Below are 72,089 nucleotides of genomic sequence, written 5' to 3' on the forward strand. Positions count from 1 at the left end.
CGCTCCCTACACTTTGTACACGCGCAGCTCTGCTCTGCACACCTCCTACATGCACGGCTCCGCTCCGTACAGCTCATACACGCACGGCTCCGCTCCATACACTTTGTACATGCGCGGATCCGCTCCGCACACCTCGTATACGATTGGCTCTGCTCCGCACACTCGTACATGTGCGGCTCTGCTCCGCACACCTCGTACATGCGCGGCTCTGCTCCACACACCTCGTACACGTACGGCTCTGCTCCACACACCTCGTACACGCGCGGCTCCGCTCTGCACACCTCATACATGCTCGGCTCCGCACACTTGTACGCGCTCGGCTCCGCTCCGCACAACTCGTACACGCACAGTTCCGCTCTATACACCTCATACACGCTCGCCTCCGCTCTGCACACCTCGTACACACACAGCTCCGCTCCGTATACCTTGTACAAGCGCGGATCCGCTCCGCACACTCGTAAATGCGCAGCTCTGCTCCATACACCTCGTACATGCTCCGTTTCGCACACATCATACACGCTCAGCTCCGTTCCGTAAAACTCGTACACGCGCGTCTCCATTCCGTAAAACTCGTACACGCGCGGCTCCGTTTCGCACACATCATACACGCTCAGCTCCGTTCCATACACCTCGTACACGCGCGGCTCCACTCCGCACACCTCGTACACGCGCGGCTCTGCTCCGTACACGTCGTACTTGCGCAGTTTCGCTCCGTACACCTCGTACTTGCGCGGCCTCGCTCCGTACACATTGTACACGTGCGGCTCCACTCCGCTCCGCACACCTCGGACACGTGCGGCTCCGCTCCGTACACCTCGTACATTCGAGGCTCTGCTCCGCACACCTCGTACACCCGCGGCTCCGCTCCGCACACCTCGTACACCCGCGGCTCCGCTCCGCACACCTAGTACACGCGGGGCTCCGCCCCGCACACCTCGTACACGCGCGGCTCCGCTCCACACACCTCGTCCACGCGCGGCTCCGCTCCGCACACCTTGTCCACGCGCGGCTCCGCTCCGTACACCTCGTAAATGCTCGGCTCCGCTCCACACACCTCGTACACGCGCGGCTCCGCTCCACACACCTCATACACGCGCGGCTCCGCTCCGCACACCTAGCACACGCGCGGCTCCGCTCCGCACACCTTGTCCACGCGCGGCTCCGCTTCATACACCTCGTACATTGTTGAGTTGATCAAAAATGTTGTGACGTTTGGTGTTTTCACGTCAGTTTTGCCCAGCTTCACCAAAATGGGCAGAGTTGGGGCAGGATGGAAGTGTGGCACCACAGCTTGTCTAATTCATAGCGAACTGTGGCTTCCCTTACACCAGAAATCTTACTCCAGTCCGTGACTGGAGTAAGATTTGTGGCAAGGTGCACACACCACTTGTCAGAAGCGCATAATTCATGCGCCACTTAATGAATCTGGACCGTCTGTCTCCAGCACGCTCCCTCATCAAGAGCAGCTTGAATATGGCCAGTCTTAATGAATCCGCGTCCTAAGTGCTTTATTAGTTAAAGAATAACCGTTGTTTTAATTTTTGTTTTGTAAATTAATATTACACATGAAAATAAGTAATTTTATCATCTTATCAGAGAAGTCTCCTTTTTCCTGCTGGATTGATCTTTCAGTCTCAATTCGCGGAAACATCTGTAAAATCTGTATTCAGTGAAGACAAACTTTCCTATTAGTGAGATAGATGACAGTTAGTGCTATTAATACTCTTTACAGAAGGAAGGGGAGGAGCTAGCGGAAGGGGGAGGAGCTAGCGGAAGGCACAGACCTTCTGCTGCAAGTTCTCCTGAAACCACAGTTACTTCTCCATGGAAGATTGCAGCTGGTGTTTATACATAGAATCCTAGAACATTAGAATTGGAGGAACCTCCAGGGTCCTAGTGTCCAACCCCTGCTCAATGCAGGATTCACTAAACCACCTCAGACAAATGTCTGTCCAGCCTCTGTTTGAAGACTTCCATTGAAGGAGAATTCACCACCTCTCGTGGCAGCCTGTTCCATTGAAAAACGCACCAAATCTGCAGCGTGTGGACACAGCCTTGTTCTTTTGGTCACAGGCAGGTCTTTGCACAGTCCTGAATGATAAGTACAGCACATACACGCTAAGGCTATGTGCACACGTAGCAGATTTACATGCATTTTTTCTGCCAGAGAGAAGTGTTTTTTCAGCATTTTTTCAGCGTTTTTTCAAGCACTTTTCCAAGTGATTTTGAGCATCACTTGGAAAAGTGCTTGACAAGTTGGTTGCACAATATAAATCCATGCAACCGGTATGGATTTATATTGTGTGACCAACTTAGATGCTTTAAATGCTGCATCTATAGTAAAAAAAAACAGAATTAAAAAGTTAAAAATAAAATAAACCCTGTATACTCACCTCTCCAGTCTCCTCCCAGCAGCGTTCTCTCTCTTCAGCGTCCCGCGGTATACTGGCAGGACCTGTGGTGACGTCATCTAGTCAGCTGATGGTCACGCGACCATCACCTGACCTCTGAAGTCAGCGGTCGCGTGACCATCAGCTGACTAGATGACGTCACCGCAGGTCCTGCCAGTACACCGCTGGACGCCGAGGAGAGAGGACGCCGCCGGGAGCAGACCGGAGAGGGGAGTATACAGGGTTTTTATTTTTTACTTATTTATTTCTTTTTTTCACCGCTTGGTAGCCGGGATGAAGAGGAGTTGTAGTCTCTTCTTCATCCTAGGTACCACACGCACCCCGATTACGCTGCAAATTCTCGGCCATTGAATTTAATTGAAACGCAGTAAATCCACATATACCTGCGGGTTTTCTGCTTTTCAATGGCCGCGTAATCGCGGTAGAAATGGTCATGCTGCGTTTTGCAGCGCAATGTGAATTCGGCGCGCTAATTAGCGCATCATGTGCACAGCACATCCCAATTCACATTGCTTTGCATGGCAGACGGTTTTACATGGGCACATAGCCTAAGAGCGGGGAGCGGCTCTAGTGTCACCGGCTGGGATGGCACAATCACTGTCACCAGGATACAGGGGACATTATCAGAAAGGAGGAGATGACGTCTCTGCCCTCTCACCTATCAGAGAATAGATTACTGTATACGGGGGGCCTTATCCTCCTCTATTACACAGCACTCAGCTCCTAAAGGGAATGATTTGACCATAATACAATATATTTGAGTGGGGCCAGTGCTCCAGTTTTACCTTCATAATGTTGAATGGAGATTGATCAGTTCCGGTGTGTCTGAACAGGGTCCGAGCCCACATCTCCTGAGCTCAGGCTTTACACTGAGCATCACTGTCACGGAGGTCAGATTAGAAGGGCATGGAGCACGATGTGGATGGTTGCCTCCGTATCCGCCATTACCTGGACTGCTAGCTTTCCCTGGACACTCTGGATCAGCTCCTCCGTCTTGTCGAGACCTCTAAGGGCCTGTTCACACAAGCAGATAAAATATCATTCAGAGTTTCATCCAGAAAAGTGGGAGAATTCTTTTCTCACTTGTCGTCCATGTGCAGTCCAGATCTAATCTGGCTTTTTAACCATTTACAGTTTCCAGGGCTACAGGATTGCAATGTATCTGTAAAAAGCAGATTTTTTTCTGTACCCATAGACTTGAATGGGTGAATCTTGTCTGACGGATGAAACGAGGACATGCTGCCATTTTCTTTCTTTATTTTTTGCTCACACACAGATTCGATCAGTGACAAAAAGAAAAATGACTCCTCTGCACTTTCCCATTGAATCCCATTGGTCTGAGTGCCGTCCATTTGTTCCACAGACAACTTTCCTACTGAAAATACATTCGTGTGAACGAGTCCTAAGAAAGACCTTGTAATTGGTTATTAGATGTTGACTGAAGTTTGGCTCTGAAAATGCCGGGCTCTTAAAGACGTTCTCTAATGCTTTAATGCAGATGATTTATGCATAAAATAGGTGGTCTATATCAGATCGTTGTAGGTCCGACTCTTGGCTCCCCACCAATAAGCTGTTTATAGCTCTGGCAACGGCCGGATGTAACTTGTGAACAGAGCGCACCCCAGTGGCCACTGCCTGGTACTGCAGATCACCTCCGGTACTCCTCAATAGCTGGTCTGCACCCGGCAGCGGCCGCAGTGTACGGAGCGGTTTTGTTCCACTTTGAACATTGCCTGCATCTTGCCAGAGGTGATGACAGCTGATCATCGGGGGGCCGATGGTTGGACCCCCACCTATCTTATATTAATGACCTATCCAGTGGAGTATAAAAGTGTTTGATAACTCCTTTTAAAATCTTGTTTCCATCCCATTGTCTTATACAGCGTGTATCTGTGTTCTTTCTGTAACCAGATGGGCCTGACCTCTGATGGTTCTTCTAGGCTTCTATTACAGCTCTTACAGCCCCAGCATGCATCATTTGTGCTGGAGAGGAATATGAAGACGCAGGAGCAAATAGAAGAACAATTAGGAAAGCTTGGATTATTAGAAGAGCAAAAAATGCTCATAGTGGAGGTGAGACTATTATTATTTTTATTTTTTTTTTAACTTTCATTTTTATATTTTTTTATTTTTAGGACATTTGTTTCCTCTCTTCAGAAAATAACAGTAGATAAGATTGATTAAAGCTTCTGGAAAGGTGTTCAATAACGTCTGATCAGGTGGCTGGTTTGTAATGGTTGTCCCATCTTACCAATCCCTCTCTTCTACCATGAATGGGACATTGTGGGATGAATATATATATATATGTATATGTGTATGTGTGAAAAGTTGTTTGCCCCTTCCTGATTTCTCATTCTTTTGCATGTTTGTCATACTTAAATATTTCAGATCTCAAAACAAATTTTAATATTAGACAAAGATAACACAAGTAACCACAAAATGCAGTTTTCTCTGGATGTTGTTGTGGGGTCTTTTGTGACCTCTTGGATGAGTCGTTGCTGCGGTCTTGGGGTAATTTTGATCAGCCGGCCACGCCTAGGAAAGTTCACCATTCAAATTTTGTTTGAATGCAGATTGCACATTTTCTGTTAGTACAATAAACCTCATTTCAAGGCAGAAACATTACTGTGTCCAACAGTTATTACATAGATCAAACTGAAATAGTTGTTGCAAAAACACCAATTTTTATAAAACATTAAGCTTAAGATTAATAGGGGTGCCCAAACTTTTTCATATAACTGTATATGGAGGACTATTGGGAGTGCATTATACTATATGAAGGACTACGGGGAATATATTATACTATATGGAGGACTTTGGGGAGTGCATTATACTATTTAGAGGGCTATAGGGAGTCTAATATACTATATGGAGGACTATGAAGTGCATTATACTATATGGAGGGCTATGGGGAGTGTATTATACTATATGGTGGACTATGAGGTTCATTATACTATATGGAGGACTATGAGGTGCATAATACTATGTGTAGGGCTACAGGGAGTGTATTATACTATTTGGAGGAATATGGGCCACATTATACAATATGGAGCTCTGTGGGGCACATTATACAATATTGAAGACTTTGGGGAGTGCATTATACTATGGGGAGTGTATTATACTATATGGAGGGCTATGGAGCAGTACATTATACTATATAGAGGGCTATGGGGCAGTGTATTATACTATATGGAGGGCTATGGGGCAGTGTATTATACTATATCTATATGGAGGGCTATGGGGCAGTGTATTATACTATATGGAGGGCTATGGGGAGTGTACTATACTATATGGAGGACTATGAGGTGCATTATACTATATGGAGGGCTATGGGGAATGTATTTACTATATTGAGGAATATGGGCCACATTATACAATATGGAGGGCTGTGGGGCACATTATACAATATGAAAGACTATGGGGAGTGCATTATACTATATGAAGGACTATGAGGTGCATTATACTATATGGAGGACTATGAGGTGCATTATACTATATGGAGGACTATGAGGTGCATTATACTATATGGAGAACTATGAGGTGCATTATACTATATAGAGAGCTATGGGGAGTGTATTATACTATTTGGAGGAATATGGGCCACATTATACAATATGGAGGGCTGTGGGGTACATTATACAATACGGAGGACTATGAGGAGTATATTATACTATATAGAGGGTTATGGGGCAGTGTATTATACTATATGGAGGGCTACGGGGCAGTGTATTATACTATATGGAGGGCTATGGGGAGTGTACTATACTATATGGAGGACTATGAGGTGCATTATACTCTATGTAGGGCTATGGGGAATGTATTTACTATATTGAGGAATATGGGCCACATTATACAATATGGAGAGCTGTGGGGTACATTATACAATATGAAAGACTATGGGGAGTATATTATACTATATGGAGGGCTATGGGGTGCATTATACTATATGGAGGACTATGAGGAGCATTATACTATATGGAGGACTATGAGGTGCATTATACTATATGGAGGGCTATGGGGAATGTATTTACTATTGTAATGCACACGCCCGGGCTGAGCGGCGTGTGCGTGTGATTGTAGTGATTCCACTGGACCGTGCCGGAGAGTGAATGCCTGGAGGGGCGTAACTAGGTATTCACCCGATCCGACCAGGGTCGCACGACGGCATACGACGCCAGTGCACCAAGGAGGAACCGAGCAGAGAGACCAGGTGCTACTCCAGGACAGACCCCGGACACGGCTGTTGACCCACACAGGGGAATACAGGAACAGACTGGTAGGCTGGCACACAGACTGGTGGGTATAGGCAGGCTCAACTGGGATGCAGGCAGGCGGGTATGCAGGCAGGGGGGTACAGGCAAGCACAGCTAGAGTGCAGACAGGGAGGCACTAGCAGGTAGGAACACAGGCGGGATAGGACCCAGTACACACTGGGACTCAGGAACAATACAGGCAGAGGGGTACAGGCAAGCACAGCTAGAGTGCAGACAGGGAGGCACTAGCAGGTAGGGACACTGGCGGGATAGGACCCAGTACACACTGGGACTCAGGAACAGAACCACAGATATGGCGGACAAACACTGCAGAGTGAGGCCGCCCAGAGAGGTGAGCGAGAGCAGGGCAGGACGAGGCCGCCTGGAGCGGTGAGCAAGAGTAGAGCAGGACAAGGCCGCCAGGAGCGGTGAGCAAAGGGTCAGAGCTGAGCGAGACTGCTGGAGCAGTGAGCAAGAGTAAAGCAGGACGAGGCCGCCTGGAGCGGTGAGCAAGAGTGGAGCAAGACTGCCGGAGCAGTGAGCAAAAGGATAAGAGCGGAGCAAGGCTGCCGGAGCAGCGAGCAAAAGGATAAGAGCGGAGCAAGGCTGCCGGAGCAGCGAGCAAAAGGAGTCAGAGCAGGCTAGAACCGCCGGAGCGGTGAGCATAGGAGTCAGAGCAGGCTAGAACCGCCGGAGCGGTGAGCAAAGGAGTCAGAGCAGGCTAGAACCGCCGGAGCGGTGAGCAAAGGAGTCAGAGCAGGCTAGAACCACCGGAGCGGTGAGCAAAGGAGCCAGAGCAGGCTAGAACCGCCGGAGCGGTGAGCAAAGGAGTCGGAGCAGGGGGGACAGGGCTCTGTTCACACGGAACAGACAGGAAGAAAAAGGCAGAGCCAGATACCCACAGGGTACTTGCAGTGAAGTAGCGAGTGGACCACAAACTCGCAAATGGGAGTACAGAGACAACAAGCAGGAGTTAGGTACGAGTTCAGACTCTGCAGAAAAAGGAAGGGAACGGACATAGAGGCAAAACAGGTAAAGGATAGGAGAGAGTTCAGACTGGAACTGAGTGTACGGAGGAGACCGACACTGCAGCGGGATACAGGAGCGGGTCTGGGAATACTGCCCCCAGAGAGGCAGGACGAACAGGCAAGGAGCGTGTTCAGACAGGACAGACAAGATACAGGAGCGGGTCTAGGTAATCGGCCCCTAGAAGGCGGGAGGAACAGGCTAGGAGCGTGTTCAGACAGAACAGACAAGATACAGGAGCGGGTCTAGGTAATCAGCCCCTAGAAGGCGGGAGGAACAGGCTAGGAGCGTGTTCAGACAGGCCTGGAAATACAGCCTCCAGGATAGGCAGACAAGAGAACACAGAACAGGACCTGGCACCTTCAGAGTGCAAGCACACACTGAATGAAACACTATGCTCAGGCAGGGATTGATTGGAGCAGCTGAGCTATATACCAGGTGACAGACAGCAATAGGCTGAGGACGCACAAGGGGTGTGACCCACAGCAGGTACAAAAAGCAGGAAGTGATCGGGCGCCACCCTTAAGCAGCAGAAACAGACACAAACAGACAGCATGGAGGGAAGCCAGAGAGACATTCTGGACTGGAGATCAAGTGCGCGCTCTTGCACAGTGGGAGATGGACCACCATGCAAGGACGCCGCCAGGTATGTTACAACTATATTGAGGAATATGGGCCACATTATACAATATGGAGGGCTGTGGGGCACATTATACAATATGAAAGACTATGGGGAGTGCATTATACTATATGAAGGACTATGGGGAGTATATTATACTATATGGAGGGCTATGGGGTGCATTATACTATATGGAGGGCTATGAGGTGCATTATACTATATGGAGGGCTATGAGGTGCATTATACTATATGGAGAACTATGAGGTGCATTAAACTATATAGAGAGCTATGGGGAGTGTATTATACTATTTGGAGGAATATGGGCCACATTATACAATATGGAGGGCTGTGGGGCACATTATACAATATGGAGCACTATGGGGAGTATATTATACTATATAGAGTGCTATCGGGAGTGTATTATACTATATGGAGGACTATGGGCCTCATTATACAATATGGGGGGCTGTGGGGCACATTATAAAATATGGAGGACTATGGCATGTATTATACTAAACAAGCAAAATGCTGCCTATTCATCGAGTGATTGGATTGTTTATGCCAGAACAAAAATCCTTGTTCTCAGCAGCACATCGCCCGGTGTAACCTGCAGATGTGCTGCTGATAACATGATGCTGTATGGGGACAGATTGATCTATTAGTGATTGTTCTGTATCCATCATTCTTCCTCAGCTGGTGTAAAGAGGTCGGGAAACAAGCGTCGAACGGCTTCAGTATTGTGGATTGCGCTCGTTTAGCGGCCTGATCTCAGCGCATGTAAATACAAGCTAAATGTTTGTGTGGTGCTGTATGTCAGCATTTGGGACCCCACTTTAAACTTTTCCCCAGGGCCCCACTTTATCTAAAATCGGCCCTGCACCCATTTAAATGGTTCCCGTCCGCTGCACAGACTGGGAGAGAGAGGGGAGACTATTTGGGGCTTATGTAGTGGCGCTCAGTTTTGTGGACATCGGAGGGAAAGTTTTTTTTTAATTTATGAAATTCAATTCATGCGCTAAATGTAAAAAAATATTAGTAACAATTCAACTTTATTTTAATCCTTAGGTTATGGGTGAGGATCTTTTGGCAGAAAGAACAGAGGAAGGACAAATGGACACAAAAACCACTCAGACATTGGCCTCTTACATAATGGCGTCTGACGCCGAGTTCAGAGTCAAATGGTTTCAGAAAGCGACCACTTTCCTAATGAGCAGCGAGTAAAGATGATCAGCTCTCCGCCATCACTGACTGTCTGCAGACTGGAGCTTGTCCATCTCTAATCATTCCTGCTCAATGGGGCCACAATATTTTCACTTCACAGTAATCACTGACATCTTTTCGGAGTATATTGTACACATAGTGATCTTTATACGGCTGGAGCACTTACAGTAGCCAATCAGATGGCATGCAGGTAGCGTTGTGCGAGATCCAGTATGCCGTCCTGCTTCTATCATTAGAGGGTCCTGCTAGAGAACAGCGGCCACACTATTATACTGTGTCCAGAGTTACAGGAGTCGGTCAGATGTGGACTGCTACTTTCCAAAAAATGCTTAATAAGTTATTTTTTTTCAAACTGGATTGATATGCAAAATATTTTTAATAAAATCATTTTCTTATACTTGCAGGGTTTCTGTTTATTCAGTAATGTTGTAGCTGTTTTCTCTCACACTGTGGATGATTGTAAATGAATACAGTTTCCTACATAATCATTGCAGCGGATCAGTTAAAAACAGGTGCCGTATGTGTTGTACCCAGGGCCGGCATCACCACCCGGGCAAGTGCCTGGGCCCTGAGCGAGCAGGGGGCCCACTCACCCTCTGGGACACCAGCGCGCTATGGGGCCCATGAGTCAGCGGAGCCTGATGCCTGCGAATGGGCACTTGCACTGGGCTTTCCCCAGTGCTTTAAACTGTTTGCAATACTTACCTCTCCCTGTTCCTCTGCTGCTCCTCTGTCTTCTGCGTCTTCTTACTCTGTGACATCTCAGGGCAGAGGGCGCGATGACGTCACTACAGAGCGCCCTCTGCTGAGCAGTCCCAGTGCAGAGAGTCGGAAGACGCTGATGAGACAGGCCTGCTTCCAGCAAGGAGTGGTGAGTATTTGATTTTTTTTTTTATGTATGGAGTATTATATGGGGCTCATTATCTATTGAACAATATATGGGGCCCATTATGTATGGAGTATTATATAGGGCCCATTATCTATGGAGCATTATATGGGGCCTATTCTTTATGGAGCAATATATTGGGCCCACTATTTATGGAGCAATATATAGGGCCCATGCTGTATGGAGCAATATATGGGGCCCATACTGTATGGAGCAATATTTGGGCTCCATTATTCTGTATGGAGCATTATATCGTACCCATTATGTATGGAGCAATATATGGGGCTCATTTTACTTTATGGAGCAATATATGGGGTCCATTATACTGAATGGAGCAATATATGGGGATCATACTGTATGGAGCATTATATGCGGTCCATTATTCTGTATGGAGCAATATATGGTGCGCATAGTACTGGATGCAGGACCATGTGCTGCCCATAATACTGTATGGAGGACCATGTGGTGTCCATAATACTGTATGGAGGACCATGTGGTGTCCATAATACTGTATGGAGGACCATGTGGTGTCCATAATACTGTATGGAGGACCATGTGGTGTCCATAATACTGTATGGAGGACCATGTGGTGCCCATAATACTGTATAGAGGACCATGTGGTGCCCATAATACTGTATGGAGGACCATGTGGTGTCCATAATACTGTATGGAGGACCATGTGGTGTCCATAATACTGTATGGAGGACCATGTGGTGTCCATAATACTGTATAGAGGACCATGTGGTGTCCATAATACTGTATGGAGGACCATGTGGTGTCCATAATACTGTATGGAGGACCATGTGGTGCCCATAATACTGTATAGAGGACCATGTGGTGCCCATAATACTGTATGGAGGACCATGTGGTGCCCATAATACTGTGTGGAGGACCATGTGGTACCCATAATACTGTATATGGAGGACCATGTGGTGCCCATAATACTGTGTGGAGGACCATGTGGTGCCCATAATACTGTATATGGAGAACCATGTGGTGCCCATAATACTGTATGTGGAGGACCATGTGGTGCCCATAATACTGTATGTGGAGGGCCACGTGGTGCCCATAATACTGTATGGAGGACCACGTGGTGCCCATAATACTGTATATGGAGGACCACGTGGTGCCCATAATACTGTATATGGAGGACCACGTGGTGCCCATAATACTGTATGGAGGACCACGTGGTGCCCATAATATTGTATATGGAGGACCACGTGGGGCCCATAATACTGTATATGGAGGACTACGTGGGGCCCATAATACTGTATAGAGGACTATATTGTCTGGTCTGAACTGTGCGCTGGGAGGATTCGCCGGTTTCTGAGCTGTTGTAGACTTTACAATAGATATCACTCATGTAATGTGAGAAGTAAGTGAGATCTTTAGCATTGTACTATACCTATATTTCTGTGCATGATGAATCGTGGTAGGTGTGAATGGGGCCCACTGAGACTTTTGCCCGGGGCCCATGAAATCCTGGAGCCGGCCCTGGTTGTGGCATCTATTTCTTTTTGTACTGTGTGCATGAGTTTTAATGGCGAAATTCTTTAAAAAAACAGTGGGATAAACCGTCATCTGAACTTGTCCCTTAACTTACATTGGTCTGTGAGGTGATCTGAAAGCAGAAAATCCAATGCTGACTTCTAGAACATTTGGGGTAACTTTCCCGCATTGGTCTCTACGTAATCTGTGAATTCAGGGAACTGCTAGATCTGCAGCAGATAAAAGAGGGATTATATCAAAATGCCATCATGCAGACCAGCAAGTGACACATCGCTGGGATAAGGTCCTCTGCCCGACTTGTTGCTTTTAGATTACATAGCAAAAACCTGATGACAGTTTCCCTGTAATAAAATCCCAGAGCTTCTCCCATGGGAAATCCAGCGGGTGGCAGATACTGGCCTGGAATCCTGCAGATACACAGCACTGCCGTCACCTATACACTGCATTGTGAAAGGATTTGGCCCCCTTGAACTTTTCTACCTTTTGCCACATTTCTGGCTTCAAACATAAAGATATAAAATTCTATTTTTTGGGGGAAGAATCAACAACAAGTGGGACACAATCGTGACATGGAATGAAATTTATTTGCCATTTTAAACTTTTTTAACAAATTAAAAACTGAAAAGTGGGGCGTGCAATATTATTCGGCCCCCTTGAGTTAATACTTTGTAGCGCCACCTTTTGCTGCGATTACAGCTGCAAGTCGCTTGGGGTATGCCTCTATCAGTTTTGCACATCGAGAGGCTGAAATTCTTGCCCATACTTCCTTGCAAAACAGCTCGAGCTCATTGAGGTTGGATGGAGGGCGTTTGTGAACAGCAGTTTTCAGCTCTTTCCAAGATTCTCGTTTGGATTCAGGTCTGGACTTTGACTTGGCCATTCTAACACCTGGATATGTTTATTTTTGAACCACTCCATTGTAGATTTTGCTTTATGTTTGGGATCATTGTCTTGTTGGAAGATAAATCTCCGTCCCAGTCTCAGGTCTTTTGCAGACTCCAACAGGTTTTCTTCCAGAATGGTCCTGTATTTGGCTCCATCCATCTTCCCATCAATTTTAACCATCTTCTCTGTCCCTGCTGAAGAAAAGCAGGCCCAAACCATGGTGCTGCCACCACCATGTTCGACAGTGGGGATGGTGTTTTGATGGTGATGAGCTGTGTTGCTTTTACGCCAAACATATCGTTTTGCATTGTGGCCAAAAAGTTCGATTTTGGTTTCATCTGACCAGAGCACCTTATTCCACATGTTTGGTGTGTCTCCCAGATGGCTTGTGGCAAACTTCAAACGAGACTTTTTATGGATATCTTTGAGAAATGGCTTTCTTCTTGCCATTCTTCCATAAAGCCCAGATTTGTGCAGTGTACAACTGATTGTTGTCCTATGGACAGATTAACCCACCTCAGCTCTAGATCTCTGCAGTTCATCCAGAGTGATCATGGGCCTTTTGGCTGCATCTCTGATGAGTCTTCTCCTTGTTCGAGATGAAAGTTTAGAGCAGTGTTTCCCATACTCCAGTCCTCACAGGTCATGTTTTCAGGATTTACATAGTATTGCACAGGTGAGAGAATTCCTGATGCCTTGATGATACTTCCATCACCTATGCAATACTAAGGAAATCCTGAAAACACGACCTGTGGGGGTCCGTGAGGACTGGAGTTTGGGAAACACTGGTTTAGAGGGACGGCCGGGTCTTGGTAGATTTGCATTGGTCTGATACTCCTTCCATTTCAATATGATCGCTTGCACAGTGCTCCTTGAGATGTTTAAAACTTGGGAAATCTTTTAGTATCCAAATCCGGCTTTGAACTTCGCCACAACAGTATCTCGGACCTGCCTGGTGTGTTCCTTGGTCTTCATGATACTCTCTGCACTTGAAACAGAACCCTGAGACTATCACACAGCAGGTGCATTTATACAGAGACTTGATTACACACAGGTGGATTCTAGTTATCGTTACCAGTCATTTAGGACAACATTGGATCAGTGGATTCTATTTATCATTACCAGTCATTTAGGACAACATTGGATCATTCAGAGATCCTCACTGAACTTCTGGAGTGAGTTTGCTGCACTGAAAGTAAAGGGGCCGAATAATATTGCTCGTCCCACTTTTCATTTTTTTTTTAAAGTTTAAAATATCCAATAAATTTCATTCCCACTTGTTGATTTAATTTTATATCTTTATGTTTGAAGCCAGAAATGTGGCAAAAGGTAGAAAAGTTCAAGGGGGCCAAATCCTTTCACAATGCGCTGTATCTACCACTCGCCGACCTCCCTCTGTGAGAAGCTGATGGTTATTAATTCTGGAATACAATGTTTTATTATAGCGGTGAGTGCTGCATTCACTTCTTACACTCATTCATGGGGATTTGTCTGATTAGTGACCTGCACCAGCTTATATCAGGGGGCTGCTCAGAGTATAAAAATTTACCAAAAAGGTGTGGTCTGTTTATTTTCTTTTGATTTCCATTTTTTTTTACTTTTTTTTTTTTTTCTTTACGTGGATCTTTCTATAAAAAATAAAATATAGTCAACCTCTGGTATGCTCTACTACCATGAGATCCCCATAATAAAGGCAGAATTTAATAAAGGGTTACACATTTATCCAAGACATTGAAAGTTATGGTTAAAAAGGTAAAAAGACTTTTCTTTTTTTGCAGCAAAATTGGCTACAATTGCCCAGACAGGTTATATTTGCCCACAGCGTCGGACTGGGGAGACTGGGGCCCACCCTACAGCTTGATGCAGATACCTGATAGCCGTTATCCCCGTTATAGTGGGACCTCGACTGTAAAACACAGGCGGCTCCTGCACATCTACTGTGCGCACAGCACAACTGGGATGGACAATTACGGTAGTTTGCATTAAAGGGCTTCTTTGGTGAAAACAAGTTATCACCGATCCATGGGCTCCTTAGGATTGGTGATAACTTAATGATCGTTTGGGTCCGACCATTGGAAACCGCACTGATCAGAATTGGGAAGTTTTATCCCTGACAGGACACTTTTATCCCCATTTTAAAATGCAGCGGCAGGTGGGATGTCTGACCGCAGATCCATTCATTCTCTTTGGGGCTTCCAGAAAAAAACAAGAGCAGCGCTCGCAGCCATTGAGGGAATGAATGGATCAGTGGTGAAGTCGCACATGCTGCTCCAGTCTAGTGGGGATAAAAGCTCCACATTCTACCAATCGGTGCGGGTCCCAGCATTCAGACCCCCACCAATCAATACCTTATCACTTATCCTTTGGAAAGGTGATTACTTGTTTTCACAGTAGAATTCCTGTAAGTGCATCTTGTTCCAAGTATTTAATCACAAATCTAAATAAAGATTATTCTCCTAATTAATATCAGAGAGAACAATTGACTGCTATACACAACACACTCCACTTTTTCAAGACCAATAATACCACATTCAAGGGAGAACTAACGTGACACTGTTACCAGACCACTTATTACCTGCATAAAGCGACCGAATAATCCCATGTAGAAGGGAGAAATACAGCCACACCGTGACCAGACCACATATTACCACCACATAGTGACCCAATAATACCACATATTGTATAAGGGACAAATATCGCCACACCATGACCAGACCAGATTTTAGCAGCATATAGCGACCAAATTATTCCACATAGAAGGGAGAACTACCGTCACACCGTGAGCAGACCACATATGACCACCACATAGTGACCGAACAATACCTCATACTGTAAAAGGGAGAAATATCGCCACACCATGACCAAACCAGATATTACCAACATATAGCGACCAAATAATTCCACATACAAGGGAGAAATACCACCACACCATGTCCACACCACATAGTGACCAAATAATAACACATACAGGGATAAATACCACACCATGACCGGACCAGATATTACAACATAGTGACCGAATATTACAATACTGATCATTAATGAAATGTCCTCGGACGCACATTCAGTTGAAACCAGTGGGCGCCCTCTACGTCCTGCTCAGGGTCCTGCCAAGGACCCTGGCCCACCGGATAATCGTCCAGTGTCCCGGTGCTCCAGTCAGACCCTGTTTGCCCACCAAACTCATCCATTTAAATGTCTGATTTTAGAGTTTGCATTGTGTTTCTTTTCTTAGCTTATAAAAACATAATAATTATAGTCTATGGACCTTTTCTGATGCTGATGGTTCACAAAAGAAATTTGAGACATGTTTGATTGTAATCTGATTTGCAGATAAAGCTGGCCCATTCAAATGATTGGATTGCCAAAAAAAGATCCATTTGCATCCTTGTTCTGTATGTTTTTCACTGACTAATGTTAGAAGTTTGTAAATCTTCATCACTTTTATTCTCTCATCAATAGGTGGCAGAAAATGTCATTTTTCAACATGAGGAGAGAAAACTTCATTCCATCACTTTACCTGATGGGCCCATGCAGGTTCGGACTGGCCTGGTGTGATAGCGGGAAAAATTCCCGGGGGGCCCCGATGAGAGAGTGAGAGAATTGGTAGCGGGGGCTCTTAAAAAGTGCGGACCCTTTAAAAGCGCAGCCGAAGGAAATGTAGCGTCGCGTGCGGCGCTCATACTATTCAGTGGTGACAGCGGGTGACGCGCATAGTCACATGACAGGAGGACGTGTTCTTGGTGGGCGGTGACATGCACCGCGCTCTGCTTTCCCGCTGGTGGCTGGCAGTTGTGTGGCGTCAGGTGACACGCTGACGTCGCGCTCTCCTCTCCCTGCTCCCTGCCGGTTTTTGATACACCGACGCCGCGCTCTGCTCTCCAGTTCCGGCTCCTGCTCCCTTGGAATTGGCCTTGTAACACCGGCTCCCGTCCGGGTATGTAACACCGCACCAGCACCGCGCACCGCCCTCTTCTCTCCTGCTCTCTTGGCCTTTTAAGCCGGCTCCTGGGCTGAGTATGCGGTGACCTGCACTCTGCTCTCTCACCATCACCCTGGAAACAAGGCTGCAGGCCTGGCTACAGCTCTCCCTGCTTCAACTTCAAGTCAAGTGCAATAGCCACGTTTTTCTGGGTGAGTGTTCCCAGCATTGGTCATCATCCATATATGGAGGGGTCGCAGGCTGGTCACATGGGGACATAGATGAAGACATGGGGCTGAAGGGGGGGCTGGCTGGACCCATGGGGACATGGATGGAGACATGGGGCTGAAGGGGGGGCTGGCTGGACCCATGGGGAAATGGATGGGGACATGGGGCTGAAGGGGGGGTTGGCTAGACCCATGGGGACATGGATGGGGACATGAAGCTGAAGGGGGGGCTGGGTGGACCCATGGGGACATGGATGGAGACATGGGGCTGAAGGGGGGGCTGGCTGGACCCATGGGGACATGGATGGGGACATGGGGCTGAAGGGGGGGCTGGATGAACCCATGGGGACATGAAGCTGAAGGGGGGCTGGCTGGACCCATGGGGACATGGATGGGGACATGGGGCTGAAGGGGGGGCTGGCTGGGGACATGGAGGGGGATATGGGGCTGAAGGAGGGGCTGGCTGGACCAATGGGGACATGGATGGGGACATGGGGCTGGCTGGACCCATGGGGACATGGAGGGGGACATGGGGCTGAAGGGGGGACTGGCTGGACCCATGAGAACATGGAGGGGGACATGGGGCTGAAGGGGGGGCTGGCTGGGGACATGGAGGGGGACATGGGGCTGGAGAGGGGGCTGGCTGGACCCATAGGGACATGGGGCTGAAGGGGGGGCTGGATGGACCCATGGGGACATGGAGGGGGACATGGGGCTGAAGGGGGGGCTGGCTGGGGACATGGAGGGGGACATGGGGCTGGAGAGGGGGCTGGCTGGACCCATAGGGACATGGGGCTGAAGGGGGGGCTGGATGGACCCATGGGGACATGGAGGGGGACATGGGGCTGAAGGGGGGGCTGGCTGGGGACATGGAGGGGGACATGGGGCTGGAGAGGGGGCTGGCTGGACCCATAGGGACATGGGGCTGAAGGGGGGGCTGGATGGACCCATGGGGACATGGAGGGGGACATGGGGCTGAAGGGGGGGCTGGCTGGACCGAGGGGGACATGGAGGGGGACATGGGGCGGAAGGGGGGGCTGGCTGGACCCATGGGGACATGGAGGGGGACATGGGGTAGAAGAGGGGGCTGGCTGGGGACATGGAGGGGGACATGGGGCTGAAGGGGGGGCTGGCTGCGGACATGGAGGGGGACATGGGGCTGAAGGGGGGGCTGGCTGAGGACATGGAGGGGGACATGGGGCTGAAGGGGGGGCTGGCTGGGGACATGAAGGGGGACATGGAGCTGAAGGGGGGGCTGGCTGGACCCATGGGGACATGGAGGGGGACATGGGGCTAAAGCGGGGGCTGACTGGACCCATGGGGACAAGGAGGGGGACATGGGGCTGAAGGGGGGGACATGGAGGGGGACATGGGGCTGAAGGGGGGGCTGGCTGGACCCATGGGGACATGGAGGGGGACATGGGGCTGAAGGGGGGGCTGGCTGGACCCATGGGGACATGGAGGGGGACATGGGGCAGAAGGGGAGGCTGGCTGGACCCATGGGGACATGGAGGGGGACATGGGGCGGAAGGGGGGGCTGGATGGACCCATGGGGACATGGGGCTGAAGGGGGGGGCTGGATGGACCCATGGGGACATGGATGGGGACATGGGGCTGAAGGGGGGGCTGGATGGACAAATGGGGGGACATATGGATGGAGGCATGGGGCTGAAGGGGGGGCTGGGTGGACGCATGGGGGGACATATGGATGGAGGCAGGGGGCTGAAGGGGGGGCTGGCTGGATACATGGGGAGACATGGATTGAGGCATGGGGCTGAAGGGGGGGGCTGGATGGACGCATGATCGGACATATGGAGGTGAAGGTGGCCAAGTTGGAGACCTGGATGGACACATGGAGGTGAAGGGTGGCAAGCTGGACACATGGGGACCTGGATAGATATATGGGGTGGGGTGGGATGCATATATGAGGGGGGCGGGCTGGACACATGGAGGCCCAGATGGATATATGGGAGGGGCAGGCTGGACACATGGAGACCAGAATGGATATATGGGGGGGGGGTCAGGTTGGATAGATGGGTGGCCACGCTGGACAAGGGACTTTATTACTGTTTAGGGGCCAGATTGAGGAACTTTATTAGTTTATGATGGCGAGTGGGGAACATTATTACTTTAGAGTCCAATTAGGGACATTATTACTTCTGTAATATAATTTACTTTTTAGGAAACTGTTTTCCTTAAGAGGGGACAAAAGGGGGGTCCTGTTACTGTGCAGGGCGCCACTATGTCGCTTTATTTCTTCAACTGGTGTAGTGTAGAAGCCTGGGGAAAAGTGGGAATGTGCTCTAAAAGAGATCAGTTATTGATAACTGTGTGTTATTTTCTGCAGAGATGATTCCTGGCTGGAAGAAGTGATGGCGGACTGTGCCAGATGAAGAAAAGCGAAGATGAAGAACTTCACCTAGAGACATCACTGGTGAGTCAGTGTATTACTGTACACTTACACTATATAGTATATACAGAGCTCCTGTGTATGTCACTCGTGACCAGTGTATTACCTATACACTATATACAGAGCTCCTGTGTATAATGTCACTCGTGATAACTGTATTACCTGTACACTATATACAGAGCTCCTGTGTATAATGTAACCGGTGATCACTGTATTACCTGTACACTGACACTATATACAGAGATCCTGTTTATAATGTCACTGGGGATCACTGTATTGCATGTACACTGACACTATATACAGAGCTCATATGTATAGTGACAGTGTTGTTAGTATTGTGGTTTGTATTCCTGATCAGTATTGTATTATTTGGTCACTATGTGGTGGTAATATGTGGTCTGGTCATGGTGTGGCGATATTTCTCCCTTTTGTATGTGGTATTATTGGTGTTGTTATAGTGGATTATGTTGTGTATGGCGGTCATTTGTTCTCGCTGAGATTAACTAGGAAAAGATTTTTTTCCATGAGTCCACGGCTTCACTATCAGTATTTGGTCAGTATTTTTTCTCAGTAGTGAGAGGCAAAAGCAGGAGTGGGTGATAAATACAGAATTGGTGACTTGTTTCTATTCTACCTTTTCTCTGATTGTTCCTCACCTGGTTTTGGCTCCCACTCCTGAGAATAATCCTGACTGAATACTGATAGTAGGGCCGTGGCCTTAGAGATGAAATACTTGGAGCAGAGCGTCAGAGATGCACTTACAGGGGTTCTCCGGGGAAAACAAGTAATCACCTCTCCACAGGATCAGTGATAACTTATTGGTTGGCGGGGGTCTGACTACTGGGACCTGCACCGATCGGCAGAATGTGGAGCTTTTCTCCCCATTAGACTGGAGCTCATGTGCGACTCGACCACTGATCCATTCATTCCCTCAGAGGCTGCGAGCGCTGCTCTTTTTGGGAAGCCCCCAAGAGAACGAATGAGGCTGTGGTCAGACGTCCCACCTGTCGCTGCATTTTAAAATGGGGATAAGTGTCCTGTCAGGGATAAAACTTCCCCATTCTTCCAATCAATAAGTGATCACCTATCCTGTGTAGCCCATGAATCTGTGATCACTTGTTTTAACCAAAGAAGCTCTTTCATGTAAACTCCAGAAATTGTCCGTCCCTGTTCTAGTCTGTGCACAGTAGATGTGAGGAGCCGCCGGTCACTGCTCCACTATAACAGGGAGAGCAGAGAAAAGAGATCTGCATATTGCTGTAGGTGGCCCCTAGAGTCAATGTCCCCTGTGGCCCCAGACACCCCAGTCCGACCCTGCTGACATCTGATTAAGGCCTAAGGCCCCGTTCACATGTCAGGTTTTAATCAGTGTTTTTTTCTCATTTTCATCTGATTTTGGTCAGGGTGTCAGTTTTTCTCCTCAGTGGGGCATATTTTTTTATATGTAAAGTAAAAAGCTAAAGGTTTCCTCGCCTCGCTTGCCCGGCCTATAGACACTGGAGAACAAGCAGTACAGGCAACATGGTTGGTTCTGGCCATTTTTCTGACCGACTCATTGACTTCAATAGATGATCTTTATCTACAAATCGCATGAAAATCGGACCGGTCTCAGTTCTGATTTACAGATCAATCGTCCACAAAAAATAGAGCTGTAAACCTGTCCCCGGTCTATAACGGAGCATATTCTACCTGCTAGACAAATAACCAGACGTGAAAAGAGCCATGTGCTATTCTTACAGGGAAGGGGCCACCATTTTATGTTTTGTATTAATAATTATGTAATCAATTATTTTTAATACAAAATTAAATGTCCCACTTTATTAGTTTTTTATTTATTTATGTTGACATTGGCCACTAGGGGCTGCCATTTTTATTTGGGGGGGGGGGTGTAAGAATCGCTCTTACACACCTCATTTACGGCAGCCCTGGCCATAAGAGACAGTAGTCTGTCACCGACCCTATCTCTAACATTAGAGGCCGCTCCTCCTGCCTCTAGCTGTGACCTGGGCACGCCCCCTTGGCTGTTCAGGCCGCAGCCGTGGGAGGAGATTGCAGCCATCTTTGTGGAGCCTGCAGTGTAAGCTGCACATTCCCCCTGTCGTCGCACGCACTGCTCAGTCAGAGCGTGCCATGACAGGAGCTGCCGGGGAGGAAATGCCTAGGAGTGGACGTCCCGAGTGAGTATCTGCGGCGGCTCCGTGCGGTGATCTCAGCTTCTCTGCTGTTATCACTGCTGACATCTTCAGGCACCACAGACACAGCGCTGCGTGGGAACGTGGAAGGTGAGTAGAAGCGTTTATTGTTTTATTTGTTTTTTTTCCTTTGCATTGAATATATGGGGGCATATACACACAAGGGTGTAGTTGGAGGCATATACCCACCAGGGTGAAGGGGGGGGGCATATACCCACCAGGATGGATGGAAGGGGCATATACCCACCAGGATGTAGGGAGTGTGCATATACCCACCAATGAAGGGGGGCATTTACCCACCAGGATGGATGAAGGGGGCATATATCCACCAGGATGGATGGAGGGGGGGCATATATCCACAAGGATGAAGGTGGGGCTTATGCCGACAAGGATGGAGGGGGGCATATACCCATCAGGATGGATGGAGGGGGGCATATACCCATCAGGATGGAGGGGGGCATATACCCACCAGGATGGAGAGGTGGCATATACCCACCAGGATGGAGAGGTGGCATATACTCACCAGAATAGAGGGAGTAGAGGGAGGGGGCATATACACCTACCCAGGATGGATGGATGGAGGGGCATATACACCTACCCAGGATAGATGGATGGAGGGGCATATACACCTACCCAAGATGGATGGATGGAAGGGCATATACACCTTCCCAGGATGGATGGATGGAGGGGCATATACACCTACCCAGGATAGATGGATGGAGGGGCATATACACCTACCCAAGATGGATGGATGGAAGGGCATATACACCTACCCAGGATGGATGGATGGAGGGGCATATACACCTCCCCAGGATGGATGGATGGAGGGGCATATACACCTACCCAGGATGGATGGATGGAGGGGCATATTCTCCTACCAAGGATGGATGGAGGGGCATATTCTCCTACCAAGGATGGAACGAGGGGCATATACTCCTACCCAGGATGGCTGGATTGATAAAGGGGCATCTACACCTAACGAGGATGGATAGATGATGGAGCATATATACTTACCCAGGATGGAGGGAGGGGCATATACACCTACCCAGGATGGATGGAGGGGCATATACACCTACCCAGGATGGATGGAGGGGCATATATACCTACCCAGGATGGATGGAGGGGCATATACACCTACCCAGGATGGATGGAGGGGCATATACACCTACCTAGGATGGATGGAGGGGCATATACACCTACCCAGGATGGATGGAGGGGCATATACACCTACCCAGGAAAGATGGAGGGGCCGATACACCTACCCAGGATGGATTTATGGATGGAGGGGCATCTACACCTACCCAGGATGGATGGATGGAGGGGCATATACACCTACCCAGGATGGATGATTGGAGGGGAATATACACCTACGCAGGATGGATGGATGGAGGGGAATATACACAGACCCAGGATGGATGGATGGAGGGGCATCTACACCTACCCAGGGTGGATGGATGGATGGATGGAGGGGCATATACAGCTACCAGAATAGACTACCCAGGATGGATGGATGAAGGGGCATATACACCTACCCATGATGGATGGATAGATGGAGGGGCATATACAGCTACCCAGGATGGATGGATGAAGGGGCATATACAGCTACCCAGGATGGATGGATGAAGGGGCATATACACCTACCCAGGATGGATGGATGGAGGGGCATATACACCTACCCAGGATGGATGGATGGAGGGGCATATACACCTACCCAGGATGGATGGATGGAGGGGCATATACACCTACCCAGGATGGATGGATGGAGGGGGATATACACCTACACTGGATGGATGGATGGAGGGGGATATACACCTACCCAGGATGGATGGATGGAAGGGTATATATGTGACACCCCAGGGGTCTGGTTGCCACAGTGATAGAGATATTACGTCTGAGAGCAGGTGGGAGGTCCTTTGGTCAGGGATCCTGTGCATGCCACACCTCCTGCCCAGTCTTGGGAGGGGAAGAACTTCCCCTATATAAACCCGGGGCTGAAGCAGGGTTAGCAGTCAAGGAGAGTAGAGACAAGAAACAGTCACAGGAAGAAACAGCAGAAGCTCAGTGGGAGCAATACTACTACAAGTCAGGGGCTGGCAGCTGCAGAGCTCGCCCTGACTGAGAAGATTTCTTACCGGACCCGGAGTCCGAGGCTGTGGGGACTAACTCCTACCCAGCAGCAGAATCCGTCAGGCAGGGGATTTCAGGTCCTCTGGCCAAGAAGCCCGAAGGCACGGTCACACGCGTGGGACCAGCACCGCCATCGTGGAGCGGAAGCCATTAGAAGGCCCCGAGTCACCGGCCATACGGGTGAGCACCACACGGTACACTCAGGGACGTGGGCTACTTATACCCGCTTCTAGCAAGGTAGCCAGAAGAGTACAGTCAGTTTGGGAGGCCTACAACTCCACCTGGCCAGGGGAGATCCCATCTGCTCAAGGACTGACCAGGCCCCAATCGCTAGCCAGTACTCCGGGAGGGTCTATCATTGTCACCAGTAAAGACCCTGAACTACACAGTACCGTCTCCGAGTGGTTCCTGCTACCCCCATCATCCACATCTGCTGCCCTGAGGCCATACCCCTCCCGTTGGGGGTTATACCATCTACGCTGCACCATCCATCCACCGGCCTCCGCGGACTGTCCTGCAGCGGCAGCTCCATAGCTGCATTCAATGGGTGGCGTAGTCGTACAACATCTACCGCCGATACATCGCCGCTCAGTTTGACTCCCTGGGCACGGACCGGGTCGCCGCCACGAGACTACAACCCTCAAGAGATCCGGCTCCGGGTAAGCTCCCGCGTGCGCAACGCAGCGCGACACAGGCCCAGGGCACCTACCCAGGATGGATGGATGGAGGGGCATATACACCTGCCCATGATGGATGGATGGAGGGGGATATACACCTACCCAGAATGGATGGAAGGATGGATGGAGGGGTATCCACACCCACCATGGATGGATGGAGGGGCAACTACACCTACCAAGGATGGATTGATCGATGGAGGGACATCTACACCTACCCAGAATGGATGAATGGAGGGGTATCTACACCTACCCAGAATGGATGGATGGAGGGGCATATACACCTACCCAGGATGGATGGATGGAGGGGCATATACACCTACCCAGGATGGATGGATGGAGGGGCATATACACCTACCCAGGATGGATGGATGGAGGGGCATATACACCTACCCAGGATGGATGGATGGAGGGGCATATACACCTACCCAAGATGGATGGATGGAGGCGCATATACACCTACCCAGGATGGATGGATGGAGGGGCATATACACCTACCCAGGATGGATAGATGGAGGGGTATATACACCTACCCAGGATGGATGGATGGAGGGGCATATTCTCCTACCAAGGATGCATGGAGGGGCATATGCTCCTACCCAGCATGGATGGATGGAGGGTCATCTACACCTAACCAGGATGGATGGAGGGGCATAAACACATACTAGAATAGACTACCCAGGATGGATGGATGGAGGGTCATCTACGCCTACCCAGAATGGATGGATGGAAGGTCATCTACGCCTACCCAGAATGGATGGATGGAGGGGCATATACACCTACCCATGATGGATGGATGGGCCGATACACCTACCCAGGATGGATTGATGGATGGAGGGGCATCTACAACTACCCAGAATTGATGGATGGAGAGGCATATACACCTACCCAGGATGGATGGATGGAGAGGCATATACACCTACCCAGGATTGATGAATGGAGAGGCATATTCACCTACCCAGGATGGATGGATGGAGGGGCATATACACCTACCCAGGATGGATGGATGGAGGGGCATATACACCTACCCAGGATTGATGGATGGAGATGCATATTCACCTACCCAGGATGGATGGATGGATAGGCATATACACCTACCCAGGATTGATGGATGGAGAGGCATATTCACCTACCCAGGATGGATGGATGGAGGGGCATATACACCTACCCAGGATGGATGGAGGGGCATATACACCTATCCAGTATGGATGGGGGGGCGTATACACCTACCCAGGATGGATGGATGGAGGCGCATATACACCTACCCAGGATGGATGGATGGAGGGGCATATACACCTACCCAGGATGGATGGATGGAGGCGCATATACACCTACCCAGGATGGATGGATGGAGGGGCATATACACCTACCCAGGATGGATAGATGGAGGGGTATATACACCTACCCAGGATGGATGGATGGAGGGGCATATACACCTACCCAGAATGGATGGATATAGGGGCATATTCTCCTACCAAGGATGGATGGAGGGGCATATACTCCTACCCAGCATGGATGGAGGAAGGGACATATACTGCTACCCAGGATGGATGGAGGGGCATAAACACATACTAGAATAGACTACCCAGCATGGATGGATGGAGGGTCATCTACGCCTACCCAGAATGGATGGATGGAGGGCCATCTACGCCTACCCAGTATGGATGGATGGAGGGGCATAAACACATACTAGAATAGACTACCCAGGATGGATGGATGGAGGGTCATCTACGCCTACCCAGAATGGATGGATGGAGGGTCATCTACACCTACCCATGATGGATGGATGGGCCGAAACATCTACCCAGGATGGATTGATGGATGGAGGGGCATCTACAACTACCCAGAATTGATGGATGGAGAGGCATATACACCTACCCAGGATGGATGGATGGAGAGGCATATACACCTACCCAGGATGGATGGATGGAGAGGCATATACACCTACCCAGGTTGGATGGAGTGAGAAGCATATACACCTACCCAGGTTGGATGGATGGAGAGGCATATACACCTACCCAGGATGGATGGAGGGGCATATACACCTACCCAGGATGGATGGAGGAAGGGACATATACTGCTACCCAGGATGGATGGATGGAGAGGCATATACACCTACCCAGGATGGATGGACGGGCAAATACACCTACCCAGGATGGATGGAGGGGCCGAAACACCTACCCAGGATGGATTGATGGATGGAGGGGCATCTACAACTACCCAGAATTGATGGATGGAGAGGCATATACGCCTACCCAGGATTGATGGATGGAGAGGCATATTCACCTACCCAGGATGGATGGATGGAGGGGCATATACACCTACCCAGGATTGATGGATGGAGGGGCATATACACCTACCCAGGATTGATGGATGGAGAGGCATATTCACCTACCCAGGATGGATGGATGGAGAGGCATATTCACCTACCCAGGATGGATGGATGGAGGGGCATATACACCTACCCAGGATGGATGGATGGAGGGGCATATACACTTACTCAGGATGGATGGATGGAGGGGCATATACACCTACCCAGGATGGGGACCATATTCCATATACCAGGATGGGGCATATAGAAGGATGAGGGGCATATACTGTAGGGCGTATATGGTGTCATTACGCTTAGGCTCTTTTGATACCTGTGATACGTCTGACCTCATAGTATGTCCCCCCCTTTTTACTCTTTTGAAGGAGGCTGTTTTACACTTGAAGCATATATGTGTTACAATCCATAACTAAATCGTGTATATTTTTTTATTTTTCCTCTTTAGTGGTTAACTCTGGAATGAAGCACCGCTTTGTATTCATTTATATGAGATATTTTCATGTGCTGAGTGTCGGCTTATTTGTTACCCCCCCCTCTTTTTCTCAGATATGATTGTAATTTGATTTATCATGAGACGATGGATTTTCGTTTTTTATACAGTTCTTCCCATTTTTGTATTGTTTTAGATAAACCTTGATAAAGGCTGAGGCCGAAATGTTGGTCAAACATCTGTATCATGAACAATTTATTGTCTGAATAAATACCTTGATTTGCATCAATATCCATTGTGCCTAAAGGTTTATATATATATAAAATAAGTATTTTTGCATGTGAGTTTTCTTATAATGGTTTTAAATAGAAGACCGTACTGCGATATCATTGAGATACAAATGTTTCTGTTGCGATCCTCAGCTCTACCTGAGAACACAATCTGCGTGGGGGGCATCTGGCCAACATATAGCGGCGGGCACTCTGCAGCAACTCAGCACTGTTGACTTTGGAGGTCCTCTTCATTCCCTGGTGATCAGCGGCTGCATGCATCCCCTAGAACTGGATATGCTAAGACTGTTTGCTGTGGAGCCCTCTAGTTTCGATCAGATAAATCTGGAGGACAGCTCAACATATCTGTCATCATAGACAATCTGTGCCGAATCCGCACCCCTCACTGCTGAGCAGCTACCCTGTCTAGGTGGCAGCACACAGTGCTTTGTGTGTGTCCCATTGTGTTACTAGTGATATAGCAGTATACTAGGGATGCACCAACTCCACATTTTTATTAATATTACTCCAGATATGGACGAAACCCTCCAAGATGCAGGCTTTATTATACTACAGAATTTTGGTGCATCCATAATATATGCTCAAGCACTTTAATAGAAACCTGTTCCACCATGTCCATCCTTCACTGCGCTACTGGTATTTATTTGGAAACACAGGGATATTCCAGGAAAACGTGTTTTATGCTTAATAGAAATAAACTGATAACATTTTCAAAGAATTTCCATTGGTGTTTATCTCCTTTTTGTAATTTACCTGTCTGGTTAATTCACATTTTTCATGTTTTTTTGTACAACCAGTTAATGGGGTGGTCTCAGTTTCTTAAAGGGAGTCTGTCACCCCAATACTCAAATCATTTATGGATTTGTATAGGAATCTTGGCCCCTATAAAAAAAAATATACTTTAGGTACAGATGATATTTTTATGCAAAAACAGCATTTACACCCCACGCTTAATTACCATCCTCTGCCCCTTACGATGATTGACAGCACAACCTATATTGAATCCTCGTCCCTGCATACACTGACACTGCAGGAGCTGAAAACTCAGTGTCACGAGCTTGTGGGCATCCTCTGATCCCCTTGTCCAGTCTACAGTTGTCTTGTTCAGTGGGCAGAAAAAAGCTTTTACTTAAAAATTGTAAGTCTCGATTTGAGTTTGCCAAAAAACATGTGGGAGACTCCCAAAATATATGGAGGAATGTGCTGTGGTCAGATGAGACCAAAATTGAACTTTTTGGCCACCAAGGTAAACGCTATGTCTGGCACCAAACCAACAGCTCATCACTCCAAAAACACCATCCCCACAGTGAAACATGGTGGTTGCAGTATCATGCTGTGGGTATGTTTTTCTGCAGCAGCCACCTCCATTATCTGAATGCAAGGAAGATTGTGAACTTGTGCTACTTGTGCAGTAACACTTTGTAATTTCTGCTCCATTCTGTCTTCAAGCACAGGGTTAACAATGCTCTGACTTCAAATCCGGCTTCATGGCTTGATCATAGATGCTGGATCCTGATTCCCAAGAAAATCCCACCAACCCAAGATTGTGAAAGAAATGCACAAAACACTTTTAGTGAATGTTAAATAGACCACATTTTATTACAAATCATATTATTTCATTCAGTGTCTGAAATTTTGAATCAGCCAATTGCTATGAAAAAGACACTGAAAATGGCAAACCTCCGACTCACGAAGAATCATCCGTCAGCACTCAGGAGAGGAAAACCCCCTGTGGAGGAAACCTCTAGGGAACCATGGCTGGAGGACTTGCCCATCCCTCGGGCTTAGAAGGATAGTGCCAACAAGTAACAGCAAATTGTACTAGAATTTGTACATTGTATCATATTTACAGTGAGACATGATATACATCCACTATAGATATGATAGCAGTGACATCACATAGTCACACAAGTTACACATTACATCATCAGAAAACAGACAGTAATGGAGAAGGTCAAAGTAGGTGCCCTGTGCGAGCACCATATGGAGAAGTCTAATGCGACATCTCCAGGCCGTACACATAAAGGTGAAGGCAACTAGTACCGGACGTGAGGGAGATCTGGATGCAACATCTGTCACCCCATTGATCGCTAGGGTTAGTTTGATCTGGCTGGCTAGGCGATATGGCTGATCTGGCTGGCTAAGCGGTATGGCTGATCTGGCTGGCTAAGCGGTATGGCTGATCTGGCTGGCTAGGCGGTATGGCTGATCCGGCTGGCTAGGCCGTATCCCCTTCCTCCCTTACAGGTTGTAGCGCTGGCGTCCCTGCCCTCTGCTAGGCAGGGACGCTGCTCCCCTCACCGCTCTGCTGTCAGCGCGCGCTCCGTCCCGGCGTCCTCTCCCCGCTCTGCTGTCAGCGCGCGCTCCGTCCCGGCGTCCTCCTCCTGCTCTACTGTCAGCGCGCGCTCCGTCCCGGCGTCCTCCTCCTGCTCTGCTCTCAGCGCGCGCTCCTTCCCGGCCCCTGTGCTTAGGGCGCGCGCGCGCTTCCCTCCTCTTAAAGGGGCCGCGCGCGCCGCCCTAAAGAGTCCCCGGCCAATGGCCGGAGGACTTCATCATATATAAGGCACCTCCTCCAAAATGGAGGTGCCCGAGCAATGTTGTTTGCACCTGTGTCTCACCTGTGCTTCAGCCCTCAGGTCCCGTTGCCAGTTACCTGCCAGTTACCTGCCAGTTACCTGCCAGTTACCTGCCAGTTTCCTGCTAGTTACCTGCCTGATTCCTGCCTGAATACTTGTTACCTGCCTGCCTGCCTGAGGTCCGACGGTCTGCCTTACAACTCCGGTCAGTCTGTCTAAGGACCAACTTGTCCGCTCACCTGGGAGCGCACATCAGCTACCTGCCTGCTTGCCTGAGGTCCGACGGTCTGCCTTACAACTCCGGTCAGTCTGTCTATGGACCAGCTTGCCCGCTCACCTGGGAGCGCTTCTCCGCTACCTGCCTGCTTGCCAGCCCGGAGGCTCCGTTGTCACGTGCTGTGACCACCAGCTATCTCAGAGACTCTTGCCCGCTCACCTGGGAGCGCATCTCCGTTACCTGCCTGCTTGCCAGCCCGGAGGTCCCGTTGTCACGTGTGGTGACCACCAGCTATTCCAGAGACTCTTGCCCGCTCACCTGGGAGCGCTTCTCCGTTACCTACCTGCCTGCCAGCCCGGAGGTTCCGCCGTCACGTGCCGTGACCACCTGCTATTCCAGAGACTCTCGCTTGCTCACCTGGGAGCACACATCTACCATCTGCCTGCTAGCCTACCCGGAGGCTCTGCCATCACAGGTCGTACCTACCCCTTACCCAGAGACTGCCCTGATCACTTGCCGTAACTCCCTGTCCGTTCACCCAGAGACTGCCACCCGCTCCCTTACAAGGGCCGCCCCCTTGTATAGTAGCTCAGAGGTTCCGCCTCCCGGACCCGTTACAGTTTGCTCGGGCCATGGAACCCGGTGGCACCCAAGCTCCCTCGCTCTCGGATCTCTGTCTTGAACTGTCCCGTCAGAAGTCCCAACAGGAGGCCATCCTGGGTCATCTGCGGAATGTTAATACTCGCCTGAACACCCTGTCTGATCCTGCAACTACGGCCAGTACCATGGTATCCTTTTCCGGACCCCGGCTCTCTGCACCTCCTCGCTTCGGAGGCGACTCCGCCCTGGCTCGGGGCTTCATAAATCAGTGCACCCTGCATTTTGAACTATTGTCCCACCAGTTTAACTCCGACTGAGCCAAAATTGCATTCATCATGTCCCATCTCACCGGGGAGGCTCTGGCCTGGCTAAATCCTCTATGGGAGAGAGGAGACCCCCTGGTGTCCGACTTGCCTGCCTTTCTCACGGCTTTCCGGAAAGCCTTCGACGAACCCGGACGGAGGACCTCATCCGCATCATCTCTGCTACGCCTCCGTCAGGGAAGCCTCACCGTGGGTCAATATGCCATACGGTTCCGTACCCTTGCCTCGGAGCTGGCCTGGGATAACGAAGCTCTGGTATCCGTCTTCTGGGAGGGTCTGTCCGGCCGTATTAAAGATGAACTTGCTGGTCGGGACATTCCTACCAATCTCGATGACCTAATAACTCTTGCCACCCGGATTGACCTACGGTTCCAGGAACGTGCCAAAGAGGTCACCCGTGAAAAGGGGCTTCCACGTCTGGTTCCTACTTTTCTGAAACCCGTCACTCCTTCCGTTTCTCCCCAGGTACACTCTCCTGAGCCTATGCAGGTCGACCAGACCAAGATGGTCAAATCCCGTCAGGACTTTCGCCGTGCCGAGGGGAGCTGCTTCTACTGTGGCAGTAAGGAGCATCGGATCCGTGCCTGCCCGGAGAGGTCGGGAGAACGCCTGTGTCTAGGTTCGCTCAGAGGACTTGATCTAGACAAAAATAAATCCTCTCCATCCCTGCTGCTGTCTGTCTCAATCATCTGCGGGGAGAATCGTTATTCCGAACTAGCCCAACTTGACTCTGGAGCAGCCGGAAATCTTATTTCACTGTCCCTGGTGGAGAAATACCGCATCCCCACCAAACCTCTGGCTGTACCCTTGTCTGTTGTTGCCGTGGATGGGGGCCTCTTATCTCGCCCCATCCAATTCATCACCGAATCCATTACTCTGCAAGTGGGTATGCTGCATTCAGAGAGTATCTCCCTTCACGTTCTGCCTGGACTCTCTCAAGCGCTCTTGCTAGGTCTGCCTTGGCTCCAGAGACATGCACCCGTGCTTGACTGGCAAACCGGAGAAGTCCTTCGCTGGGGACAAGACTGTCATAAAACCTGTCTGGTTCCCGTCCATTCCGTCCGTCCCTCTCCTATCCCAGCTAATCTACCTGGACTTCCGATTCCTTATTGGTCTTGTGCTGATGTCTTTGATATGGAGGAGGCAGAGACATTACCACCTCATAGACCATGTGACTGCCCCATCGATCCCGCCAGAGTAATGCAGGTGGCCTCCGTGAGTCTAAATTGTCTCCCTCCTGGTAAGACGTTCGTATCGGTACCTGATCGGGAGAGGATCCTACACTGGGGTCATTCGTCTAAACTAGCTGGTCACGCCGGTCAGAAAAAGACCCTCCAGCTTATTACCCGGCACTACTGGTGGCCTAACCTGCACAAGGATGTTATGGACTTTGTTTCTGCCTGTGTGTCCTGCGCCCGCAACAAGGTTCCGAGACACCTGTCGGCCGGTCGCCTTCTTCCTCTGCCAGCACCTGCTGCCCCCTGGCAGCATATAGCGATGGACTTCGTAACTGATCTGCCCGTCTCTGCCGGTTGTACGGTCATCTGGGTGGTCGCTGACCGCTTTTCCAAGATGGCTCACTTCATTCCCCTGCCAGGTCTTCCGTCTGCACCCGAGCTGGCTAGAGTCTTTATCCGCCACATCTTCCGTCTTCATGGCCTGCCCCGTCACATCGTGTCGGATCGAGGAGTACAGTTCACTTCTCGTTTCTGGAGAGCCACTTGTAAATTGCTAGACGTCACTCTGGACTTCTCCTCCGCTTACCACCCACAGTCTAATGGTCAAGTGGAGCGGATCAATCAGAACCTGACCAGTTACCTCCGGCACTTCGTTAATGCTCACCATTCTGACTGGGTGGATCTCCTGCCATGGGCCGAATTCTCGTACAACAATCACAAGAGCGAGTCTTCCTCCATATGGGAGAGTACCCGGTCCGCACTCCTTCTGTCATCCGAGCGTATGAAAAGGCACGCTGACAAAGGACGTCTGGATCCTCCTCAATTCCGTCCTGGGGATAAAGTCTGGCTCTCGTCCAAATATGTCCGGCTCAAGATCCCTTCCTATAAGTTGGGGCCTCGGTTCATCGGCCCACTGGAGGTTATCAGTCAGATCAACCCGGTGGCCTATAAATTGAAACTCCCGGCCAACTTACGGATCCCTAACTCCTTCCATGTATCTCTCCTCAAACCTGTGGTACTTAACTCTTTTTCTAAGTCTACAGGTACGCCTCTTGCTCCGGTTTCTGCTGAGGACGAGTTTGAGGTAGAGAACATTCTTGCCACCAAAAGGGTAAGAGGAAAGACCTTTTTCTTGGTAGATTGGAGGGGGTTTGGTCCTGAGGAGAGAACGTGGGAGCCCCGGGAGAATATCCATGCCCCTCTCATCCTAGCTAAATTTCTGTCTGGCCTAAAAAAAGGGGGGGCCTAAAGGGGGGGGTACTGTAGCGCTGGCGTCCCTGCCCTCTGCTAGGCAGGGACGCTGCTCCCCTCACCGCTCTGCTGTCAGCGCGCGCTCCGTCCCGGCGTCCTCTCCCCGCTCTGCTGTCAGCGCGCGCTCCGTCCCGGCGTCCTCCTCCTGCTCTACTGTCAGCGCGCGCTCCGTCCCGGCGTCCTCCTCCTGCTCTGCTCTCAGCGCGCGCTCCTTCCCGGCTCCTGTGCTTAGGGTGCGCGCGCGCGCGTTTCCCTCCTCTTAAAGGGGCCGCGCGCGCCGCCCTAAAGAGTCCCCGGCCAATGGCCGGAGGACTTCATCATATATAAGGCACCTCCTCCAAAATGGAGGTGCCCGAGCAATGTTGTTTGCACCTGTGTCTCACCTGTGCTTCAGCCCTCAGGTCCCGTTGCCAGTTACCTGCCAGTTACCTGCCAGTTACCTGCCAGTTTCCTGCTAGTTACCTGCCTGATTCCTGCCTGAATACTTGTTACCTGCCTGCCTGCCTGAGGTCCGACGGTCTGCCTTACAACTCCGGTCAGTCTGTCTAAGGACCAACTTGTCCGCTCACCTGGGAGCGCACATCAGCTACCTGCCTGCTTGCCTGAGGTCTGACGGTCTGCCTTACAACTCCGGTCAGTCTGTCTATGGACCAGCTTGCCCGCTCACCTGGGAGCGCTTCTCCGCTACCTGCCTGCTTGCCAGCCCGGAGGCTCCGTTGTCACGTGCTGTGACCACCAGCTATCTCAGAGACTCTTGCCCGCTCACCTGGGAGCGCATCTCCGTTACCTGCCTGCTTGCCAGCCCGGAGGTCCCGTTGTCACGTGTGGTGACCACCAGCTATTCCAGAGACTCTTGCCCGCTCACCTGGGAGCGCTTCTCCGTTACCTACCTGCCTGCCAGCCCGGAGGTTCCGCCGTCACGTGCCGTGACCACCTGCTATTCCAGAGACTCTCGCTTGCTCACCTGGGAGCACACATCTACCATCTGCCTGCTAGCCTACCCGGAGGCTCTGCCATCACAGGTCGTACCTACCCCTTACCCAGAGACTGCCCTGATCACTTGCCGTAACTCCCTGTCCGTTCACCCAGAGACTGCCACCCGCTCCCTTACAAGGGCCGCCCCCTTGTATAGTAGCTCAGAGGTTCCGCCTCCCGGACCCGTTACACAGGTTGTGGAGTGATGAAGCTCCAGGTCTCCAGACACATCAAGTACGGCGCTTCATACGGCTGAATGACCTGTGGTTCTGGAATCATCTTTTATATCATAGATGTATGTGTTTATGACATCAGCACAGTTGCCGTAGTTACCACAGGTGTTTATTACTGGTGCTTCACTGGCTAGAAAGTCTCTCTCAGTGTTCCAAAGAATTAACCCTTGAATGACTGGCACTGTACATTTGTCCAGAATCCTGTAACATAATCTTGTCACTATGCAGGACCGTTATCAATATTATACTTTAAAATTGCCCTAAACAAAGTCTAATTAGTGAGCGCATCTACAGATTTGATGGATAACAAGCACAATAATCCCCTTAAGCCCTACTAAATGCATAAGTGTCCAATATGAGTACAGAGCAGTCCATACAGATTGGATGATACAGAGGTCAATACAGTTAGATAAAGAAGTAGAAAGCCAAACCAAGTAAATGTCTCCTGAGATCTCGGCTACTGAGGTCTCAATTGTGCATCTGCTGCCTCAGGCGGCCATTTGTGTAACACAAGCGATCGGAAGATCACAGCTTCTAGTCTGCTAAGGAGACTATTGAAGTATGTAAAAAGTAAAAAAAAAAATATTTAAAAGTTCAAATCACCCCCCTTTTACCCCATTCAAAATAAAACAATCAAAAATACACGTTTGTTATCGCCGCATTTAGAATCGCCCGATCTATCAATATATAAAAAGAATGACTTCGATCAGTAAACCGTATAATGAGAAAAAAAACAAAACTCCAAAATTAAGTTGTTTTGGTCGCTGCAACATTGCATTAAAATGTAATAACAGGCGATCATAACATCATATCTACACCAAAACGGTATCAATAAAAATGTCAGCTCAGTGCGCAAAAAATAACCCCTGACCCGGCTCTAGATCACGAAAAATGGAGACGCTACGGTCTCGGAAAAATGATTATTTTTTTTTTACAAGCTTTGAATTTTGATTTCACCACTTAAATAAAATAGAAGCTCCACATGTTTGGTAACTACGAACTCGTAATGACCTGGAGAATCATAATGGCCGGTCAGTGTTAGCATTTAGTGAACATGGTAAAAAAAACCTTTTGTGGAATTGCACTTTTTTTTGCCATTTCACTGCACTTGGATATTTTTCCCATTTTCCAGTACACAATATGGTAAAATCAATGGTGGTGTTCAAAAGAATAACTCATCCCACAATAAAACAAGCCCTCACATGGCCATATTGACGGAAAAATAAAGAAGTTATGGCTCTGGGAAGAAGGGAGCAAAAAATGAAAACGCAAAAACGGAAAAACCTGAGGTGATAAAGGGGTTAACTGGAATTTTCTGCCATGGACTCATTGGCAAATCTGAAATAGATATTTCTCGCTCCCTTATCAGTGTGGAAACATATATCTTTGGCCTCATTCAGACGTCTGTTTTTCATGTTTGTGTCCTCTCCATATTTGTTACGGATAGATCACATACACAATATAATCTGTGGAGTCGTCCACATGTCATTTTTTTTTGTTGAAAACCGCGTAGTGTCCATTTTTTATCCTAGTGGTTGATGAAAATTCTCCAGTCAGATCTATGGGTCCATGACATCGCTGACAGCTGGCATTGCCATCCATGTGCTGTCTGGGATAACACTGTTACCATAGTAACATAGTTACATAGTTAGTAAAGCCGAATAAAGACTTGCGTCCATCAAGTTCGACCTGTTAGTTCTGTAATTGCTAAAGTTGATCCAGAGGAGGCAAAAACCCCAAATGATTTGGCCAATCTTCACCTGAGGAAAAATTCCCTCCCGACTCTGAAACCAGCAGTCAGAATAAATCCCTGTATCAACCTACTATTTTATTTTATTTTTAAGTATATGCTGAAATCTGCCTGGTATCTAGAAATGCATCCAGTCCCCGCTTGAACTGGTTTAGTGAATCTGACATTACCGTCTCCTCACTCAGTGAATTCCATATTCTCACTGCTCTTACCGTAAAGAACCCCTTCCTATGCTGGTGCTGAAACCTTTTCTCTTCCAGTCTTAGTGAATGCCCTCTTGTTACCGTAATATTCCTCCTTTTGAACAAATCCCGGGCAAGATCTCTATACTGTCCCCTAACATATTTGTACACATTTATTATGTCCCCCCTCAACCTTCTCTTTTCCAGGCTGAATAGTCCTAGTTTTGCCAACCTCTCTGGGTATTGCAGTCCCTCCATTCCCTTTATTAATTTTGTTGCCCTCCTTTGTACCTTTTCAAGCTCATTTCTATCCTTTCTATATATTGGGGCCCATAACTGAGCACAGTATTCCAAGTGTGGTCTGACCAGTGCTTTGTACAGTGGAAGAACAATGTTCTCATCCTTTGCAGCTATACCTCTTCTGATACATCCCATTACCCTGTTTGCCCTTACAGCAGCCGCCTGACTTTGGGCACTCCAATTTAGTTTGCTATCAATCAAGATGCCCAAGTCCTTCTCCATCTCTGAATTCCCCAATGATTTCCCATTCAGTGAGTACTGGTGACTTCCATTTTTCCTTCCCATATGTATGACCTTACATTTCTCCTCGTTAAACCTCATTTGCCATTTAATGCTCCACCTACCCAGCTTATCCAAATCCCTCTGTAGGTCTGCACTGTCCTCTTTTGTATTAATTGTTTTACATAACTTTGTGTCATCTGCAAATATTGATATTTTACTATTTATCCCGTTGACTATGTCGTTAATAAAGATATTAAATAACATTGGGCCTAGTACAGACCCCTGTGGTACCCCACTAGTGACGCTTACCCAATCTGAGTATATTCCATTTATAACCACCCTCTGCCTTCTATCCTTTAGCCAGTTAGCTACCCACTTGCAGGCATTTTCCCCCAGCCCCATCATTCTCATTTTGTATACCAACCTATTATGTGGCACGCTATCGAACGCTTTTGAGAAGTCGAGATACACGACATCCACTGGTTCCCCCTGATCTACTCGAGAGATAACCTCCTCGTAGAAGTCAATCAGGTTTGTTTGGCAGGAGCGATTCCTCATGAATCCATGTTGGTTCGGGGTTAATAGATTATTAGCATCAAGATGCTCCGTAATTGCCTCTTTAATGAAGCTTTCAAAAATTTTGCCCACAACGGACGTCAGACTCACCGGCCGATAGTTTCCGGCGTCACTTTTCGCTCCCTTTTTGAATATTGGCACTACATTCGCCTGTCGCCAATCAAGTGGCACAGACCCAGTCTCAACAGAGTCCTTAAATATAAGATATAACGGTCTGTCTATCACATTACTTAGTTCCCTTAGTACCCGTGGGTGTATGCCATCAGGTCCTGGTGATTTGTTTATTTTAATGTTACTGAGGCGTTTCTGTATCCCAGCTTGGGTTAGATTTGTCATACTTAGTGGAGGATTCAGTTTGTCACTTCTCATTTCTCCTGTTAGTTCGATTTCCTTTGTGAAAGTTGTCGAAAAAAAATTATTTAATAGATTAGGTTTATCCTCATCTTTCTCTATGATTTTGCCTTCCTCACTTTTTATCGGTCCAATATTATCCGATTTAATCCTTTTACTATTTATATACGTAAAGAACAGTTTGGGATTTGATCTACTTTCCCTAGCAATACGTCTCTCTGTTTCCTCCTTCGCTATTTTTATTTGTTTTTTACAGGTTCTCGTTTTTTCCTTGTAACACATTAGTGCCTCCTTACTGTTTTCCTGTTTTAATCTCTTGAATGCCTCTTTTTTGCTATTTAACGCCCCTTTTACGTTCTTGTTCAACCATATTGGTTTCCTCTTATTTCTGGCCCTTTTATTCCCATACGGTATATACCTCTCGCACTGAGTATTCAGAATTCTTTTGAAGGTTTCCCATTTACTATTCGTATTCCTTTGATTAAGAACTTTGTCCCAGTCAATAAGTTGAAGGCTTTCTTTCAGCTGATCAAACTTCGCCCTCCTAAAGTTTAATGTTTTTGTTGTTCCCTTATTGATAACCCTACTGAAGGGCATTTTGAAGTCGATAATATTATGGTCGCTATTACCTAGGTGCCCCCCTATCTGTACCTCAGTTATTCTATCAGGCCTATTAGTCAATATTAAGTCCAACACGGCCTTCCCTCTCGTTGGTTCCTGCACTAGTTGGGAGAGATAATTATCCTTAATATTTGTCAAGAACCTTTTTCCTTTCTGAGATCTACAGGTTTCTGTTTCCCAGTCAATATCCGGGTAGTTGAATTCCCCCATTACAATCACTTCATTATGTTTTGCTACTTTGTCTATTTGTCCTAATAGCAGATTCTCATTTTCCTCTGTTATATTGGGTGGCTTATAGCAGACCCCCAGTAATATTTTATTATTATTTTTAGTTCCCTCTATCTCTACCCACATGGACTCGACCCCCTCTTCTCCCTCTCCTATATCTTCCCTTAGTCTGGGTTTTAGACATGACTTTACATATAAGCAGACTCCTCCGCCTTTCCCCTGTTTCCGGTCCCTTCTAAATAAACTATAAGCTAATAAATTTACCACCCAGTCGTAGCTATCGTCTAGCCAAGTCTCTGTTATACCTACGATGTCATACCTCTCCTCCGATATAAGCGCCTGCAGCTCATCCGCCTTATTGGTCAGGCTTCTTGCGTTGGTCAGCATGCAAGATAAAACTTTGGGGTTATTTAGCATCTTATTCTTCTCTAACGATCTAACTGTACTATCCCCACCCCCCTCTCCACCCTCATTATATTCACTTCTCCCCTTCCCCCTTGCTTGCCTCACATCCCACCTATTTCCTTGGTTTCCCCCCCCCCGTCTCTAGTTTAAAAACTCCTCCAACCTATTAGCCATCTTCTTCCCCAGCACCGCTGCACCCTCCCCATTGAGGTGCAGCCTGTCCCTACGGTAGAGCCTGTAGCCGACCGCGAAGTCGGCCCAGTTCTCCATGAACCCAAACCCTTCTGCCTTGCACCAACTCTTTAGCCACTTATTCACCTCCCTAACTTCCCGTTGGCGCTCCTGTGTGGCTCGCGGGATTGGTAGTATTTCTGAGAAAACTACCTTGGAGGTCCTTGCCCTAAGCTTCCTACCTAGGTCCCTGAAATCATTTTTAAGGACCCTCCATCTACCACTCACTTTGTCATTGGTGCCGATGTGGACCATGACCACCCAGTAACCTGTCAACCCGATCCGCGATGTGCCGGACTCGAGCGCCAGGGAGGCAGCACACCGTTCGGCGATCCCGGTCTTTGTGACAGATTGCCCTGTCTGTCCCCCTAATAATAGAGTCACCCACTACCAGAACCTGTCTTGCCTGCCCTACACTTCCCCCCTCCCCCTCATTACTGGAGCATACACTCCCCCGGCGGTCAGAGGATCTGTCGTGCTCCAATAATGCCGGTTCTGAACCAGCCTTCCTATACTTCTTCCCTCTATCCCTCCTAACTGTTATCCAGCTCCCTGCCTGTTCAGCCTGCACTTCCCCTCTATGCTCCACCCCCAGTATTGACCCATTGAGTGTCTGCTCGGTGAGCAGCAAACTCCGTTCCATGTTGTCGATGCTCCTCAGTACCGCTATCTGAGCACTTAGATCCAGAATTTGGGCTTCCAAGTGCACGATATGCTCACATCTCTCGCAGCAGTATGGATCCTCGAGCGGTTGCTCACGGAATGCATACATTGCGCAAGATGTACACTGCACGGCTCCGGCCAAAATGGACGTCATTCTAAATATGGGGATACAGTCAGTATATATATACAAGCACAAAACACAATTATTTATATATAGGTGTATAGATGGGGATCAATTAGGGATGTGCAAGTGTATCAATTAGATATCAGCGGGGGATCAGTTAAGTATGGACGGGGGATCAATTAAGTATCAAGTATGGACGGGGGAATCAGATAAGTAGGTCAGGTGGATTAATTAAGTAAAAAGTAAAGTAAAGAAAGAATGAAATACAGTCAGCAATTCAGTCCTAAGTCCTCCCTTCCAAACTCCCTGAATCCAAAGTCACTGAAAAACAAGTCACACACTTACTTTCGTTCGCACTTACGCTCCAGACACACGCAGCTCGTTCACACTCGCAAACTAAGAGATTTAAAGAGTTTTTTTTTTTTTTTTTTTTTCTTTTCCAGCAATGTACCCTTCACCTCAATGCACTTCCAAAGGGAAGGAGAAGCTTCTCAATTTATGGATTTATTTTGCATACAAGAAAAGCTGATGAAACGCTGAAGATAAAAACTGACCACTTTCAGACATTTTTTGCATATACGATAAGTCACTGACATCTGATTAAGGCCTAAGGCCCCGTTCACATGTCAGGTTTTAATCAGTGTTTTTTTCTAATTTTCATCTGATTTTGGTCAGTGTGGCAGTTTTTCTCCTCAGTGGGGCATATTTTTTTATATGTAAAGTAAAAAGCTAAAGGTTTCCTCGCCTCGCTTGCCCGGCCTATAGACACTGGAAAACAGGCAGTACAGGCAACATGGATGGTTCTGGCCATTTTTTCTGACAGACTCATTGACTTCAATAGATGATCTTTATCTACAAATCGGATGAAAATCGGACCGGTCTCAGTTCTGATTTACAGATCAATCGTCCACAAAAAATAGAGCTGTAAACCTGTCCCCGGTCTATAACGGAGCATATTCTACCTGTTAGAGAAATAACCAGATGTGAAAAGAGCCATGTGCTATTCTTACAGGGAAGGGGCCACCATTTTATGTTTTGTATTAATAATTATGTAATCAATTATTTTTAATACAAAATTAAGTGTCCCACTTTATTAGTTTTTTATGTATTTATTTTTACATTGGCCACTAGGGGCTGCCATTTTTATTTGGGGGGTGTGTAAGAAGCGCTCTTACACACCTCATTTACGGCAGCCCTGGCCATAAGAGACAGTAGTCTGTCACCAACCCTATCTCTAACATTAGAGGCCACTCCTCCTGCCTCTAGCTGTGACCTGGGCACGCCCCCTTGGCTGTCCAGGTCGCAGCCGTGGGAGGAGATTGCAGCCATCTTTGTGGAGCCTGCAGTGTAAGCTGTACATTCCCCCTGTTGTCGCACGCACTGCTCAGTCAGAGCGTGCCATGACAGGAACTGCCGGGGAGGAAATGCCTAGGAGTGGAGGCCCCGAGTGAGTATCTGCGGCTGCGCCGTGCGGTGATCTCAGCTTCTCTGCTGTTATCACCGCCGACATCTTCAGGCAACACAGACACAGCGCTGCGTGGGAACGTGGAAGGTGAGTAGAAGCGTTTATTGTTTTTGTTTTTTTTCCTTTGCATTGAATATATGGGGGCATAAACCCACCAGGATGGAGGAGGAGGCATAAACCCACCAGGATAGAGGAGGAGGCATAAACCCACCAGGATGGAGGAGAAGGCATAAACCCACCAGGATGGAGGAGGAGGCATAAACCCACCAGGATGGAGGAGGAGGCATATACCCACCAGGATGGAGGGGGCATATACCCACCAGGAAGGAGGGGGGACATATACCCACCAGAATGGATGGAGGGGGGTCATATACCCACCATGATGGATGTAGGGGGGGCACATACCCACCAGGATGGATGGAGGAGGGCATATACCCACCAGGATGGAGGGGGGATATACCCACCAGGATGGATGGATGGAGGGGGGCATGTACTGACTGGGATGGATGGAGAGGCATATACACCTAACCAGGATGGATGGAGGTACATATACACTTACCCAGTATGGATGGATGGAGGGGCATATACACCTACCCAGAAAGGATGGATGGAGAGGCATATACATCTAACCAGGATGGATTGAGGGGCATATACACATAGCCAGGATGGATGGATGGAGGGGCATATACACCTACTCAGGATGGATGGATGGATGGAGGGGCATTTACACCTACCCAGGATGGATGGAGAGGCATTTATACCTACCCAGGATGGATGGATGGGCATTTACACCTACCCAGGATGGATGGATGGATGGAGGGGCATATACACCTACCCAGGAAAGATGGAGGGGCAGATACTCCTACCCAGGATGGATGGAGGGGCATATACACCTACCCAGGATGGATGGAGGGGCATATACACCTACTCAGAATGGATGGATGGAGAGGCATATACACCTACCCAGAATGGATGGATGGATGGAGGGGCATGTACACCTACCCAGGACGGATGGAGGGGCATATACACCTACCCAGGATGGATGGATGGAGGGGCATTTACACCTACCCAGGATGGATGGATGGAGGGGCATTTACACCTACCCAGGATGGATGGATGGAGGGGCATTTACACCTACCCAGGATTGATGGATGGATGGAGGGGCATTTACACCTACCATGGATGGATGATGCATGGAGGGGCATGTACTCCTACCCAGGATAGATGGATGGATGGAAGGGCATGTACACCTACCCAGGATGGATGGATGGATGGAGGGGCATTTACACCTACCCAGGATGGATGGATGGATTGGCATTTACACCTGCCCAGGATGGATGGAGGAGCATGTACACCTACCCAGGATAGATGGATGGATGGAGGGGCATGTACACCTACCCAGGAGGGATGGATGGATGGAGGGGCATTCACACCTACCCAGGATGGATGGATGGAGGGGCATTTACACCTACCCAGGATGGATACATGGAGGAGCATTTACACCTTCCCTGGATGGAGGGGCATTTACTCCTACCATGGATGGATGGATGGATTTAGAGGCATGTACACCTACCCAGGACGGATGGATGGATGGAGGGGCATTTACACCTACCCAGGATGGATGGATGGAGGGGCATTTACACCTACCCAGGATGGATGGATGGATGGAGGGACATTTACTCCTACCCAGGATGGATGGATGGATGGAGGGGCATTTACACCTACCCAGGATGGATGGATGGATGGATGGAGGGGCATTTACACCTACCCAGGATGGATGTAGGGGTATTTACACCTACCCAGGAGGGATGGATGGATGAAGGGGCATTTACACCTACCCAGGATGGATGGATGGGCATTTACACCTAGCCAGGATGGATGGATGAAGGGGCATATACATTTACCCAGGATGGATGGATGGATGGATGGAGGGGCATATACACCTACCCAGGAAAGATGGAGGGGCAGATACTCCTACCCAGGATGGATGGAGGGGCATATACACCTACCCAGGATGGATGGATGGAGGGGCATATACACCTACCCAGGATGGATGGCTGGAGGGACATATACACCTACTCAGAATGGATGGATGGAGAGGCATATACACCTACCCAGGATGGATGGATGGATGGAGGGGCATGTACACCTACCTAGGATGGATGGATGGATGGGCATTTAAACCTACCCAGGATGTATGGATGGAGGGGCATTTACACCTACCCAGGATGGATGGAGGGGCATGTACACCTACCCAGGATAGATGGATGGATGGAGGGGCATGTACACCTACCCAGGAGGGATGGATGGATGGAGGGGCATTTACACCTACCCAGGAGGGATGGATGGATGGAGGGGCATTTACACCTACCCAGGATGGATGGATGGAGGGGCATTCACACCTACCCAGGATGGATGGATGGAGGGGCATTTACACCTGCCCAGGATGGATGGATGGAGGAGCATTTACACCTTCCCTGGATGGACTGGCATTTACACCTACCATGGATGGATAAATGGATTTAGAGGCATGTACACCCACCCAGGATGGATGGATGGAGGGGTATTTACACCTACCCAGGATGGATGGATTGATTTAGGGACATTTACACCTACCCAGGATGGATGGATGGATGGGGGGGGCATTTACACCTACCCAGGATGGATGTAGGGGCATTTACACCTACCCAGGAGGGATGGATGGATGGAGGGGCATTTACACCTACCCAGGATGGATGAATGGATGGATGGGCATTTACACCTAGCCAGGATGGATGGATGAAGGGGCATATACATTTACCCAGGATGGATGGATGGATGGATGGAGGGGCATATACACCTACCCAGGATTGATGGAGGGGCATCTACACCTGCCCAGCATGGATGGATGGAGGGGCATTTACACCTACCCAGGATGGATGGATCGATGGAGGGGCATATACATCTACCCAGGATGGATGGATGGGGGGGGCATATAAACCTACCCAGCATGGATGGATGGAGGGGCATTTACACCTACCCAGGATGGATGGATGGAGGGGCATTTACACCTACCCAGGATGGATGGATGGAGGGGCATCTACGCCTACCCAGAATGGATGGATCGATGGAGGGTCATATACATCTACCCAGGATGGATGGATGGGTGGGCATATAAACCTACCCAGCATGGATGGATGGATAGAGGGGCATATACACCTACCCAGGATGGATGGATGGCAGGGCATATATACCTACCCAGAATGGATGGATGGAGGGGCATATACACCTAACCAGGATGGGGACCATATACCATATACGAAGATGTGGTCATATACAAGTATGGGGAGGGCATATACTGTGGGGCATATATGGGACCATCACGCTGTAGAGCACTCTATGGGGACATGACGCTGTGGCTCACCATATGGGGCCATTACGCCTTTGGCTCACCATATGTGGCCATTACGCTGTGGCTTACCATATGTGGCCATTACGCTGTGGCTCACCATATGGGGCCATTACGCTGTGGCTCACCATATAGGGCCATTACGCTGTGGGTCACCATATGGGGCCACTGAAGTTCTCCACCGAGGGGGTTAGAAACTCCTATTACAGTTACTGATGATTACTGCACGCCTCCTGTCACACAATTATGTTATAGCCTACTGACTTTGTACTTATATATAAAGATGATAATCATAGTGTCGTTTCAGCAGGGACAGATGTTACAGACTTTGCAGTAACTAATAAAAATGATGCCTTAAAACATTCTCTCATTATTCTGGCACTTAGCAAATATTAAAAATTATGGTAATCCTAATTGACCTAAAACGGGAAAGATTTATTCTGATTTCATGTCAGATATTAAGAAAAACATGCATATGTGTCTATTTATATAGTGTATGGAAACTTCTGGTTTCAACTCTGTGTGTGTGTATATGTATATATATATATATATATATATATATATACGGTATATACTCGCTATTGGCGAGCATTTTTATTGGTATATCGTCTCCCATGCTGGTATGTGCTGCCCCCCTCCTTGTATTTGTGCTGCCCCCATACTGTACCCACCATCCAATCCTGGTATGCGTGGTACCCCTCATCCCCAATCCTGGTATGCGTGGCACCCCTCACCCCCAATCCTGGTATGCATGGCACCCCTCACCCCCAATCCTGGTATGCGTGGCACCCCTCACCCCCAATCCTGGTATGCGTGGCACCCCTCATCCCTATCCTGGTGTGTATGGTATCCCTCATCCTGGTATGCATGGCACCCTATCCCTCACTCCCAATCCCGGTATGAGTGGCACCCCTCACCCCCAATCCCGGTATGCGTGGCACCACTCATCCCGGTATGCGTGGCACCCCTCACCCCCAATCCCGGTATGCGTGGCAACCCTCACCCCCAATCCCGGTATGTGTGGCACCCCTCATCCTTATCCTGGTATGTATGGTATCCCTCATCCTGGTATGCATGGTACCCCATCCCTCATCCCTATCCTGGTGTGTATGGTATCCCTCATCCTGGTATGCATGGCACCCCATCCCTCATTCCCAATCCCGGTATGCGTGGCACCCCTCATCCCCAATCCCAGTATGCCTGGCACCCCTCATCCCCAATCCCGGTATGCCTGGCACCCCTCACCCCCAATCCCGGTATGCGTGGCACCCCTCACCCCCAATCCCGGTATGCGTGGCACTCCTCACCCCCAATCCCGGTATGCGTGGCATCCCTCATCCCCAATCCCGTTATGCTTGGCACCCCTCATCACGGTATGCGTGGCACCCCTTATCCCTATCCTGGTATCTATGGCACCCCTCATCACTATCCTGGTGTGTATGGTATCCCTCATCCTGGTATGCATGGTACCCCATCCCTCATCCCGGTATGAATGGCACTCCATCCCTAATCCCGGCATGCGTGGCACCCCTCATCCCCAATCCCGGTATGCGTGGCACCCATCATCCCCAATCCCGGCATGCGTGGCACCCCTCATCCCCAATCCCGTCATGCGTGGCACCCCTCATCCCCAATCCTGGCATGCGTGGCACCCCTCATCCCCAATCCTTGTATGTGTGGCACCCATCATCCCCAATCCCGTCATGCGTGGCACCCCTCACCCCCAATCCCGGTATGCGTGGCACCCCTCACCCCCAATCCCGGTATGCATGGCACCCCTCACCCTCAATCCTGGTATGCATGGTCCCCTCACCCCCCAATCCTGGTATGCGTGTTACCCCTCACCCCCCAATCCTGGTATGCGTGGTACCCCTCACCCCCTCCAATCCTGGTATGTGTGGTACCCCTCACACCCCAATCCTGGTATGCGTGGTACCCCTCACCCTCCAATCCTGTTATGCGTGGTACCCCTCACCCCCTAATCCTGGTATGTATGGCACCCCTCACCCCCCAATCCTGGTATGTGTGGCACCCCTCACCCCCCAATCCTGGTATGTGTGGCACCCCTCACCGCCCAATCCTGGTATGCGTGGTACCCCTCACCCCCCAATCCTGGTATGCGTGGTACCCTTCACCCCCAATCCTGGTATGTGTGGTACCCCTCTCCCCCAATCCTGGTATGCGTGGCACCCCTCACCCCCAATCCCGGTATGCGTGGCACTCCTCACCCCCAATCCCGGTATGCGTGGCACCCCTCATCCCCAATCCCGGTATGCGTGGCACCCCTTACCCCCAATCCCGGTATGCGTGGCACCCCTCACCCCCAATCCCGTTATGCTTTGCACCCCTCATCCCGGTATGCGTGGCACCCCTCATCCCTATCCTGGTATGTATGGCACCCCTCATCACTATCCTGGTGTGTATGGTATCCCTCATCCTGGTATGCATGGTACCCCATCCCTCATCCCGGTATGCATGGCATTCCATCCCTCATCCCCAATCCCGGTATGCGTGGCACCCCTCATCCCCAATCCCGGCATGCGTGGCACCCCTCATCCCCAATCCTGGTATGTGTGGTACCCCTCACCCCCCAATCCTGATATATGCATGGTCCCCTCACCCCACAATCCTGTTATGTGTGGCCCCCTCATCCCTTTCACACTGTACACACATACAAAAAAAAAAAACAGTTATACTCACCTTTCTTCTCTGTACTCCAGCGCTGCTGCGTCCTCTTCTGCCGGAGGCCGGGGGAGGAGTGCGGCGCCGGAGCACCACGCTGTCCGGTGCCATTTTGCTGAAGACACGCTGTAAAGGTGTCTTCAGTAAAATGGCGCCGGATAGCGCAATGCGCACGCGCCGGTCCGACGCCTTCACTCCGCCCCTGGTCTCCAGCGGAGAGAGGCGCCGCGGCAGCGCTCCTCCCGGTCAGGTAAGTATCTAAGTATGGCGCCGGAGATCGCGGTATACGTTCAGTGTCTACGCATGCCGCGAACTCCGGCACCATACACCTCCTCTTACCTGTAACGGCTGGATGCGTGCTTCTCTCTGGAGCCAGACTGCGCGTCACGCATGCGCAGTCTATCGAGGCTTCAGACAGAGACACGCATCCCGCCTTATATTATAGATATATGTATATATATATATATATAAATGTAGCACCCTGAGGATTCGGCTGCTACAGGGGTATTGCACCTCAGCCAGAGGTGTGATATTCCACTCCCGGGTAAGGATGGAGTGTGGATCTGAGCCCAGAAAGCTGCATGCACTACACACATCCCATTTCCGAGGAACAGACCAACGGTACTCCCACTTAGAAATGTGCAGGTACGACCGAGTCTGTTCCTGGCTGGAGTGGGAGGGGGGGTGGTACATCCCAAGTAGTGTAGGGGCAGATAGGGGGAGCAGCCTGGGTAAAGATAGGAGCTCATTGGGTGCTGGTCACCTGAGCTCACACATAGAGGGAGTATTTAAGGTGGGCACCATCAAAGAACAGGGTCAGTCTTTGCAGAGGAGTCAGTCTGTCAGCCTTTTGTCAGAGCAGAGTAGAGGAAGAGGAGCAGAGCAGCCCCAGAGAGAGAGAGAGAGGAGAAAGGAAGAAAGACCCAGAGGGGGTGAAAGACAGAAGGAACTCTGAGAACCCAAGTACAACCCCAGGGTGAAGAGTTGGCAATAGGGTACCGGATCCCAAACTGGTGGGGGCTAAAGCACACCTCAGCCAGAGACCGGAGGCCGTGGGCAGGATCTGCCACGGCCACCCACCACATCCACCCTGAAGGCAAACCACGTGTAGGGTCAGGGAACCCAAGGCCAAGGGTCTCCCAACAGAAGGCCCGAGGGAGCTGGACCTAGGTGGATCCCTGGTGGGGACGGCCAGAAGAAAGGACAAGAAGGAGGGCTCAGGGACACGCTCCGGACTTGCTTGGGGGTTGGCTGAATCCAGGACCTGGTGGACGCAGCACGGCTCGGGTGGTCACTTGAAGCTGGAGTGACCGGAACATCAGCAGTAAGTAAATACCCTAAACTGCACAACCCGACTCTGTCTTTAATTACCATCTATGCTGCACCACCACAACCCCCATCCTCTGCACCTGACCCCCTGAGGCTATACCCCACCCGTTGGGGGTTATACTATCAAAAGCTGCACCAACACCATCAGCCTCAGCGGACCCTGCTGCAGCGGCGGCCGTAGTGACCGCAATACAACGGGTGGCGTAGTCGACATAACGAACTTTGTAACATCTGTAGGACTGCCACATACTCTGAGTTTGACACCCTGGGCACGGACCGGGTCACAGCCACTCGGAGACTACAACCCCCATCTGATCCGGCTCCGGGTATTCCCCTAAAGAATATGGCCCAGGGGGCGCGTCATATATATATATATATATATATATATATATATATATATATACAGTACAGACCAAAAGTTTGGACACACCTTCTCATTTAAAGATTTTTCTGTATTTTTGTGACTATAAAAATTGTACATTCACACTGAAGGCATCAAAACTATGAATTAACACATGTGGAATTATATAGTTAACAAAAAAGTGTGAAACAACTGAAAATATGTCTTATATTCTAGGTTCTTCAAAGTAGCCACCTTTTGTTTTGATGACTGCTTTGCGCACACTTGGCATTCTCTTGATGAGCTGCAAGAGATAGTCACAGGAAATGATCTTCCAACAATCTTGAAGGAGCTCCCAGAGATGCTTAGCACTTGTTGGCCCTTTTGCCTTCACTCTGCGGTCCAGCTCACCCCAAACCATCTCGATTGTGTTCAGGTCTGGTGACTGTGGAGGCCAGGTCATCTGGCATAGCACCCCATCACTCTCCTTCTTGGTCAAATAGCCCTTACACAGCCTGGAGGTATGCTTGGGGTCATTGTCCTGTTGAAAAATAAATGATGGTCCAACTAAACGCAAACCGGATGGAATAGCATGCCGCTGCAAGATGCTGTGGTACCCATGCTGGTTCAGTATGCCTTCAATTTTGAATAAATCCCCAACAGTGTCACCAGTAAAGCACCCCCACACCATCACACTTCCTCTTCCATGCTTCACGGTGGGAACCAGGCATGTAGAGTCCATCCGTTCACCTTTTCTGCGTCGCCCAAAGACACTGTGGTTGGAACCAAAGATCTCAAATTTGGACTCATCAGACCAAAGCACAGATTTCCACTGGTCTAATGTCCATTCCTTGTGTTCTTTAGCCCAAACAAGTCTCTTCTGCTTGTTGCCTGTCCTTAGCAGTGGTTACCTAGAAGCTATTTTACCATGAAGGCCTGCTGCACAAAGTCTCCTCTTAACAGTTGTTGAAGAGATGTGTCTGCTGCTAGAACTCTGTGTGGCATTGACCTGGTCTCTAATCTGAGCTGCTGTTAACCTGCGATTTCTGAGACTGGTGACTCGGATAAACTTAGCCTCAGAAGCAGAGGTGACTCTTGGTCTTCCTTTCCTGGGGCGGTCCTCATGTGAGCCAGTTTCTTTGTAGCGCTTGATGGTTTTTGCAGCTTCACTTGGGGACACTTTCAAAGTTTTCCCAATTTTTCGCACTGGCTGACCTTCATTTCTTAAAGTAATGATGACCACTCGTTTTTCTTTCTTTTAAAAAAGCAGCTAACAGTCTATTCAGTAGGACTATCAGCTGTGTTTCCACCAGACTTATGCACAACACAACTGATGGTCCCAACCCTATTTAAAAGGCAAGAAATCCCACTTATTAAACCTGACAGGGCACACCTGTGAAGTGAAAACCATTTCCGGTGACTACCTCTTGAAGCTCATCAAGAGAATGCCAAGAGTGTGCAAAGCAGTCATCAAAGCAAAAGGTGGCTACTTTGAAGAACCTAGAATATAAGACATATTTTCAGTTGTTTCACACTTTTTTGTTAAGTATATAATTCTACATGTGTTAATTCATAGTTTTGATGCCTTCAGTGTGAATGTACAATTTTCATAGTCATGAAAATACAGAAAAATCTTTAAATGAGAAGGTGTGTCCAAACTTTTGGTCTGTACTGTATATATGTAATTTTGCATGTGAGCTTCCCTATCATAATGTTTTTATATAGCAGACCATATTACGATATCATTGTGATACAAATGTTTCTGTTGCGATCCTCAGCTCTAATTGAGAACACAATCTGCGTGGGACTGGGCCGAGTGGGGGCATCTGACCAACATTTAGCGGCAGGCCACGTGACTGCTAAGGGGCCCGTGAGCCGGGGGTGCCCCATAGCAGTCGCCCCCCTCCTGCACCCCCCACTCCGCTGCTTGATTGCCTCCGTCGCCCGCCAGCACTGTCTTCAGGCATGACTGTGAGCTGTGCGCTGTGTGGCTGTGTCTTGTAGTAATGACACGGCAGAGGCGACGCTACACCTTTAATTGTGCTTGTGTCGCCCCTGCTGTCATTACTAGCAGACCAGCCGCACTGCATGCGGCCATGCCTGAAGACAGAGCTGGTGGGCGACTGCGGCATTCAAGCAGCGGAGCGGGGGTGCAGGAGGGGGGACCTGATGAAGGGAAGCCCCGAGGGTGGCCCCGATGAAGGGAGGCCTCGAGGGGGGGCCCCGATGAAGGGAGGCCTCGAGGGGGGCCCTGATGAAGGGGGGCCCCGATGAAGGGAAGCCCCGAGGGGGGCCCGATGAAGGGAGGCCCCGAGGGGGGCCCCAATGAAGGGAGGCCCTGAGGGGGGCCCTGATAAAGCGCCGGTAATTAAGCAGCGCTGGCAGAGCGGGGGGGGGCAAGAGGGGGGTCCTGATGAAGTGCCGGCAATCAAACACCGCCGGAGGTTCTCCCTGTGGAGATGCTTGGGGAGCAGTCCAGGCCCCGACGGCGAGTGGGTTCCTCTGATGGTCTAGGGCCTGTGATGCCATCAGACAAGCCAGTGGCCCTGCACAGTTGGACTGGACACAGGACAAGGGGCAGGTGAGTGAGGCTTGTCGCCAGATTCCCCAATCCCCATATTAACCCCTTAACGCCCAATGACAGACACTGCACGGCATGAGCGGGTGTATGTTAACGCTCCTTGCCGTTCAGTGTCCGTCATGGCTTTAAACTCACTGTGTGTAGACACGCAGTGACAGTTAAGTAGTTAAGTACCGACAGCTGTCTGTGACAGCTGAGTGGCACGAGAAGGGGTGCAGGGATCCATGCTGTTGGTCCCCGCACCCAGATCGCTGAGATCGGTCAGTCAATCTGACTGACCGATCTCGGCATGATCGCCCAGGAGAGGCTGTAATATCAGCTCCTCCTGCATGTTCAGTGCCAAAGCTCAGTGCTGCTGGTGGCTGAGCTCCGCCACTAAACAGCCAGGAGCAGTGTCAGCACCGCCCCTGGCTGTTAACCCCCTGAATGCTGCGATTGAGCGTGATCGCAGTGTTCAGGAGGCAGGCAGAGGGACGGCAGCTCCCTCTGCCTTCAGATCGGCGCCCCTGCGATGTAATCGCGGGGCCCAATCGTTGCCATGGTGACCCAGGTCACCAAGCTACAGAAAGCTGCTGAAACCATGTTCACAGCATGGTCTCAGGAGCTTTCACTACAGGTATAATGTACTGCAATGCATTATACCTGTGATCATAGGCGGATTATAATGAGGGCAATTTGGGCTAGCTCCCGGGGCTCTGGGGTGCCCGGGACCCCGGGGGGTCTATGGCCAGATTGTCCTCATTATAATATGTGCGGTGTCGCGGCACATACCGGCAGTCATAGGCGGGGGGCTCCCGGATCGCTCCCCCAGCAGCGGCGCATGGCCACTGCTTCTTCTTCGGCCGGGCCAGCACTGCACCTGTTAACTTCCCCGTGTTTTCCCGGCCGCGTTACAGATAAGAGACACGGCCCTGTGTGCGGCCGTGTCTGCTAGTGTGACGTCACGCAGTGCGCACCCTGCACTGCTACTTACCACCGGAGAGGAGCTGGACGACAGGAGCCGGGGGATGGTGAGTGTGTGTGTGTGAGTGTGCAGATATGTGTTTATGCGTGTATGTATATGTCTGTATATGTTTGTGTGACTGCGTGCGGCCTCCCGCTGTCTCTGGGGGGGGCGCCGTGCGGCCTCCCGCTGTGTATAGATGGTGCCGTGCGGCCTCCCACTGTGCATAGATGGCGCCATGTGGCCTCCAGCTGTGTATAGCTGGCACCGTGCGGCCTCCCGCTGTGTATAGATGGCTATGTGCGGCCTCCCGCTGTATATAGATGGCTACGTGCGGCCTTCTGCTGTGTATAGATGGCACCGTGCGGCCTTCCGCTGTGTATAGATGGCTACGTGCGGCCTCCTGCTGTGTATAGATGGCTACCTGCGGCCTCCCGCTGTGTATAGATGGCTACCTGCGGCCTCCCGCTGTGTATAGATGGCTTAGTGCGGCCTCCTGCTGTGTATAGATGGTGCCGTGTGGCCTCCCGCTCTGTATAGATGGCACCGTGCGGCCTCTCGCTGTGTATAGATGGCACCGTGCGGCCTCCCGCTGTGTATAGATGACACCATGCGGCCTCCCGCTGTGTATAGATGGCACAGTCCGGCCTCCTGCTGTGTATAGATGGCACCGTGTGGCCTCCTGATGTGTATAGGAGGATTGTGGCAGCTCATATTGTGTATAGGGTCTCATACTGTACATAGGGGATGTCAGCATACTTAAATATTAAGTTATACAGTTAATGTAAAAAAAATATTATAATTAATATATTAATATTGTGCCAAATTAATTTCACGTGAACTATCACATGATCTATCACAGGGGATCATGTGACATGTCACATGATACATCAGGTGTGTGTGTGTGTGTGTGGGGGTGCCACACCTTCTAAACTGCCCAGGGCCCAGTGGTACCAATATTCAAAAAGGGGTCTAAAAGTGACCCTGGGAACTATAGACCAGTCAGCTTAACGTCTGTTGTGGGTAAATTGTTTGAAGGATTTCTTAGAGATGCTATTGTAGAATATCTTAATGATAATAACTGTCTAACTCCATATCAACATGGATTCATGAGGGGTCGCTCCTGCCAAACAAACCTGATGGCCTTCTACGAGGAGGTGAGCTCACAGCTGGACCGGGCAGAGTCAGTGGATGTTGTATACCTTGACTTCTCCAAAGCGTTTGGTACCGTGCCACACAAAAGGTTGGTATATAAAATGAGAATGCTTGGTCTGGGGGATAATGTGTGCAAGTGGGTAAATAGCTGGCTGAGTGATAGAAAGCAGAGGGTGGTTATCAATGGAGTAAGCTCAGGGTGTGTCAGGGTTACTAGCGGGGTGCCTCAAGGGTCTGTCTTGGGCCCTATATTATTTAATATATTTCTTAATGATCTAGTGGAAGGGTTGCATAGTAAAATAGCAATATTTGCAGATGATACTAAACTTTGTAAAGTAGTTAATACAGATGAGGATAGGGCACAGCTACAGGAAGATTTAGATAAATTGGGGAGTTGGGCCAAAAAATGGCAAATGGGGTTCAATGCCGATAAATGTAAGGTCATGCACATGGGAAAGAGAAACAGCAGTCACCCATACATATTAAATGGGAAACCGTTGGGGAAATCTGACATGGAGAAGGACCTGGGCGTCTTGGTTAATAGCAAATTAAATTGGAGTGCCCAGTGTCAGGCAGCAGCTGCGAAGGCAAATAGAGTCATGGCATGCATCAGAAGAGGAATAGGGGCATATGATGAGAACATTGTTCTTCCTCTGTATAAAGCGCTGGTAAGGCCGCACTTAGAATATTGTGCACAGTTCTGGGCTCCGGTGCTCAGGAAAGACATATTGGAGCTAGAGAGGGTACAAAGGAGGGCGACTAAGGTAATAAAGGGAATGGAGGGACTAGAATACCCAGAGAGGTTGTCAAAATTAGGCCTATTTACGTTGGAAAAGAGAAGGCTTAGGGGAGACCTCATAAACATGTATAAATACATCAGGGGGATGTACAGAGATCTCTCCCATGACCTGTTTATACCAAGGATGGTGACAAAGACGAGGGGGCACACTATGCGTCTGGAGGAAAGGAGGTTCCTGCACCAGCATAGAAGGGGATTCTTTACGGTCAGAGCCGTGAGACTCTGGAACTCTCTGGGAGAGGAAGTGGTGATGTCCAACTCACTTAATGAGTTCAAGAGAGGCCTGGACGCCTTTCTTGAGAACAATAAAATTACATCTTATGCTTAGTGATAGTTAATTAATCCAGGGATTTAATCTGACTGCCAGATTGGAGTCGGGAAGTGAATTTTCCCTCAATGATGTAAATTGGCCTATACCGCATGGTTTTTTGTTGCCTTACCCTGGATCAACGCTGCGGAATAGCTGCAGTGCACAAGAAATAGGCTGAACTGGATGGACGCTTGTCTTTTTTCGGCCTTATAAACTATAAACTATAAACAGGGCCCTTGCTACTCTTAATCCACCCCTGCCTGTGATCAAAGAGAAAAAAAGTGAAAGTCCCATAAAGGGACTAAGTAAAAAAGTTTAAAAAAATTGTAAAAAAAAAAATTGTAAAAAAAATATTACGAAATAATAATAATAAAAATATTCACTAAGAAATACACATTTTTATGTAAAAAAAATAAATAAAAAAGTACACATATTTGGTATTTCCGTATCCGGAACAACCCAACCTATAAAAGTGCCACACTAGTTAACCCCTTCAGTGAATGCCGTAACCCCCCCAAAAAAACGAGGCAAACAATGCTTTATCATCACTGGAAAAAAGCTATCACCGCTGGAAAAAAGTGGAATAAAACGTGATAAAAAAACCAAATATAAATAAAATTGGCACCGTGAAAACGTCATCTTGTCCCGCAAAAAACAAGTCGCCATACAGCCCCATCAGCGGACAAATAAAAAAGTTATAGCTCTCAGAATAAAGCGATGCAAAAAGATATATTTTTTCTATAAAAGTTTTTACTGTGTAAAAGCGCCAAAGCATAAAAAAACGCTATGTGGTACCACTGTAATCGCACCGACCTGAAGCATAACGCTGCGTTATCAATTTTACCACACGCAGAACAGCATAAAAAAAAAACAATTCCTGAATTGCCGGTTTTTGTTCATTCTCCCTCCCCGAAAATGGGAATAGAAAGCGATCAAAAAATGTCATGTGCCCGAAAATGGTACAAATAAAAACGTCAGCCCGTCCCGCAAAAAAACAGCCCTTACACGACTGTCCTGGAGGAAGATTCCCTATAATGAGGCAGATGGAGGCATTGTGGACGCTGTCTGACCTGTGATCCGGCGGTGTCCGTCTTTTTAGGTCGTCACAGTTTTGTACAGATGGAGCCCAGAGTAACTCTGCTGCCTCATTATAGTGAATGGATCCCCTGGAAGATGTCACCTGAATCACGTCACTCAGAGATTTAGATGGAAACCCCAAAGCAATTGCTCAGCGTACAGCGCCGGATAAATGTGATCCCAAATGCTGTGTAAAATGTTCCCAATAAAAGCTTCAAATCAATCCACAAAAAAAACCTCACTCAGGTCCGTCATCTGTCAATGAAAATATAGGGGGGCTTCCACGTTACTGGTAAAACAAAGGCATCCGAAATTCTAATACCCCCCCCCCCGCCCTTCTGAGCCCCACAGTGTGCCTAAACCACATATAGCATCCACATGTTTGGCAGGGGTATAATTTCCAAAATGGGGTAATTTGAGGGGGGATTCTGCTCTTCTAGCACTTAGGGGCTCTGTATAAGGAGTCCACAAAGTATTCTAGGAAAATCTGCCCTCCAGGAGGCAAATAGCGCTCCGTCCTTCCTGAGTGTCGCCATGTGGCTAAGCAGTACTGTACAGCCACATATGAGGTATTGCCACATTCAGCAGAAATTGTGGGACAAATTTTGGTGCCAGTTTTATCCATTATCCCCATTTGAAAATGAGAAATCTGGGGCTAAAACAAAATTTTTGCGGTAAAAATTTAATTATTTTTTCTTCACTGCCCAATGGTATAAAATTCTGTGACACACCTGTGGTGTCAATATGATCACTGCACCCCTAGATGAATTCATTGAGAGGTGTAGTTTGTAAAATGGGGTCACTTACGAGGAATTGTGCTGTTATGGCACCTCAGGGGCTCTCCCAGTGGGTGATGGCACCCTCAAACCATAACAGTAAAATCTGCACTATAATATAGTGCTCCTTCCCTTCTGACCTTTGCACCAGAGTCGGCCTGGCCTGGCGGGAAATTGGGAAATTTTCCGGTGGGCCCCGATATGAGAGTGAGAAAATTGGTGGCGGGGGCCCTTTAAAAGTGCGGACCCTTTAATAGCGTGGCTGAAGCAAATGTAGCGTCGCGCGCATGGCACATTCATTGGTGACAGCGGGACTGCAATGACGTGCATGCAGCATACTTACCACGTGAGTCCGTGACACTAAGAGGATGGAAGTTCTTTCAGGGCGGTGACACGCACCGCGCTCTGCTTTCCCGCTGGCTGGCAGACTGTGGTGTGGTGTCAGGTGACACTGACGCCGCTCTCTTCTGGCCTCTGATACGCCGCGGCCGCGCTCTGCAGTGTTCTCTCTCTGCTCCAGGGCCGGCCTCTGATACGCCGGCGCCACCGAAGCCGACGTCTCGCTCTGCTCTACCTGCTCCCGGGCTTCTTATATGGTACCATCCCGGCTCCTTATCTGCCCTGGCCCCTTGTAGTAACTCCGGCTCCACTCCGGACCGGGTGGTGGCACCGGCATCGGAGCACCGCCCTCTTCTCTCCTGCTCTGACTCTGGGCTTTTTCATACCTGCTCCGGGGCTGGATATGTGGACGGTGACCTGCAGCACTCTACAGTTCAACTCTCCAACCTGGCCTGGCCTGGAATTGGAAACAAGGCTGCAGGCCTACAGCTCTCACTGCTTCAATTTCAAGTCAAGAGCACTGTGCCAAATATTCAATAAAGTTTTTATGGGAGAGTGTTCCTAGCATTGTCCAACAATAATATACTGTAATTTATTTTATACATTATGCCTTGCACTCTCGGCCTCCTATATGAAATGTAGATCATACTCTTGGCCTCTTTATAACATATACAGTCTATATGTCATATAGGAGGCCAAGAGTGCGGTATACATTTTATATGAGGCCTAAAGTGCGGGCCTACATGATGTACAACACACTCGGACTCCTATATAAAGTAAAATATAGGCTATAGGAGGCAGAGAGTGCAGTATAAGTCATATATGGGGTCACCGCCTATATGATCTATATATCGCACTCTCTGCCTCCTATATGAAATATAGATCACACTCTCAGCCTCTTATAAGACATATATAGTCTATAAAGGGTCTTTAGCACATCTGTGTTTCTAGTTCATGTGGTGACAGTTTCCACACGTACCGGAGACACATACACACGTAGACACATTCAAATGAATGGGTCTGTGCACATGTCAGTGTTTCCACGGACCGTGTGTCCGTGGGCAAAACACGCTGACATGTCAGTTTTTTTATACACTGCACTGGCCGAAAAACGTCCCACACACGTGCACACTGATGACACACAGATGACATGCGTGTGTTATCCGTGTGACACATACCGGCGCCTGTGAATCAGCGGTACAGTTCATGCTGTTCCCAGGTGCTTAAGCAATCACTCATCCTTGTCCCCTGCCGGCGCTGCCATCAGCACTAGCAAGGGACAATGTTGAGAGTAGTAGGTTCACCTCCCGATGTCGCCAAAACCTGTAAATATAAGAAAATAAAAACATATTCACCTGGCTTGAGGCGACCACATATGCTGAGGAGAATGACTCCCTGCAGCGACCGGGCCCCTACGCTGAGCTCACTGAGTGACAGGGCATCGCTCACTGAGCTCAGCACAGGTCGGGGGCCCGCTCACTGCAACAAGACTAGAAGCAATGGGATGAAACTAAATGGGAGGAGACACAGATTAGGTATTAGAAAAAACTTTTTGACAGTTAGGGTGATTAATGAGTGGAACAGGCTGCCACGAGAGGTGGTGAGTTCCCCTTCAATGGACGTCTTCAAACAGAGGCTGGACAGACATCTGTCTGAGATGATTTAGTGAATCCTGCTTTGAGCAGGGGGTTGGACCAGATGACCCAGGAGGTCCCCTCCAACTCTACCATTCTATGATTCTATGATTCTATGAAGACTTGGCTAGACGATAGCTACGACTGGGCGGTAAATTTATTAGATTATAGTTTATTTAGAAGGGACCGGAAACAGGGGAAAGGCGGAGGAGTCTGCTTATATGTAAAGTCACGTCTAAAGCCCAGACTAAGGGAAGATATAGGAGAGGGAGAAGAGGGGGTCGAGTCCATGTGGGTAGAGATAGAGGGGGCAAAAAATAATAATAAAATATTACTGGGGGTCTGCTATAAGCCACCCAATATAACAGAGGAGAATGGGAAACTGCTATTAGGACAAATAGACAAAGTAGCAAAACATAATGAGGTGATTGTAATGGGGGACTTCAACTACCCGGATATTGACTGGGAAACAGAAACCTGTAGATCGCAGAAAGGAAAAAGGTTCTTGACAAATATCAAGGATAATTATCTCTCCCAACTAGTGCAGGAACCAACGAGAGGGAAGGCCGTGTTGGACTTAATATTGACTAATAGGCCTGATAGAATAACTGAGGTACAGATAGGGGGGCACCTAGGTAATAGCGACCATAATATTATCGACTTCAAAATGCCCTTCAGTAGGGTTATCAATAAGGGAACAACAAAAACATTAAACTTTAGGAGGGCGAAGTTTGATCAGCTGAAAGAAAGCCTTCAACTTATTGACTGGGACAAAGTTCTTAATCAAAGGAATACGAATAGTAAATGGGAAACCTTCAAAATAATTCTGAATACTCAGTGCGAGAGGTATATACCGTATGGGAATAAAAGGGCCAGAAATAAGAGGAAACCAATATGGTTGAATAAGAACGTAAAAGGGGCGTTAAATAGCAAAAAAGAGGCATTCAAGAGATTAAAACAGGAAAACAGTAAGGAGGCACTAATGTGTTACAAGGAAAAAACGAGAACCTGTAAAAAACAAATAAAAATAGCGAAGGAGGAAACAGAGAGACGTATTGCTAGGGAAAGTAGATCAAATCCCAAACTGTTCTTTACGTATATAAATAGTAAAAGGATTAAATCGGATAATATTGGACCGATAAAAAGTGAGGAAGGCAAAATCATAGAGAAAGATGAGGATAAAGCTAATCTATTAAATAATTTTTTTTCGACAACTTTCACAAAGGAAATCGAACTAACAGGAGAAATGAGAAGTGACAAGCTTAATCCTCTACTAAGTATGACAAATCTAACCCAAGCTGGGGTACAGAAACGCCTCAGTAACATTAAAATAAACAAATCACCAGGACCTGATGGCATACACCCACGGGTACTAAGGGAACTAAGTAATGTGATAGACAGACCGTTGTATCTTATATTTAAGGACTCTGTTGAGACTGGGTCTGTACCACTTGATTGGCGACAGGCGAATGTAGTGCCAATATTCAAAAAGGGAGCGAAAAGTGACGCCGGAAACTATCGGCCGGTGAGTCTGACGTCCGTTGTGGGCAAAATTTTTGAAAGCTTCATTAAAAAGGCAATTATGGAGCATCTTGATGCTAATAATCTTTTAACCCCGAACCAACATGGATTCATGAGGAATCGCTCCTGCCAAACAAACCTGATTGACTTCTACGAGGAGGTTAGCTCTCGAGTAGATCAGGGGGAACCAGTGGATGTCGTGTATCTCGACTTCTCAAAAGCGTTCGATAGCGTGCCACATAATAGGTTGGTATACAAAATGAGAATGATGGGGCTGGGGGAAAATGTCTGCAAGTGGGTAGCTAACTGGCTAAAGGATAGAAGGCAGAGGGTGGTTATAAATGGAATATACTCAGATTGGGTAAGCGTCACTAGTGGGGTACCACAGGGGTCTGTACTAGGCCCAATGTTATTTAATATCTTTATTAACGACATAGTCAACGGGATAAATAGTAAAATATCAATATTTGCAGATGACACAAAGTTATGTAAAACAATTAATACAAAAGAGGATAGTGAAGACCTACAGAGGGATTTGGATAAGCTGGGTAGGTGGAGCATTAAATGGCAAATGAGGTTTAACGAGGAGAAATGTAAGGTCATACATATGGGAAGGAAAAATGGAAGTCACCAGTACTCACTGAATGGGAAATCATTGGGGAATTCAGAGATGGAGAAGGACTTGGGCATCTTGATTGATAGCAAACTAAATTGGAGTGCCCAAAGTCAGGCCGCTGCTGTAAGGGCAAACAGGGTAATGGGATGTATCAGAAGAGGTATAGCTGCAAAGGATGAGAACATTGTTCTTCCACTGTACAAAGCACTGGTCAGACCACACTTGGAATACTGTGCTCAGTTATGGGCCCCAATATATAGAAAGGATATAAATGAGCTTGAAAAGGTACAAAGGAGGGCAACAAAATTAATAAAGGGAATGGAGGGACTGCAATACCCAGAGAGGTTGGCAAAACTAGGACTATTCAGCCTGGAAAAGAGAAGGTTGAGGGGGGACATAATAAATGTGTACAAATATGTTAGGGGACAGTATAGAGATCTTGCCCGGGATTTGTTCAAAAGGAGGGATATTACGGTAACAAGAGGGCATTCACTAAGACTGGAAGAGAAAAGGTTTCAGCACCAGCATAGGAAGGGGTTCTTTACGGTAAGAGCAGTGAGAATATGGAATTCACTGAGTGAGGAGACGGTAATGTCGGATTCACTAAACCAGTTCAAGCGGGGACTGGATGCATTTCTAGATACCAGGCAGATTTCAGCATATACTTAAAAATAAAATAAAATAGTAGGTTGATACAGGGATTTATTGTGACTGCTGGTTTCAGAGTCGGGAGGGAATTTTTCCTCAGGTGAAGATTGGCTAAATCATTTGGGGTTTTTGCCCTCCTCTGGATCAACTTTAGCAATTACAGAACTAACAGGTCGAACTTGATGGACGCAAGTCTTTATTCGGCTTTACAAATTATGTTACTATGTTACTATGTATTTCTCCTGGAAATGTAAGAACTTTATTTTATGCACTTCCTCTGTAATCCCTCCTGGAAATGTAAGAACTTTACTTTATGCACTTCCTCTGTAATCCCTCCTGGAAATGTAAGAACTCTACTTTGTGCATTTCCTCTATAATTCCTCCTGGAAATGTAAGAACTCTACTTTATGCACTTCCTCTGTAATCCCTCCTGGAAATGTTAGAACTCTACTTTGTGCACTTCCTCTTTAATCCCTCCTGGAAATGTAAAAACTCTACTTTGTGCACTTTCTCTGTATTTCCTCCTGGAAATGTAAGAACTCTACTATATGCACTTCCTCTGTAATTCCTCCTGGAAAAATGTAAGAACTTTACTTTATGCACTTCCTCTGTAATTCCTCCTGTAAATGTAAGAAATCTACTTTGTGCACTACCTCTATAATCCCTCATGGAAATGTAAGAACGTTGTGCATTTCCTCTGTAATCCCTCCTGGAAATGTAAGGACTCTACTTTCTGCACTTCCTCTTTAATTCCCCCTGGAAATGTAAGAATTTTACTTTATGCACTTCCTCTGTAATCCCTCCTGGAAATGTAAGAACTTTACTTTACTTTATGCACTTCCTCTGTAAATCCTCCTGGAAATGTAAGAACTTTACTTTATGCACTTCTTCTGTAATCCCTCCTGGAAATGTAAGAACTTTATGCACTTCCTCTGTAATCCCTCCTGGAAATGTTAGAACTTTATTTTATGCACTTCCTCTGTAATCCCTCCTGGAAATGTAAGAACTTTACTTTATGCACTTCCTCTGTAATCCCTCCTGGAAATGTAAGAACTTTATTTTATGCACTTCCTCTGTAATCCCTCCTAGAAATGTAAGAACTTTACTTTATGCACTTCCTCTGTAATCCCTCCTGGAAATGTAAGAACTTTACTTTATGCACTTCCTCTGTAATCCCTCCTGGAAATGTAAGAACTCTACTTTGTGCATTTCCTCTATAATTCCTCCTGGAAATGTAAGAACTCTACTTTATGCACTTCTTCTGTAATCCCTCCTGGAAATGTAAGAACTTTATGCACTTCCTCTGTAATCCCTCCTGGAAATGTTAGAACTCTACTTTGTGCACTTCCTCTTTAATCCCTCCTGGAAATGTAAAAACTCTACTTTGTGCACTTTCTCTGTATTTCCTCCTGGAAATGTAAGAACTTTACTTTATGCACTTCCTCTGTAATTCCTCCTGTAAATGTAAGAAATCTACTTTGTGCACTACCTCTATAATCCCTCATGGAAATGTAAGAACGTTGTGCATTTCCTCTGTAATCCCTCCTGGAAATGTAAGGACTCTACTTTCTGCACTTCCTCTTTAATTCCCCCTGGAAATGTAAGAATTTTACTTTATGCACTTCCTCTGTAATCCCTCCTGGAAATGTAAGAACTTTACTTTACTTTATGCACTTCCTCTGTAAATCCTCCTGGAAATGTAAGAACTTTACTTTATGCACTTCTTCTGTAATCCCTCCTGGAAATGTAAGAACTTTATGCACTTCCCCTGTAATCCCTCCTGGAAATGTTAGAACTCTACTTTGTGCACTTCCTCTTTAATCCCTCCTGGAAATGTAAAAACTCTACTTTGTGCACTCCCTCTGTAATTCCTCCTGGAAATGTAAGAACTCTACTTTATGCACTTCCTCTGTAATTCCTCCTGTAAATGTAAGAAATTTACTTTGTGCACTACCTCTGTAATCCCTCATGGAAATGTAAGAACGTTGTGCATTTCCTCTGTAATCCCTCCTGGAAATGTAAGGACTCTACTTTCTGCACTTCCTCTTTAATTCCCCCTGGAAATGTAAGAATTTTACTTTATGCACTTCCTCTGTAATCCCTCCTGGAAATGTAAGAACTTTACTTTACTTTATGCACTTCCTCTGTAAATCCTCCTGGAAATGTAAGAACTTTACTTTATGCACTTCTTCTGTAATCCCTCCTGGAAATGTAAGAACTTTATGCACTTCCTCTTTAATCCCTCCTGGAAATGTAAAAACTCTACTTTGTGCACTTCCTCTGTAATTCCTCCTGGAAATGTAAGAACTCTACTTTATGCACTTCCTCTGTAATTCCTCCTGTAAATGTAAGAAATTTACTTTGTGCACTACCTCTGTAATCCCTCATGGAAATGTAAGAACGTTGTGCATTTCCTCTGTAATCCCTCCTGGAAATGTAAGGACTCTACTTTATGCACTTCCTCTGTAATTCCCCCTGGAAATGTAAGAACTTTACGTAATGCACTTCCTCTGTAAATCCTCCTGGAAATGTAAGAACTTTACTTTATGCACTTCTTCTGTAATCCCTCCTGGAAATGTAAGAACTTTATGCACTTCCTCTGTAATCCCTCCTGGAAATGTTAGAACTCTACTTTGTGCACTTCCTCTTTAATCCCTCCTGGAAATGTAAAAACTCTACTTTGTGCACTTTCTCTGTATTTCCTCCTGGAAATGTAAGAACTCTACTATATGCACTTCCTCTGTAATTCCTCCTGGAAATGTAAGAACTTTACTTTATGCACTTCCTCTGTAATTCCTCCTGTAAATGTAAGAAATCTACTTTGTGCACTACCTCTATAATCCCTCATGGAAATGTAAGAACGTTGTGCATTTCCTCTGTAATCCCTCCTGGAAATGTAAGGACTCTACTTTCTGCACTTCCTCTTTAATTCCCCCTGGAAATGTAAGAATTTTACTTCATGCACTTCCTCTGTAATCCCTCCTGGAAATGTAAGAACTTTACTTTACTTTATGCACTTCCTCTGTAAATCCTCCTGGAAATGTAAGAACTTTACTTTATGCACTTCTTCTGTAATCCCTCCTGGAAATGTAAGAACTTTATGCACTTCCTCTGTAATCCCTCCTGGAAATGTTAGAACTCTACTTTGTGCACTTCCTCTTTAATCCCTCCTGGAAATGTAAAAACTCTGCTTTATGCACTTCCTCTGTAATTCCTCCTCTAAATGTAAGAAATTTACTTTGTGCACTACCTCTGTAATCCCTCAAGGAAATGTAAGAACGTTGTGCATTTCCTGTGTAATCCCTCCTGGAAATGTAAGAACTTTACTTTACTTTATGCACTTCCTCTGTAAATCCTCCTAGAAATGTAAGAACTTTACTTTATGCACTTCTTCTGTAATCCCTCCTGGAAATGTAAGAACTTTATGCACTTCCTCTGTAATCCCTCCTGGAAATGTTAGAACTCTACTTTGTGCACTTCCTCTTTAATCCCTCCTGGAAATGTAAAAACTCTACTTTGTGCACTTCCTCTGTAATTGCTCCTGGAAATGTAAGAACTCTACTTTATGCACTTCCTCTGTAATTCCTCCTGTAAATGTAAGAAATTTACTTTGTGCACTACCTCTGTAATCCCTCATGGAAATGTAAGAACGTTGTGCATTTCCTCTGTAAACCCTCCTGGAAATGTAAGGACTCTACTTTATGCACTTCCTCTGTAATTCCCCCTGGAAATGTAAGAACTTTACGTAATGCACTTCCTCTGTAAATCCTCCTGGAAATGTAAGAACTTTACTTTATGCACTTCTTCTGTAATCCCTCCTGGAAATGTAAGAACTTTATGCACTTCCTCTGTAATCCCTCCTGGAAATGTTAGAACTCTACTTTGTACACTTCCTCTTTAATCCCTCCTGGAAATGTAAAAACTCTACTTTGTGCACTTCCTCTGTAATTCCTCCTGGAAATGTAAGAACTCTACTTTATGCACTTCCTCTGTAATCCCTCCTGGAAATGTAAGAACTCTACTTTATGCACTTCCTCTGTAATTCCCCCTGGAAATGTAAGAACTTTACTTTATGCACTTCCTCTGTAAATCCTCTTGGAAATGTAAGAACTTTATGCACTTCTTCTGTAATCCCTCCTGGAAATGTAAGAACTTTATGCACTTCCTCTGTAATCCCTCCTGGAAATGTTAGAACTCTACTTTGTGCACTTCCTCTTTAATCCCTCCTGGAAATATAAAAACTCTACTTTGTGCACTTCCTCTGTAATTCCTCCTGGAAATGTAAGAACTCTACTTTATGCACTTCCTCTGTAATTCATCCTGAAAATGTAAGAACTTTACTTTATGCACTTCCTCTGTAATTCCTCCTAGAAATGTAAGAAATCTACTTTGTGCACTTCCTCTGTAATCCCTCCTGGAAATGTAAGAACGTTGTGCATTTCCTCTGTAATTCCTCCTGGAAAGGTAAGAACTTTACTTTATGCACTTCCTCTGTAAATCCTCCTGCAAATGTTAGAACTCTACTTTGTGCACTTCCTCTTTAATCCCTCCTGGAAATGTAAAAACTCTACTTTGTGCACTTCCTCTGTAATCCCTCCTGGAAATGTAAGAACTTTACTTTATGCACTTCCTTTGTAATCCCTCCTGGAAATGTAAGAACTCTACTTTATGCACTTCCTCTGTAATTCCGCCTGGAAATGTAAGAACTTTACTTTATGCACTTCCTCTGTAAATCCTCCTTGAAATGTAAGAACTTTACTTTATGCACTTCTTCTGTAATCCCTCCTGGAAATGTAAGAACTTTATGCACTTCCTCTGTAATCCCTCCTGGAAATGTTAGAACTCTACATTGTACACTTCCTCTTTAATCCCTCCTGGAAATGTAAAAACTCTACTTTGTGCACTTCCTCTGTAATTCCTCCTGGAAATGTAAGAACTCTACTTTATGCACTTCCTCTGTAATCCCTCCTGGAAATGTAAGAACTCTACTTTCTGCACTTCCTCTGTAAATCCTCCTGGAAATGTAAGAACTTTACTTTATGCACTTCTTCTGTAATCCCTCCTGGAAATGTAAGAACTTTATGCACTTCCTCTGTAATCCCTCCTGGAAATGCTAGAACTCTACTTTGTGCACTTCCTCTTTAATCCCTCCTGGAAATGTAAAAACACTACTTTGTGCACTTCCTCTGTAATTCCTCCTGGAAATGTAAGAACTCTACTTTATGCACTTCCTCTGTAATTCATCCTGAAAATGTAAGAATTTTACTTTATGCACTTCCTCTGTAATTCCTTCTAGAAATGTAAGAAATCTACTTTGTGCACTTCCTCTGTAATCCCTCCTGGAAATGTAAGAACGTTGTGCATTTCCTCTGTAATTCCTCCTGGAAAGGTAAGAACTTTACTTTATGCACTTCCTCTGTAAATCCTCCTGCAAATGTTAGAACTCTACTTTGTGCACTTCCTCTTTAATCCCTCCTGGAAATGTAAAAACTCTACTTTGTGCACTTCCTCTGTAATCCCTCCTGGAAATGTAAGAACTTTACTTTATGCACTTCCTCTGTAATCCCTCCTGGAAATGTAAGAACTCTACTTTATGCACTTCCTCTGTAATTCCCCCTGGAAATGTAAGAACTTTACTTAATGCACTTCCTCTGTATATCCTCCTGGAAATGTAAGAACTTTACTTTATGCACTTCTTCTGTAATCCCTCCTGGAAATGTAAGAACTTTATGCACTTCCTCTGTAATCCCTCCTGGAAATGTTAGAACTCTACTTTGTGCACTTCCTCTTTAATCCCTCCTGGAAATGTAAAAACTCTACTTTGTGCACTTCCTCTGTAATTCCTCCTGGAAATGTAAGAACTTTACTTTATGCACTTTCTCTGTAATCCCTCCTGGAAATGTAAGGACTCTACTTTGTGCACTTCCTCTGTAATTCCTCCTGAAAATGTAAGAACTTTACTTTATGCACTTCCTCTGTAATTCCTCCTAGAAATGTAAGAAATCTACTTTGTGCACTTCCTCTGTAATCCCTCCTGGAAATGTAAGAACGTTGGGCATTTCCTCTGTAATTCCTCCTGGAAAGGTAAGAACTTTACTTTATGCACTTCCTCTGTAAATCCTCCTGCAAATGTTAGAACTCTACTTTGTGCACTTCCTCTTTAATCCCTCCTGGAAATGTAAAAACTCTACTTTGTGCACTTCCTCTGTAATCCCTCCTGGAAATGTAAGAACTTTGTGCACTTTCTCTGTAATTCCTCCTGGAAATGTAAGAACTTTACTTTATGCACTTCCTCTGTAATCCCTACTGGAAATGTAAGAACTTTACTTTATGCACTTCCTCTGTAATTCCTCCTGTAAATGTAAGAAATCTACTTTGTGCACTACCTCTGTAATCCCTCCTGGAAATGTAAGAACGTTGTGCATTTCCTCTTTAATTCCCCCTGGAAATGTAAGAATTTTACTTTATGCACTTCCTCTGTAATCCCTCCTGGAAATGTAAGAACTTTACTTTACTTTATGCACTTCCTCTGTAAATCCTCCTGGAAATGTAAGAACGTTACTTTATGCTCTTCCTCTGTAATTCCTCATGGAAATGTAAGAAATCTACTTTGTGCACTTCCTCTGTAATCCCTCCTGGAAATGTAAGAACTCTACTTTATGCACTTCCTCTGTAATTCCTCCTGGAAATGTAAGTACTTTACTTTATGCACTTCCTCTGTAAATCCTCCTGGAAATGTAAGAACTTTACTTTCTGCACTTCCTCTTTAATTACTCATGGAAATGTAAGAAATTTACTTTATGCACTTCCTCTGTAATCCCTCCTAGAAATGTTTGAACGTTGTGCATTTCCTCTGTAATCCTTCCTGGAAATGTTAGTACTCTACTTTGTGCACTTCCTCTGTAATTCCTCCTGGAAATGTAAGTACTTTACTTTATGCACTTCCTCTGTAAATCCTCCTGGAAATGTAAGAACTTTACTTTCTGCACTTCCTCTGTAATCCCTCCTAGAAATGTTTGAACGTTGTGCATTTCCTCTGTAATTCCTCCTGGAAATGTAAGAACTCTACTTTATGCACTTCTTCTGTAATCCCTCCTAGAAATGTTTGAACGTTGTGCATTTCCTCTGTAATTCCTCCTGGAAATGTAAGAACTCTACTTTATGCACTTCTTCTGTAATCCCTCCTGGAAATGTAAGAATTTTACTTTATGCACTTCCTCTGTAAATCCTCCTGGAAATGTAAGGACTCTACTTTGTGCATTTCCTCTAGAATTCTTCCTGGAAATGTAAGAACTTTACTTTATGCACTTCCTCTGTAATCCCTCCTAGAAATCTTTGAACGTTGTGCATTTCCTCTGTAATTCCTCCTGGAAATGTTAGAACTCTACTTTGTGCACTTCCTCTTTAATCCCTCCTGGAAATGTAAAAACTCTACTTTGTGCACTTCCTCTGTAATCCCTCCTGGAAATGTAAGAACTCTACTTCATGCACTTCCTCAGTAATCCCTCCTGGAAATGTAAGAACTCTACTTTCTGCTCATCCCCTGTAATCCCTCCTGGAAATGTAAGGACTCTATTTTCTGCACTTCCTCTGTAATTCCTCCTGGAAATGTAAGAACTTTACTTTATGCACTTCCTCTGTAATTCTTCCTGGAAATGTAAGAAATCTACTTTGTGCACTTCCTCTATAATCCCTCCTAGAAATGTAAGAACTTTGCACATTTCCTCTGTAATTTCTCCTGGAAATGTAAGAACTCTACTTTGTGCACATCCCCTGTAATCCCTCCTGGAAATGTAAGAACTCAACTTTGTGCACATACCCTGTAATCCCTCCTGGAAATGTAAGGACTCTATTTTCTGCACTTCCTCTGTAATTCCTCCTGGAAATGTAAGAACTTTACTATATACACTTCCTCTGTAAATTCTCCTGGAAATGTAAGAACTTTACTTTATGCACTTCCTCTGTAATCCCTCCTAGAAATATTTGAACGTTGTGCATTTCCTCTGTAATTCATCCTGGATATGTAAGAACTCTACTTTATGCACTTCCTCTGTAATCCCTCCTGGAAATGTAAGAACTTTACTTTATGCACTTCCTCTGTAATCCCTCCAGGAAATGTAAGGTCTCTACTTTCTGCACTTCCTCTTTAATTCCACCTGGAAATGTAAGAACTATACTTAATTCACTTCCTCTGTAATCCCTCCTGGAAATGTAAGAACTTTACTTGATGCACTTCCTCTGTAAATCCTCCTGAAAATGTAAGAACTCTACTTTGTACACTTCCTCTGTAATCCCTCCTGGAAATGTAAGAACTCTACTTTGTGCATTTCCTCTATAATTCCTCCTGGAAATGTAAGAACTTTACTTCATGCACTTCCTCTGTAATCCCTCCTGGAAATGTAAGAATTTTATTTTATGCACTTCCTCTGTAAATCCTACTGGAAATGTAAGAACTCTACTTTGTGCACACCCCTGTAATCCCTCCTGGAAATGTAAGAACTTTACTTTATGCACTTCCTCTGTAATCCCTCCGGGAAATGTAAGAACTCTACTTTGTGCATTTCCTCTATAATTCCTCCTGGAAATGTAAGAACTTTACTTTATCCACTTCTTCTGTAATCCTTCCTGGAAATGTAAGAACTTTACTTTATGCACTTCCGCTGTAACCCCTCCTGGAAATGTTAGAACTCTACTTTGTGCACTTCCTCTTTAATCCCTCCTGGAAATGTAAAAACTCTACTTTGTACACTTCCTCTGTAATTCCTCCTGGAAATGTAAGAACTCTACTTTATGCACTTCCTCTGTAATTCCTCCTGGAAATGTAAGAACTTTACTTTATGCACTTCCTCTGTAATTCCTCCTAGAAATATAAGAAATCTACTTTGTGCACTTCCTCTGTAATCCCTCCTGGAAATGGAAGAACGTTGTGCATTTCCTCTGTAATTCCACCTGGAAATGTAAGAACTCTACTTTGTGCATTTCCTCTATAATTCCTCCTGGAAATGTAAGAACTTTACTTCATGCACTTCCTCTGTAATCCCTCCTGGAAATGTAAGAACTTTACTTTATGCACTTCCTCTATAATCCCTCCTGGAAATGTAAGAACTTTACTTGATGCACTTCCTCTGTAAATCCTCCTGGAAATGTAAGAACTCTACTTTGTGCACTTCCTCTGTAATCCCTCCTGGAAATGTAAGAACTCTACTTTGTGCATTTCCTCTATAATTCCTCCTGGAAATGTAAGAACTTTACTTCATGCACTTCCTCTGTAATCCCTCCTGGAAATGTAACAATTTTATTTTATGCACTTCCTCTGTAAATCCTACTGGAAATGTAAGAACTCTACTTTGTGCACTACCTCTGTAATCCCTCCTGGAAATGTAAGAACTCTACTTTGTGCACTTCCTCTTTAATCCCTCCTGGAAATGTAAGAACGTTGTGCATTTCCTCTGTAATTCCTCCTGGAAAGGTAAGAACTTTACTTTATGCACTTCCTCTGTAAATCCTCCTCCAAATGTTAGAACTCTACTTTGTGAACTTCCTCTTTAATCCCTCCTGGAAATGTAAGAACTTTACTATATGAACTTCCTCTGTCAATTCTCCTGGAAATGTAAGAACTCTACTCTGTTCACATCCCCTGTAATCCCTCCTGGAAATGTAAGGAGTCTACTTTCTGCACTTCCTCTTTAATCCCTCCTGGAAATGTAAGAACTTTACTTTATGCACTTCCTCTGTAATTCCTCCTGGAAATGTAAGACTTTTACTTTATGCACTTCCTCTGTAATCCCTCCTGGAAATGTTAGAACTCTACTTTGTGCACTTCCTCTTTAATCCCTCCTGGAAATGTAAAAACTCTGCTTTATGCACTTCCTCTGTAATTCCTCCTGTAAATGTAAGAAATTTACTTTGTGCACTACCTCTGTAATCCCTCAAGGAAATGTAAGAACGTTGTGCATTTCCTGTGTAATCCCTCCTGGAAATGTAAGAACTTTACTTTACTTTATGCACTTCCTCTGTAAATCCTCCTAGAAATGTAAGAACTTTACTTTATGCACTTCTTCTGTAATCC

This window comes from Phyllobates terribilis, unplaced genomic scaffold (genome assembly GCF_046119375.1).
Source record: "Phyllobates terribilis strain yellow unplaced genomic scaffold, ASM4611937v1 Scaffold_483__1_contigs__length_1377234, whole genome shotgun sequence".
Lineage (NCBI taxonomy): Eukaryota > Metazoa > Chordata > Amphibia > Anura > Dendrobatidae > Phyllobates > Phyllobates terribilis.